Source organism: Balaenoptera musculus, chromosome 14 (genome assembly GCF_009873245.2).
Source record: "Balaenoptera musculus isolate JJ_BM4_2016_0621 chromosome 14, mBalMus1.pri.v3, whole genome shotgun sequence".
NCBI classification, from domain to species: domain Eukaryota; kingdom Metazoa; phylum Chordata; class Mammalia; order Artiodactyla; family Balaenopteridae; genus Balaenoptera; species Balaenoptera musculus.
In genome coordinates this window covers 24,127,153-24,198,946 of record NC_045798.1, presented here as the reverse complement: position 1 = coordinate 24,198,946, position 71,794 = coordinate 24,127,153, and the positions used below count along the sequence as shown (strand labels likewise).

Here is a 71,794-nt window from a genome sequence, read left to right as displayed (position 1 = left end):
GAGTTTCAGAATGTGTTTTCCTAGTATGAGGTCATGCACAGGAGGCCAGACATCTGTGGAAGGGACAGAACATGGCTTACTGAATGAAGAGAGGTCATGAATTAGGGTGGGAAAAACAGACTAGTAGAGTGAGGCACCGAAGCCCAGGGCAGCACCAGGGACAGCTCCAAGGCCTTTCAATTGGGCAACTCTGACCTGTTCAGGTCACATGACTGGCAAGAGGCAGGGCTAGGATTCTAACCCAGGATTCCAGAGCCCACGGTGATCCTCCAACTTCAGCACATTAGAATCCCTTAGGAACTTATTTAACCTGTTGATTCTTGGGGGTGACAATGACTCTTTCGGCCAAATTTGAGTCAGGCTCCTCTGAGTCCTCTTTCTGATTAGATGTGGACCATGGACTCTGTCTTTGACCTGCTTACTCCAGTTTTAGCAAGAATCTTGCTGAATCAGTTTAGCCAAAATCCCCCATCCTTGGTCTGATCACCCTTGATATCTGATCAAATTCCTAATCCCCGACCCTTGATATCTTATCACTCTGGCCTGAATTCAGCAAGAATCCTATTAGATCAGTCTAGCAAAGAATTACCCTGCCTCTTAGTAATTTTCCATCCACAGATGCCCCCTCTCCCCCAGTTCTGCTCCTTAGCTGTAAATTCCCACTTTGGCTTGTTGTATTCATTTGGAGTTGAGCCCAAAATCTCTCACCTATTGCAAAATCCCCATTGTAGTAGTGACATACCCACTACCTCCTTGAATAAAGTCTTCCTCAACATTTTTAACACGTCTGAATAAATTTTTCTTTAACAAGGGCCCAAGAATCTGCATTTGTAATCCGCTTCCCAGCTGATTCTGATGCAGGTGTTTTGCAGACCATACCTTGAAAAACTCCACCTGAGTCTTGTCGGGGCATGTTTAGACCAATCTTGTTTTATTTATCCAGTGTCCCATAGCCACTGAGTGTCATGATGCTCAAAGGAGAAAAAGGAGAATCAATGTGGGGCTGGGGTAGCAGCAGGGACATCACTTACCTCCACATGATTTTTTTTTTTGTTTACTAAAGATTTAGTTATATTTTCAAGGATGTGAGTTCATCTGCTTTAAAGGCACAGTCTTTCATCTGCCTATTGAGCCTCAAATCTCTGCCTGAGCCCAGAATCTAGATTTTTATTTCTAGTCAAATGTTCTGTCTAGGGCCAATCATCTCCTGAGAGCCTACGCTGTGCCAGGTACCATGCTGGACACTGGGAATGCAGAAATGAATCAACCTAGATTTTTACCCTCCAGGAGCTCAATGATAAAACCACAGTCAGCCCCCATTTTGCATCTATTGCGCTGGGGCCCCTAGAAAGCATTTATCATCTTGTTCAACTGTCTCCTCTTTTTCCCCTTCTCTTACCGCAGACTTCTGCTTGTATAAACTTTGCTGAGAATTTGAGCAGAAATAGTAAATAGTGAAGCTCCAGAGGGTTGCACTAATTTCCCAGACATTTAATCAATATGGAGCTGCCCTGTTCATTACAGCTGTCAAAAATATGCAAAGTTGTCCATCTGGTCCTCTCAGGTACGAAGCTCTGAGCTGCAGTCACCAGTTGCTTGGCTGATTACCACGCCCCATTTCCCCTCATTCCGAGGCCTCTCCATTAACCACGAGCTACCAGCTCAAGTATAAAGGCAAACAATAAATATTTGAAATGGCATTGCCTGGGCTGGGGTCCTGAACAGTGGTTGAGTTGGGTCACTGCAGATGAGGAATACAGGTGGGGTTTTGTGGAAGAGGACATCTTCTCTCCCCATGTTCTCCCCCCACTCCCCCCGCACCATGACTCTCCCCAGTCCTCAACCTCCTTCCTTCTGAGGCCCCTCCCTGCCCTTCAAATATTTAGACCTATTAAAAACCATTGGGGGGAAAAATGATCTATACAAAAGCTTTGCATAAAAAAGTGATCAATGCAAATTCCTCTGAGGAAATTGCTTCAACAGATGGAAACGGCCCATTTGCAACAAATGCCGCTGGCTGTGCAGATGGTAATTATGGGATGTATGTAAACATGCAAGCTCTGGCAAGCAGAGCAAACTGCACTGCTGAACTCAGCCGGCATCAAGGCTGCCTGCCCTGGCACTTACCCCTGCCCTGACTGGCCTGCAGGCCAGGGGTTCCAGAGGAGTCCAGGGGTGCCTAAGGATTTGGGTTTGGAATTCCAAGACGTAGCTTCTATTTAACTACTAGTCTTTCTGAAATGGGAGCAAACCACATATCCTCTAATCTCTTGGTGGACCAAGGCTGTGGCATGGCTTCCTGGAAGAAAGAAATCAACATATATTGAGCACTCACTGCATGCCAGGTACTATGCTCTTAGCCTTGAGTGCATTCTCTTGTTTAATCACCAAAAAGACCTTGGTGGGTTGACATTATCATTATCATCTCCATTGCCACTATTTTGCAACTGGGGAAACTGAGACTTGACGTGGTGAGGGAATTTTCCCAAGATTGTAAGGCTAGAAAATAAGGAACCAAGATGTATCAGTTAGCTGTTGCTGAGTAACAAACAATGCCAAAGCTCAGTGGCTTCAAATAATAAGCACTTATTATTGTTTACAACCCTACAGTCATATGGGTGCCTCTGGTCTTGGCTGGATTCAGCTAATCATGACTGGGCTCATTCATGCTTCTAGATGGTCTAAGATAGTCTTCCTTAAGTCTGTTATTTGGCTAACTGTTGAGCTGTGTTGATGGGGATTAAGAACCACGTGTTTTTCATCCTCCAGCAGACTCATGGTATACGGCAAATTCCAAAATAAAGAACAGAAATGCATAAGGCCTCTTGAGGCCCAGGCTTGGAAAAGACACACAATCTCCTCCACCAGATGGCTAATCCAAACTAAAGAGGTAGAGAAATAGACTCCACTTCCCAACTGAAGGAACTGCAAAGACACATTACAAATGGCAAACACACAGAGAGGAATGGAGAATAAGGCCAGTTTTGTAAGCAATATATCACTATTGTAAGCAATATAAGCATACGACTTGAACTTAGAGTTCTCTGGTTTCAAGTCCATAATTTCCAAGGTCATCAATGGGTGCCCATCATTCCAGAGATAACTTGGCCTTTTATGGTTCATCTCTCCTTGACTATCTTCTGTCTGCAGGTAAATTAGGGCTCATCTCTTCTCTCTTCCAGTGATTCTTACTCCCACTCTCAGCCTCTTTCCCTTGGACATCTGAGTGGGACAGTGCTTTAAGCACTAAATTCAGAGTCAGTGTATTTGAGTTCTGGTCCCATCTCCATCAATGATGCTCTTTTGGGCTTCATGGAAACCCTCACCCTCCCCAGATCTGTGTTATGCCTGCAATAAACAAGATGGAGAAGGTTTGATCTGAGATTCCTTCCACTCAAATTCTTTATGATTTTATGAATGGCAAGAGGTTCTCCAGCCTCAGTGGTCCAGCTCATACCATCATTCTCCTAGCCCCTGTAGGAATTTGATCTTGCAGCTTATGGACTAGGATCCCTCCAGCATTAAATTTTTCTGCGTCTGCTCTGTCTCAACAATCTTGTGAAGAAGATAGTATTACCATTACACCCACTTTACTGGGGAGGAGGCTGAGGCTTAAAGAACTGAAGGGACTTGTTTAAAAATCTCAGGGTCTCTGAGTGTGACCTGGAGACAGATCCCACATCTCTTGACATCCAACCCACTGAAGGAGGCCAGAGGTCCAAGATGGGATCCTAAGCTGGAGCTGGAACCTCTCCAGGTCCAGGTATCTTGTTCCCCGATTCTGTTGAATCATCCGGTTTCCTCATCCTTCAGATGTCGCAGAGAATCCAGATTCCTCTCCCTGATGTCCTCAGCTCCCCCTGCATTGATCTCCAGCTTTATGAGGGTGACAGGCCATACCTTTTAATTGCATTATTACATCTTTATGGTCTGCTGATTGAGCAGGTCGCCTCTGCTGGGCAGCCAGGCCCTGGAATTTATATGCGGAACTGAAACGTTTATTGGAATCATATTGATAAAGGCATATTGTGAAAAGACCTGTGACTCTTAAGAAGAGACTGGGGTCCTCAGGAGGCAGGGGGAGAAGGCAGGTCAACATACTCCCGAGGAGAGAGTCGGTCACTCATGAGATATGAGGGCAGCAATTCCCTCCATCCCCTGCTCAACTCCTAAATATTTCCTCTTTTGTCAGCCTGTTAAGTTCTGGTAGGAAAGAGCAAGTGCCTGGAAAAGCTGTAGGGAGAGGGGCTGGGAGATTTCTGAAGAGGGGCAGTATTCCAGGTTCGTGGATAAGTTGTCATTGAGGGTAGGGACTGCTCCTGCTGAGATAGGGAGGGCCCTTCAGGTAGAGGCTCTGTGTGAACAAAGATAGATGGCAGAGACTCTTCATGGAGTCGAAGATCTGTAAGGAAACTGCCTGGCCTGCTTGCCAACTCCACTTGCGTGTTGAATATGCACCTCAAACTTGCTATCCCCAACCTGAACTGATCCCCCCAATTTAATTTGCAGACGTGCCCATTGCAGGAGTCAACAGATCCACCCTCCCAGGGGCTCAGGACACCTTGGGGGGGTCATCTTTGATTCTTCCCTTGATTCCACTTCCTCCCCACTTTTAATCCACTGTAAACACAGTGGGCTGTACTTTGCAAATATTTTGAGAGACTCTGTGCTCCTCTTGCACCTCCCCGGTTTCTACCCCGCATGGAACCCCCATCAGCTCTCCTTAGATCATTTCAGCAGCCTTGGAATAAAGTTTGGGTCCAACTGTCTCCTTCAGATCTTCCCTGATAACCCTGTTTTGAATCATCATCCTCACCTCACAGCACTGTCTGCTGCTGGATCCTGCTTCGTTTTTCTTCATAACACTTCTCCCCATCTACTGTGCTATAGAATGTATTGTTGTTATCTTTCTCTCCCACTAGAATGTAAATTCCTGGAGGGCAGGGACTTTTGACTGTTTTATTCACTACTGTATCTCCAGCACAGGGAACAGTGTCTGGCATATAGTAGGTGCTCAGTAAGTATTTGTTTAATGAGTTCATGAATGAATTTGGTTTGAGCCAGGTCCTGGGGGACCTTTGATGCTGCACGGGGGGCTGGAGCTTGTACCATGAGCTCTGATTTCCACCCTGAACCACATAGTGTGTTAGTGGAGCTCTCATATGCATCCAAGGTAATCAGTGTGCCTTCCTGGAGCTCTGGATTAGTAATATCATGTGCCAGGGAGTCAACCCTAAATGAGGAATTTGGAAGAGGATCACTCAGGGGTTAATTTGAATGTATTTCCGTGACTCAACATCAACACATTCTAGGAAAAAGGAATCTGCTTTGCATAGTAAATGGTATTCGGTGCGTAGCTTCTTTCTTCAGGTATGACCTGGGTCGTCTGTCTTTTTGATTCTGAAAGGACTTTGGTGCCAGGAGGGAGGGGTCTGTGGTGCAGTGTTAATTGGTTGCAACTAATTGGACCTAGTTTATGAACTCCTCCAGGCCATAAGCCACCCATACTTTGGTTCAGTGTTGTAATGACCACCGTCCTTTTCTAAAGTGCTCTACCTTTGACGAAAAGCAATGGCATATGGCCAAGTTCACCTCCAGGGATCTCTCTTCAAGGGGGGCAGAGGAGATGAGAATTTTAAGGTTGGGGTTCTCAGTTGGAACGGCCAGATGACAAACGTTAAGCTAGGCAGCTCTGGGTTGAAATCCTGGTTCAGCCACCCACTAGCTGTGTGACCTTGGGTGAGTCCTTAACCGCAGTCTCCTCATCCGTATAATAGGGATAATAGAGCTTCATTCTATATGACCAGAGGAAGGGGGATGGAGTGGCTTTTATTTAACAGTGACTGACTAAGCACATACCAGATATATGTGCAGATCCCCAAAAGTGTCTGTTAGAAGTGTATCTAGATGCATGAGTGATTGTTGAATGAATAAATGAAGGTATGCTGTTCAGAGGTTACAGGGATGGACAATATCCCCAATCAAGAAAGATGGCAGTCAACAGATGAATGGATAAAGAAGATGTGGCACATATATACAATGGAATATTACTCAGCCATAAAAAGAAATGAAATGGAGGTATTTGCAATGAGGTGGATGGAGTTAGAGTCTGTCATACAGAGTGAAGTAAGTCAGAAAGAGAAAAACAAATACAGTATGCTAACACATATATACGGAATCTAAGGAAAAAAAAAAAAAAAAAGGCCATGAAGAACCTAGTGGCAAGACGGAAATAAAGACACAGACCTACTAGAGAATGGACTTGAGGATATGGGGAGGGGGTGGGGTGAGATGTGACAGGGTAAGAGAGTGTCATGGACATATATACACTACCAAATGTAAAATAGATAGCTAGTGGGAAGCAGCCGCATAGCACAGGGAGATCAGCTCGGTGCTTTGTGACCACCTAGAGGGGTGGGATGGGGAGGGTGGGAGGGAGGGAGATGCAAGAGGGAAGAGATATGGGAACATATTGTATGTGTATAACTGATTCACTTTGTTATAAAGCAGAAGCTAACACACCATTGTAAGGCAATTATACTTCAATAAAGATGTTTAAAAAAAAAAAAAAAGATGGCAGGACTCGGGTTGCTTGACCCTTTGGGCATTTAGAGTGTGGAGGCTGTTCATGAAGAATCCCAAACTTGAAGAATCCTAACATATCAGGACTTGAGGGAGTCTCTGAGAGACTTCTCATTTTGAAGGGGAGTAGAATCAAGGCCCAGAGAGGGAAAGTGGTGGGGCCAAGAACACACAGCAAGTGAAGGGCAGGCTTGAGGTTGGAACCAAGGCGCCCTTTTTCCTACAACGTTCCCACCCCAGCCTCTCCACAGGTGCTTTTCTGAAAATGCACAGGAGAGAACGGGGCAGAGTCTAGACCTGTGGTTCAAACATCAAGTTCAGAAGGAGAAGAAAATAAACAACACTCTCGGGCCCCCTCCTGACCTCAGCCACAGGCCTGCGAAATCCCCAAAGCAGAGGATGGACAAGGACAAACTTCATGAAGGGTCAAGAGATGCAAGAAAAGGCAGGCAGGGTAATTAATAACCATCAGCAATAGATAGTGTTGGGGTGAGCACTGAGATACCTATTGATCAGAGAAGTAAACACAAATCACTGCAAGTGTTCCTTCAGCCCTGGGTCAATATGCTTCCATATACAAAGAAGCTAGCAGCTGTTGCCGATACTGGGGAGGTCTTAATCTGGGTGGCCACGAGAGCTTGCACTGCTTGAGGATGTATCTGCATTGTGAGCTACTCTGCTGTAGGTGCTCTTTCCATTCATTTGTTCATTCATTCATTCATTCATTCAACATATTCTAAATGCTTACTACATGTCAAGCTTCTTGGAGGCACTAGGATAGAGCAGTGGGCATGAAGGCAATCCTTGCCCTGACGGGGCTCACAGAATAGACAAATAAATAAATAAGATAATTTCAGACAGTGTTGAGTGCTGTGAAGAAAGTCACATAAGGGAGGTGGATGGAGAGTGGGTGGAGGGGGATGGTGTCTCGCTGATATTGGACAATTGGGGAACGCCTCTCCGAGAAGGTGACCTCTGGCTAAGATCCTAATGAGTAGAATGAGTCAGCCCCATGAACACAGGGGGAAGGGTGCTCTAGGTATAGGGAACAGCATGTGCAAAGGCCCTGGGATGGGAAAGAGCTTGGGATGTTGGAGAAACAGAAAGGAGTAAGGGGTTGGATTTGTTCTAAGTGATGAAGCCATTGGAGGATGATTGGCCAGCCCCTTTCAGTGTGGGCCCCTTAGCAATGAGGCATTCATTGACCTGGAGTTAGGGACAGGCTCCTGGCTGGAGTCTGGCAGACCCAGCCCTGCCGGAGTGTGGAAGCCTCGGCCAGCTCCTCCCATCATGGAACTTCTATTTCCTTATTCACAACATGCAGGACATGGGCTCATGACCTTCCAGCTCTGACATTCTGACCTTCTTTCAAGGACATGGGATGCAAATATACAACCTCCACACATATCAGTCACTCAGGTAAGGCCCCCTTTGCTTGCCATGAGATGCAAGTTATTGTGGTCAAGGAAGTGGGAGATGAAATGGCAGGAAAAGCAAATGTACCAAAGAGAAGAGTTGAGCTTATAAAACCTGTCATCTGAGTTGGCTCCTTTGAGCTGGGCCTGGGTCTTTGTGTCACCAACCCCTCAATTTCAGGTTGCACCACAGATCCGCCATGTTTTGTGCAAGCTGGTAGCTGTCTTCCCTGTGTCCTTGCAGTGAAGTTGCAGCCTCTGAGGGCAGGTCCTGGTGGCAGAAATAAGCAGTGCCTATGCAAAGCAACAGTATGCAGGAAGAGGAGAAAACAGTTGCACTGTAGAAAATATAAGAGCTCAACTAATTAAGAACCAGCGGTGCTACAGTTGCTCATTTGGCAGGACCTCCTAGCACCCAGAGATCCCATGCCTAGGTATACACCCAACAAAAATGAAAAATGAAAATATATGTGCGCCAGAAGGTGTGTGTGAGCATGTTCACAGCAGCATTCTTTGTAACAGCCTAAAGCCGAGAACTACCCAAATCTCCATCAACATTTAAACTGAAAGATTGTGCCATACTCCCAGAAAGGTATACCACATAACAAGATGGGCAAATCGAGCCCATGGTCATATCTGACCATTTCCTATTTTGTAAATAAAGTTTTATTGGAACACAGCCATATCCATTCATTACATATAGTCTATGGCAGCTTTTGCACTAACTAGCAAAGCTGAGCAGTTACGAAAGAAATACTATAGCCTGCAGATCCTCAAGTATTTACTCTCTGGCCCTTTCCAGAACAAATTTGCCAACCCTTGCTATATAAAAATGAAAGTAAACAGTCTACAACTTCCCTGGGCAATGTGGATGATTTTCACAAATAAAATTTTGAATGAAAGAAGCCAACACAAATGAGTACCAGTTGCACAATTGCATTTATATTAAGTGTAAAGACAAGCAGAACTATTCTACATTGCTGGAAGACAGGTTACCCGTAGAGGATAGTCACTAAACAGGGCACGTGGCAGCTTATGGGCGCTGGAAATGTTCTGCTTATTCTCCATCTGGGTGGCAATGGGTGTTCATTTCGTGACAATCCATTAAAATGTACACAGATGATGTGCACACTTCTGTGTATGTATGTTGTTCATCGATAAAATTTTTAAAATAAATAAAAAAAGAAACGGTGGGTGTAGATCACCATGCCAAGCATTTTCTCAATGTATTTCCTGGGCAGAAAGCTCAAATAACAGATTGTCAAGTTAGAAAACAGATAACTTTAACCTTTCCACGCAAGCACACATTTATGCATTCACTCTACAAATGTTTATTGATCTCGCACCATGCGCCAGGTGCTGGGAATTCAGCAGTGAGGGAGATAGACACAGCCCCCACCTTCCCAGCATTTACATTCACACTCACACGTGCCTGGGGAATCTTGCACGCATGTGCACCAAGACGCTCCATCCTCAACGTGGACCTGCCCATGTGTGCACTTCCGACCTGCATCTGCAGGTCATGTCATTCTCAGGCGAACACTTTTCTGAATTTTGCTCTCCCTTCCCTCACTACCGTAACTTCAACCTCCGTACTCCCTCGGATACAGACGGATGGAGCTCTGTTTACCCAGCATCACTTAGGAGTCCTGTGTCCTCCGGGGATCATGGGCCTGTGCTGGCCAGGACTCCACAGCTTAGTTCCCAAGGTGGGATGGGTCAGACCAGCTGGTTTCCCCCCAGGTCATGCCTGGCATCTGAGACACCTAGGGCTCAGACAAGTGGAGACCCAGGGCTGAGTGGGTGGGTGACCTTGAACCCAAGGATGCCCTCTGATGTCCGCTGGATTTTCTGCTGGGCTCCTTGCCCTCAGTGTGGTTACCTGCCACCCATGGATCATGGTCACCAGAGCCTTGTGGTCTAGTGGTCAAGGCTGACCTGTTCAGTGAACCCCATGTTCCCTTGAATGTCTCCCTTTGAAGACCTCCTACTCCAGCCCCTCTCAGCAGCTCAGCCCAGAAAGCCAGCTGCTATGACTGATAAGCACCAGCTGTCCAGCATTCCTGTGCCATGGTGGGTACCAGCATGCAATGGGGTGGCTAAACAAACACACCTGAGTTCAAATCCCGCCTGGACCAGCAATATTCTGTGACTTTGGGCAGGTTATTTAACCTTAGCTCATCTAATTCCCCCAATGACAATAAGGAAGAGGTACTGCTATCATCCTCACTTGATCCAGAAACTGAGGCTTAGAAATGGTAAGGACTTGCTTGAGGACACAGCCACATCTGCACCCTGGATTCTAATTTTAAAGACCATCTGTTGCTCTGAAGGACTAACCCCAGTTATGTGCCAAAATGGTTTCCTTTGGAAAAGTCACGATTTGTGCTTTTGAAGTCCTGGGTTTGGCTAATCAGGAGCAATCTCCTTTTCTTGGAGAAATAATTCACTGTTGGATGCAATCATGGAAAAAGTGAATTCCCTCCAAATTCTTGCAATGAGACAGTCAGTGCTGAGGACAAAATGTTGAGGTCTTTTGAGGAGATGGTACCTCTTAGTAAGTGGAGATGCTTAATTTTTTTTTCTCAGTGGAAAGACCTGCTGTTTCAGATTTCTTACAACTGGGTCTCTGTTCAAATACTGGCGTGGAGTGAACTTTTCATGCCACAGGTCATCTCTGATGTCATGGCATTTCTGATGAACTCCACCAATTTTGAGCATCAAGGCTGCCAGAAGTGAAACTGGTATTTGCAAATGTATTTCCACTTCCTCAGAAATAACAGATGTTTGCTGGAAAAAATTAAAGTTGCCTAGTCTGTTATTAAATATCAGAAGTAAAGCACTGGCTGTCCTCAATCAACTTTCTACCTTTCCCATGATATTTTGTTCTGTTGGTAAACTTGTCAAGTGTGCCTAGCGCTTTTGTTGGCATCACCTGGCAAGTATGCTCATGGAATTTACCTGTAGGAGTGGACAGGTGGGTATCTGTCTGTGTGTTTCATGAATTAACTTGGTTGAAAAAACTGTCAGGAAGGGCTGGGTTTGAAGTCTGCCCAGGAGTTCACTCTATGCTCATGACTTGTTCTTTGAGTATTGAGAACATAAAGAAGCCTTTTACATCAATGCTAGAGTAAGACGAAGATGGTGCCCCAAGTTAGCAGCAGCTATTTTCATCCATGGACTACTGAGGTTGGGAGTGGTGGGTCATGGAGTGACTTGGAGGTCAAGCTCAGAGCTCTGGAAGGTCCAGAAACTACGGAGAGTGGCCTGTGGATCCTGGAACATCAAAGGATCCCTGGTCTGAGACCCAGAGCCTAGGTATACAAGATTATACCCTCTCAGAGGCCAGCAGTAGGGAAGACCCCACCTTCTCCAGCAGCCTAAGTTTGGAGAAGGATAAATGTGAAGCAGGACCACCATGGCATGAGAGAATCCCTGTTTCCACGTGCCCTTTTCCAACTGGGATTTTGTTGAAGATCATTTTCTTAACTAAGCATTTCTGGGGAGTTGTCAGAAGGAGGTGGGCAAACCCTTGCTGACCTGTCTTGTAGGTGTTTGGAAGTGTGTTACAGAAAAGGGCAGGGATGTGTTGGCAAAGGCAACTTGACAAAACCCTCCAACAAACAAATTTACCTGTGGGAAAAGGGACAAGATTACTCCAACCATCAACACTGGAAAACCAAAGCTGCTCACCCACACCAGGCCTCAGCCTGGCTATAGACATAACCCGAAGAAAGCAATTCGCTAATGTTCCAGGCCCTCGGATCCAACATCAGCCTGGGATCTAGGCCTTGGGTAATGAGCAGCCCAGGCGGCGAATGAGGTTTGCAGTTGAAATCCATCTGAGGCCTGTCTCCCTGCCAATGTCTACAGCTTAATAATTGCTTCCTTGCTCCCCCTGCATTTGGGTTCAAGAGAAGTGCCAGCCCCTCCAGCAGCATTATGCAAATAGGGCCCAGTGCGTTCTGGCAGCGGCATATAGAATATGTAAATTTATGGTGGTGGCGGAGCCTGCTTAAGACAGAAGATTTCTCAATGATGAAATTAGATTTTCTGGAAAGAATCTTCTGAGGACCTGTCTCCTGTTCCCCTGACTCGCGCTGTGCCATAGCCACCAAACCGGTGCTCTGGGAAATAATTAACTGAATTACAAGCTCAAACCTATTTAAAAAAAAAATAAAGAGGGAGAGAAGAAATAGACCAGGTTGCAGGAGGCCACAACAAATCCATACTTTACCGAGCATGTCAACGGGAATGGAGGCTGGGAGGGTGGGAGGCGGGTGGGCGGGGAGCATGGGGCTCTGGTTGGCAGGAGGAATTGACACAAGGTGGAGAGAGCTTCCACCTCCCCTTGGCCTTCACGTGCGCAAGGGTGGGAGAATGGACAGAGCTGTGGGCCCTGGTTTCTGCTCCAACGTAGCACTGCCACTTTTATCTGCTTTATGTACCTGCCTTCTCCCGATTTTGTTTACAAGAAAGCATTTATGTCATTTTTTAAAAATTGAAAAATCATTCATGTAGACCAGATCAAACTTGAACATGCATCAGACTTACCAGGAGGACTTGTTAAACACAGATTGCTGAGTGCTCCTCCCAGAGTTTCAGAGTTGGTCCAGGGAGGGCTCAGAAATGCACATTTCCAATAAGCTCCCAAGTGACAGTGATGCTGCTAGCCAGGAGACACACCCTGAGAATCACTGCCTTAAGCTAAAGTCTTCATTAGAATGATGGGGGAGACGGAGGCCCAAAGAGTTAGGTGATTTGCCAAAAGTCACCCAGTGGAGTCAAGACCAGGGTACAGAGCTGACTTTTTCCCTCATCGTCATCATCATCATCACCATCATCACCGTCACTGTCATTATCTTTGTTGTCACTCTCCTTTGCTGAAAGCTTTCTAGGTTCCAGGCACTTATACTCCTCACTTCATTTAGCCCTTGGCCATAATTCTATACAGGAGCTGCACAGTTATCCCCAATGAGGATACTGTTATGGATGGAATGTTTGTGTTCCCCCTTCAAATTCCAGTGTTGAAGCCCTAACCCCCATGTGATGGTATTTGGAGGTGGGGCCTCTAGGAGGTAAATAGTTTTAGGTGAGGTCATGAGGGTGGGTGCCCCATAATGAGATTAGCGTCCTAATAATAAGAAGGCAGATCTCTCTTTCTCTCTCTCTCTCTCTCACACACACATACACACACACATACACACACACACTCTCTCTCTCTCCCTCCTGTGTCACACACAATGAGGAGGCAGCCATCTACAAGCCAGGACAAGAGTCCTCACCAGAGACAGAATCTGCCGGCACCTTGATCTTGAATTCCCAAGCCTCCAAAACTGTGAGAAGTAAATCTATCCTTTAAGCCACCCAGCCTTTTGTATTTTATTATAACAGCCCAAACAGACTAAGACAGACAGTGAGGCTCAACTTCAAGTGACTTCATCTCCTGATCCTCAGGTTTCTTATCTGTAAAATGGGGAGTTCTGACCCTTCAGAGTGTTCGGAGGATTCAGTGAGATTTTACACACAATGTGCTGAGCACAGAGCCTAGCACATAGCAGGGGCTCAGTAGTTGGGTCATAGTAATTATTATTGTTCTTGTAATTATCATTATTAATCGAATGGTAGAGATTGGGACACAGAGTGGTGTTGTGGAGTGAACTTGGGGTTAGGAATATGAGGGTCTTGAGTCCAGTCCCAAGCCCTAAACTCATCTGCTGTGAGACTTATGTGTAGGTCACCACCCTCTCTAAGACCCAGTTTTTGCAAACGGAGTAGATGGAACTTGGTGGTCCCAGGACATGCCCAGCTGTACAATCTCTGATTCCATCATTTCAAGGGTGGGGCCATCTCTTATCCCCATGTTGCCCCAGCATGGGTGTCCTCCTTCCTCTCCTGCACTGCTGCTCAGCCTCCTCCTGGCCTCCTTGCCTCTGGTCTCACCCCAGCCCCTCCACCTTTCTAAAAATCTCAGATGGCAACCGGGTACTCAAACCCTTCTGTGGCGATTTCCCTTCTTTGGATCAAGTCCAAGCATCTCAGCTTGGCATCCAAACTCCTTCATGCTCTGGTCCCTCTCAGCCCCTAATCTCTTGCCTCTCCCTCTTACACTCTATTTTCCAGTAAAATACAGACGTTTGTGTTAGCCCTCAGGCACCATGCTCTTTCCTGCCTCCCTACCTTGTTCTTGCTGCACCTTCTGCCTGGCGCTCCGTCCTTGCCCTTCCTCTCTTTGTCTGCAAACTTCTTGAACTTCAGTGCTCAGCTCAGATATGTTGTGCCCTGAGAAACCTTCTCTCACCTACCTGCTTCCTGTCTCCAACCCGAGGCTCCTAGAGTTCCTTCCACTGAGCTGCCTGTAGGTATCTCGTCCTAGTACTTAACACTTCCTAGTGTAAAGGTCTACTGCCTTTCTCACCTATTCTGCTGGACAGTGGCTAGTTTAAAAGGAAGAGACAAGCTTCTCAGTCAGGGGTTTTTGGAAATTTTCTGTTTTGTTGTTTGCTTTATCTGCTGTCTGTAAGCATCTTGAGTGCAGGGCCTTATGTATTTTGTTTGCCACTGTAATTGCAGCACTTATTTTCATGCCTGGCACATGGTAGGTGTTTAATCCTTAAATTAATAAATCCGAAATCTCTGCCCATTTTCACAGATTTCTTATTAACCTTATTCTATCCCTGCTACCTACCTACTCAGTAAATAATTACTGAGTGAATGAGTAGGTGAATAAAATGCATGACTTCATATAAAACTGTATCAGTCAGCTGTTGCTGCATAACAAACAGCCACTAAATCTCAGTTGCATGCAACAATAGGCATTTATTTCTCATCTAGCTTTATCTTGTGAGTCAGCTGGGGCAGCTCTGAGCTGCAGGTGGGGTCTGGCTCAGCTCCACATGTGTGTCATCCTCTGTGGGCCAGCAATCCAACCAGAACATGGCGAGGGCAGAGGTGCAAAAGAAAAAGTGGAAACACACATAGTTTCTTAAGGTCTCATCCCAGAACAAGCACTGTGGCCCTTCCATTCCAATATCATTGGCCAAAGCGAGGAACGTGGTCAAGCTCAGTCAATGGACAAGGACATACCCTCTAGGAGGAGAAGCTTCAAAGTCCCAGGGCAGAAGGCATGGATACATCTAGGGGTGAAGGATCAGGACCCATAAATCTGTCTACTTCAGTGACCACCCTCAGCACCTAGCCCACAGCTCATGGCACATAGCTACCACTCACTATGATCGTGGAGACAAAGTGACCACGGTGGCCCCCCCATCTTTAAGACACTAGAACATTTTTTCACTTTTTGCATTTCATACCCTCCTTCATCTCCCGCCCTGCAGTTTTCAGCGATTTTTCTGGAGCCCTCACTAAACAATCTCTAGGTCTCTGCCCACAGGCACTGCCATTCTGGGGCATGTCACAAGCACACCACCGCCCCCCCCCCCAGCCTGTCCTCCTCCCTGTTCTTCTCCCAGCCCACAGTGTACATTGTGAGGGTCCCCCTGATGTTTAAGGCATGAGCTTCTCGTCCTCCCTGCAGCCGCCACAGACAGACTCTCTCAGCCTGGGAACGGCCATGAAGTCAGGTGACTGTACAGGAAGCAGCGCCCTCCCCACCGCCCGCCTCCTCACCTTCCAGTTGTTGTGAGGCTACCCTTCTTCGACTCACTTCCAGTTTTGTAAGCTCTTTTATTAATGTGCTGGAGGCAGAGAAAAATGCATTCGTAATTTCCCCTTAATGGCTGGTGGAACTTCTTTTTGCTTTCTTTCTGAGCATTTGTGGCGCGTGCGTGCGTGCACACACACACACACGCACACTCACACTCCAGGTCAGGATGAATTGAGTGACAAGGCAGTGGATGTCAAAGCACAAACACAGTCTTGGAATATCTCAGCAGGAAAGGCGTCTGAGTCTGATGGCTGCCACATTGCATTCCCAGAACCCTGTTCTTCCTTAAAATAGCATCAGAGGGTGCTGCAGGGTGAGAAAAATTGTGTGTGTTTGGCCGGGTAGCGGGGGAATGTTTGGCCATTCCCTGGACCTTGCTTCAATCAGAGCATCTCTGTTTTGCCTGATTTGTATACTGTGGTTATACATAGGCTTCTTTGGAATTAAGGGAGCCACTGCTGTACAAAATATGTAATAACCATTGTTTCCTCTACCCCTGGGTTCACAGAAAGGGAAACCAAATCTCAGGGAGCCTGTTACTTATCCAGAGTCACAGGATGAGTCAGGGGCATCAGGGGCACTAGACCCTCAGTGTCCTGATTCCAAACTTGATGCTTTTGGCTTGCAAACAGGTTACGCCTCACACTGCAGAGTATTTTCACTAAAATGGTTTGATACGTCTTTTTTTCCCCAAATCTCCTAAACACACCGACCATGGATGCTTGTGCTAAAGGGAAAAAGCCATGGTGGGGAGGTCTCCTTTTGCTTGCTGCAAAAGAACTAAGATTTACTGAGCACCTAGCATGTGCCAGGCACTGGACTGCAAGTACTTGAGATATGCGTTGTCTAATCGAAACCCCAGCACTAGGTGGGAATGATTGTCTCCTATGTCACAGATGAGGATGCTGAGGTTTGGATGGGGAAAAGACTTCCCATCACGCAGGACATGGTGGAAATGGGATTCACACGGAGGTTCTCCGTATGTTAAAGAGGTGACAAAATTTCAGAGTGCTTAGCCCTTCGTAGGTCTTAAGAGTCAAAATCATTCAAACGATAAGATATGATGACAGTGACCACAACTGCTTCCAGATACTGAGTGATTACCTTGAGCCTGGCTCCTCCTGGGTGCTTTACAAGCAGGGCTGCCAGGTCCAGCTGTGCAGGGTGGGTCTTGCAGAAGACCTCCCAGCCAAAGGGACAAGGGACAGCTGACTCAGTCCTTAAGCTGCTCCGCAGACGCTGGTGTAAAGTTGCATCCTGGAGGAGGGGATGCTGATCTCTAATATCTCTGCCAGGAAGAGCTGCCTTTTCCTAATTTCCACAACGGTGCTCTGTGCAAGCTGCTACCCTGTCTGCACACATTATCGCATCCTCCCACAGCCTCCAGGGTAGCTTTATGACTATACCCATTTTAAAGATGAAGAAACAGAGGCACAGGGAAGTTAGATTTCTTGCCCAGAATTCTGCAGCTCTTTCCGTGGCAGAACCAACATTTGAATCCGAGGTTGTAAAACTCCATGACTAGAGGAGATAGGAATTTGCAGCTATACCCACCCGTACTCCCTGTCCCCCCAAAGATTGTTGAGTTTCACAAGGTTCTAAGGATAGAACCTGGGGATGCAAGGTTTGGGGGCTCCTGGAAGGAGGTATTCTCTGCCCTCTGTAAAAGGAATCAAGAGAGATTCTGAGACAGCAAATGGCACACAAAGATCAACCCCGTTGGGCTTTTTCAACAAGTCTGTCTTTGGATCACTTGTCTGTGGTCTTCTCTGCCACCCCTCTCCCAAAAGAGATCCCATGGAGGGAGTAAAAGACCCCCAGATCGTGTAGGTCTGACCTCCCCCCACCCTGTACCTTCTCTCCTGGAATACCCAAGAGCTGGAAGAAGCCTCCCTGGAGATAAATATCTGCACAGAGCCAATTGTCACACGATGTCCCAGAGCCAATTACTCATTCTGAGAGACCCAGAGGTGGCTTAAGGAGTTGACAAATAAAGAGGAAATAATTTGCAATTTGCTGTTTACACATAATCAGAGTGTACCGAGGGGAAAAAAAATAGTGTTACAGCTTACGGCTTCCCACGTTTTATTTTGATCTTCTAAATCAATACATAAGTGGAGAGGCAGCTGGAGACAAACGTTTTGGAAAAAGAAAATGTTTGTGTGTGTTTGGCTAAAGGAAGGAAGGACTTTCTATAAAACCAAAGATATGGCAAAGAAGGTTGAATGAGGCCGTGTCCCCCCGACAAAAGGAGAGGCAGTGAATGACAGGTATAGGATTCTTACTCTCTGCCACACACTGAGGCAGGCACTTGACAAGTTATGGCTGTGGAGCCTCTCATCCAACCTGGGAGGTAGGTTCTATTTTCAGCCCCATTTCACAGGTGGGGAAATTGAAGCCCCAAGAGATGAAGGTTCTGGGCCAAAGACATTTGATCTGCATAAGCTGAACCCAGGACCAGCCACTCAAGCCCGGCTGATGCTGGAGTCCATCCTTCAGCTTCCAGATTAGTTTCCCTGAGTTTTGATGCTGGTCTTTTGTTTGGGGACCATTAAGGGGCTTAAAACAGGGGTTCCTCTCTCGAGGGGAGAGTCTTGGGGAGGGTGTGCTGTCTCTGGTTCCTCTCCAGTTGTCTCTGATCACTTTCTTGGCAAGGATCACATCCCCACTGCAAGGGGGATGGGTCACTGGGGACCAAGGATCCTTGGGCAGGAGACCTCAGGGAGGGGCATGGTGACAGGGGATGCTGCTCATAGTCTAAGAGGAAAGCCCTGCTCAGGGGTGCTCCCAGCTCCAGTTTTCTTTTCTCAATATTTCTTACAGTTCTTCCTTTTTCTTTCCTGGTCTCCTTGAGACATTGGATATTTTTGCCACTATCTACCCTCCTTCTCCCCCAAGTCCACTGACATCAAGAAGCCGAGATCCCTTCTTAGAACTTGTTCTTCCTCTCCTATTTGTACAAATCATCCCCTCTCAGTGGCCTAGGATCCTGGGCCACAAGGGACCTCCAAGATAGATCTAATCCAGCCCCAGATTCAAGGTAGATGAAGTGATCTCAGCCCCATTTTATAGACAAGTCCATTGATGCCAAGTGCCCGCTTCTGGCCCAGAGTAGAAGAGAGGGCTCAGATCCACACTCCAGCCCCTCAGGATGCCCAGTGGCTCGGTTTCTTGGGGTGGGGGGGGGGCGCCTGTCCCTCTCTTTGTTCCCCACCCTCCCTTGTGTCTCCGAGCTGTGTGCAATTTACATCTCCACGTGCCCACATTTGCATGAAACACACAGACACACACACACAGGACTGCTCCTGGCTTGAACAACAAGGGATGCCAAATGCCGTTCACATCTTTCTGGGGAGGAGTGCATCCATCCCGATTCTGTCTTTGCCAAAGTGACATACGTACCAGACGTACATATATTCCGCGTGAATTTCCTTAATCTCCTTCACAGCTGTCCCTTTCCACAGCCTCTGCTAGAGCATTCCCAAATTACTTGTCTCCTGGCTGGGATAGCAGCCTGTTCCCTGATTCCTCTATCCCTTTAACAACAACAACAACAACAACAACAATAATAATAATGGCCACCATTCATGTAGCCTCTACTGTGTGTTAGGCATTGAGCTAAATGATATTGCATCTTGTAGGAGCTCTGCAATGGAAGCATTATTAGCCCCATTTTACAGGTGGGGAAAATGAGGCTCCGAGCTTAGGTGCATCACACAGGGCTGGGGTCTGAGTTTATGAACCGTGGCTGACTCTGAGACTTGGGCTGGTCACCCCTGTCAGGCTGCCCTCTGCTCTCCCCATGTAGCCCAGCCTGCCACAGTGATGACCATAACACAGGAGAGGGCCCTGGAGGGTAGCAGTTAAGAAAGTGTACCATTTCAACCTCTGACTGTGCTCTTTTCTGCCTGTGGAAATTCAGGTGAGTCACTTCAGCTCTCTCAGCCTCAGTGTCCTCCCCTGTAAAATTCGGATCACGGTAGTACTGAGCCATACGGTGTTATTATGGAAATGGATACCATGATTGCAAGTGAAGCACTCAACAGAGTTCTCAGCACCCAATAGATGTTGGGTTTTAATAGATTAAAAGCTTGTGGTATAAAGAGATGGTTTTGGTATCTGACATTCAAGGCTCTCTTGGGCTGAGCTCTGCCTTTCTTTCCACCATGACGGCCCTCCGCCACCATCTTGCATCCCACTCTTTGGCTAGAAGGAGGTCCCCACTGGTCTCCACAAACTCTCCATCATTTCTTACCTCTGTTGATTTGTCCAGATGTCTGTCTGCCCATCTGCTTTTCACCTTCTCTGCAGACCCAGAATTGGTTTGTCCTCAATGCCCAGCTCAGAGACTGACCCTACCTGGCATCTTCTCTTTCTTGCCCATTGGAGGCTACCTCTTCCTCCTCTGGACACAACCTTGGGTCCTAGTGTGTGTCATTCCTGAGGTCCTACTGTGCATCGGGATGAAGATACAGCTACACCTGTAGGACATGATACTACTTTCTTTTCTTGTACTTTAAAGGCCACTCAATGGAAGGAACCCTGGGTTCCAGAATGATTGCATGGAACAATGGCCCATGTCGTGCCAACCCACATTAGACTGTGCCTTGAGCAAGAAATAAACCTTTATTATACTGAGCCACTGAGAATTGGAGGTTCTTGGTTACAGCAGCTTAACTGTCCTAATATATCTATCTAACTAAACTCTATCTTTCTTTCTGATCCCATATTGTTCCAGAAAGAGCTTATTCATTTAAAAGTATATTTTAAAAATAGAGTGAAAGAAAAATGCATGTAGGAACATAAGACAGTGCCAGATATAACACTCAGAAATGTGTGCTATGAAAACCAACACCCCTACCATGTGTGGATCAAAAATATAGCTCTGAGCTTCCTAGAAGCCGGGGTAAAAAGGGAGAGTTGTTTAGTTACACACTATCAGAGCCTTTGAGATAAATAAAAACACCATCGCTGAGGATAAGTACAGTAAGAGTTGCAGAATGTTTTTTTTCCTCTACATCTTCGTTGAAAAGATCATTGAGTGTCTGCAGCACAACTCAATATTGTCCAGTACTTTTTCTGCATAGCAACCCTTTCCCATGTTTTACCTTGTTGAAACACATGAAAATATGTATAAACACAAAAACACAAACATATAAATAATGTAGAGGAGTTCTCTTGATACATCTCATAGGCAGGTACTCAGGCTTCTCTGTAGGCTTGGGATACCCTGGAGGAAAGAGACTCTACCCTCTTCATTTCTGTTTTCATGTCTTATTATAGAGTATGGAACATGGTGGATACACACAGTGAGTATTATTACTATTGATACTAAACTTGTGTATGAGTGTGTGTGCTGTGTGTCAGGCTAGCACTCCGTGAATTATGAGCTCTATTCTGGAATTTGTGTGTGTGTGTGTGTGTGTGTGTGTGTGTGTGTGTGTGTGATGGTGTGCTGTGTGTGTGGCGTATGCATGTTGAGTATGTGTGTTATGTACTGAGTGTGTGTTGCATGTATGGATGTTTTGTGTGCATTGTGTGTGTGTCATGTGGATGGTGGTGTTGGATCCTGTGAGCATGGTATATGAGGTATGTGTATTGTGTGGGTGATACGGGTGCTCTCTGTACATTGTGTGTTGTTGTAGGGGATGTGTAGATGGCCCAAGTGTTGTGTGTGCATTGTGTGTATATGGTGTGTGTTGTGAATGTGTATTCACGTGTGTCCTCTGACAGCCTCTGACATCCTGCATCCCAAGTGTCTTGCATAATCCCTGCAGATTTGGTGCACATTCCCTGTGTGTGACTCTGTACCGCCGTGTGTCCCTTTTGTGAGCTCAGGGCATGCTCCTTGGTGCTGCCTGTGGGCATATCGGCTTGCAGCCCCACCCCGTGCAGGCTCCGTGCCCGCATCTTTGTGTGTGCCCTGTGAGTCATTGTGGATACGTCTAGAAGGCGGTGACTATTGTCTTCAAACAGAGAACAGCCATTAACACATTCATTAATTAGGATCATGTTGACACTTCTATTGCCGACTAAAAACATCTGTTTGTTTAATCAGAGTCTCCTTAATGCCTTACACTTATTCTCTCAGTGAGAGAGGATGGGCTTGCTTTCCCCACGTGTGTACACTGGGGTTTTACGAGGTGGAGGCACAAACTCTGTCAATACTGTCACAGGATGACAGCTCTCAGGAAGGCCCGCGGCGTCTTAACAAACGCACATCCCTTTCAATGGTGAATGAGTAGTCGTTCGTGGGTCAATTTGCCAGTGGCCAGTCCCCGTGTATCGGCGTAGCCTGAGTGACACATTATAGATCAGATGTAAGAACTGCACCACAGCACTGGGTCTCAATGCTACGGGCGTGGTATGCTGCTGGGAGTACCAGCCGCTCCACTGTCCTTTCCTTCCCACCTAGGTGTATACCCCAAACCCAGCAACATGCCGCCGGTAACCTCGTCGGAGTTAAATCCTCTCTCCCATGATCTTAGTTTTCTTACATGTAAAACGGGATGATAAAAGGACAAAACTAAAGATCCAAAGAAAACACATCTAAGGGAAATAACCCAGAATGGTGCCTGGAACCAAGCAGATGCCTGAAAACGTCACTTCTATCCCCTCACCCTCCCACCCCACATGAATTCACAAGGGTCGGTGGAGGATGACCGAGGAAAAGACTCCAGGTTAGGGACTGACTGGTCACGGTCCTCACCAGTCACACCACTGGGCATCCAACGCAAGTCCACTGCATCCCTCCTCTGTGCCAGGCGGGGCTGGGTGCTGGGACGAAGAGGCTGATGAGGATTTCTTTCAAGAATGTGGAAATGAAGGGCATTCCCAGCAGAGGGGATGGGTGAGCAAAGGTTCCCTGGGCCGGGAGCGTGGAGGAGAGGTGTGGGGCGAAGCTGACGGGGAGGACGCGATGGACCGTGGAGGGGTTTTTGCTTTGGGGTGTTTCGTTTCGTTGTTGTTCTGCGTCTTGTTTCATTTACTAATATAGTCGGATATCTTTTCATAGTGAACATAAACAGTTCTACTTCATTCTTTTGAGCAATTAGTAGCTTCTTATATATGTATGTCCCTTATTTTAAAATCAGGACAACAGTGATAGACCCGTAAGTCGTTTCTAGTTTGAGGATATCAGTGTGATTTTCCCAGGGTACTTCCCAGCAGTGGGTCAAAGGATATGTGCATATGTGCTCTTAAAAATGTTATTTTTTTTTAACATTTTAAAATAGTGGCAAAATATGTATAACATAAAATTGCAATTTATACCAAATCAAGCAGTGAAACCTTGGATTCCCTCTTTAAGCATACTTGCCACCTAGCACTGCTGCTTTTTCCTGTAAAATGGGCCCCAAGCTTTTCTCCAAAGGATGGTAAGAAGATTCAATGGGGAGATACTTAGAGAGGCTTGCTCAGTACATGGTCAGCCTCCAAAACCGGGGCTTTATTATTGGGAACTGGCACAGCCCAGTGCTTAGGGGCCCAGGTCCTGGACTTAGGCTTGCCAGCTGTGTGACCTTAGGACAGTTGCTTCATCTCTCTGAACCTTGGTTTCCTCATAGAATTGTGAAAATTACATAAGGTAATACAAATAAAGTGGATGGTGCCATTTGGATGTTCAACGAATGATATTTTATCTTCATTTTAGCATCATGATTACCTCCTGCTAATTCTGTACTTAATTGTTACCTCAATTAAGCTTTATACATTTTCGTTTTGCAGGTTTGGTCCGGGTGATGCTGCCACACATCTTTTCTCCACACCAGAGCATGCTAGCAGATCCGGTTTGCTCCTGCAAATGGTGATGATGTAAGTGGTGGGTCTTTGCAATGACATCTTCGAACTAGATACTATCTTATTTAATCCTCACAACAACCCTTTGGTGGTGGCACCATACCCATTTTACAGATGAGGAAACTGAGTTTCCAAAGGCTTAGGCAATTTGCCCAAGATCACACAGCTAGTAGATAGTGCAGTCAGGAGCTGGACTTTGAATCCAACTCCATCTGTGCATTTTCCTTTACATTAAACAACTCATTTATTGGATGGGTGGACCTAGAAAGACTAATGGATTTGTCAGGACTCTTTAATATACAGAGAGGAAAACTCCACTGCCAAAGTAATTTAGGCAAAAGAGGAATTTATGAGGTCTCATAACTAAAAGCCTAACCTGGATTCATGGGTGGCTGAATTCAGAGGTCCACCAATTTTGCCAGGACTTGGTTGGTTACCTTCTCTCTCTTTTCCCACATTTCCATCTCTCAGCTTTGTTTTCCAGTGTGCCAGCTGGAAGTCATTTTTTAAATCCATGATGACAAGATAGTCCACAGTAGCTTCAGGTTTCTGTCATCCAACCCCAGCTAAGAGAGGAACAGCTCCAGTGAAAGTCCCAGAATTTACCTTGATTGACTTAGGTCAAGTGTGCATCCATCAGCCAACTGTTCCAGCCTTGAGAATGAATGGGATGCTCTCATTGGCCAGAACGGTCCACATGACCACCTCGAGATTGTGGAGGTCATGTTCATCCCATGCTGGACCAAAGGACCCTGAGGTGAAGATTTTCCTAGAGGAAGATCTGTAAGCTTAACTTAAGAATGGAGATGGAACTGGTGGGTAGAGAATAGGAACAGACGTCCAATCCGGTGAGCTTTGGGTAATGCAGAAAGACATCGGTGGGGTCTTAAAAGACACTTCAGCAAGTCTAAACATGGCAGCATTTACCCCCAGCCAGCCTCCAGGCAGGCGGACGGACCACGTGAATTTACTGAAGTCCCTTCCCAGCCAGCCTTTTGGGACAGCTCCAAACAGGACTTATTGTTCTGGCAAATCCACCAGAGCCTTAGGAACCGAAAAGCTAAGGAAAATGCAGGACCATCTGCCAGGGTCCTTGCCTACCCCACCCTCTCCTCCCTCTTCGTCATCTTCTTCGTCGTCTGCTTTTAATTATGAAATGTCTATTGCTAGATTATCGACCTCCTGCTTGTAAGAGCAGCTGGGGTGATATATGGTGCGTGAGTCCCTTCATCCCACAGCACGATTGAATATTGCCTTCGACGAAGCACTTATTAGTCATGCGTTCCGGAAGGGGTGAAATAGCTTGTGGCTCTGAGGAAGGGCTTAGGGGGAGAATGTCTGTGCTGGGGGTACGGTGAGGAGGTTCCCTTTGGTCTCCCTAAGGAGGAGGATGGACACTTAGCTCAGCCCAGAGGGACACGCTGTCCCTATAGAAACCTTCCGCCCCTGGATCAGCCACCACTCTCAGACTTTCACTCAAAAACATACTATCCCCTCTTCTTGACAACGTGCCTGAAACTCTACCATTAATTAGGTCGTCCCTTGGGCTTAAGAAGTTACCCGTAAGGGATAACATGGATATGAATTCTAAAACTACTATTACTATTACACCAGTCACCCTTTCTTGAGCAATTACCCTTTTTTTTTTTTTTACACTTAAAGAAATAATTTCAGAGAAGCCAAGTATAAATAGACTAAATATGCTCAGATTGGAATTCACTTGGGCAAACTGACCTCTGATTCTCCCAGGCTGAACTATATGTTCCCTCTAAGGTAACGTTTTAGGGGGTTGGGGGCAAGCGGAGCAGCCAAAACTTGCTTCAAGGATAAGGATGGAGTAGATAGATTTTAATTTGCCTAATTGATTGCGTCAGCTCCCTGTGTCTCAATTTTCTCATCAGAAAAGTGGAAAGGCTCATAGGATTATCATAAGGATTTAGAGATTATTCATGTAAAACCCTTAGCAAGGGAACTGGCCCTTAGCAAATGTCCAATAAATGTTAGCAGCTTTTGATATTAGCTATTAGTATTAGATATTAGTATTCATATTAGCTACTCAGGGGTCTGTTTCTCTCTGTATTGCATACAGCAGGCATTCTGTAAATGCTTATGGGATTAATACATTTGTCCTTACCTTTATGGCAAAAATTTGAACTAGACCATTAAGGATCATTTAATTTATTCCTTGCTTTCACCCCTATGTCAGTTAGAGCCGCCTGGAAATAATGAGGATGGTGATGATGGTGGTGGTGGTGGTGATGATGGTGATGATGATGATTGCCACTATTCCTGAGGCAGGGCCCTAGATTTAGGTTCTGTGAGGGGGGATTAGGTGAGTTAGAATTGCTGAAGCCCTGGTGGGGTGGAGTTGGGAAAGAGAAGGGCGAAAATACCACTTTTTAAAGAACCGCTAAATCTAAGCCAAAACTATGAAATGATCTATGTCCTTATGTCCACTCTTTCCCATCCTACTGCACACAGGGACCAATGACCATGCAAATGAGATGATAGGCTTGCCCCAGCCCCAAACCCATGACACCAAAAATAAAACCAAAACTCTGTTTTGCAGACTCCAAGGACGTTCAGAGTCTGGCCGTTACTATCCCCAACCTTATCTCCTGATATTTATTCCTTATTTCTGTTATTCCAGTTTCATGAGCCTTATTTCTGTTATTTGACCATATCAGATTCTTTCCAGGGTCAGGGCCTTTGCACTTGTTGTGCCCTCCGCTTGAAATCCTCTTTTCCTGGCCCTTGGCATGGCCGATTCCTTCTCATCTTTTAGGTCTTAGTTTAAATGTCAGTTCTTTGGAGACACTTTTCCTTGATCTTTCAACCTAAAGCAGCCGTGTTCCACCCCAGAGTCATCCTTTACCCCAGCATCTTGGCCATTATCTTAATGATAAAGAATTAAAATCAGTGTCTAAATTCTTTGCTTGTTTTTTGTCTCCCTCACTGGAAAGAGGGGAGAAGCGGTCAGGCCACCTTCATTATTGCTCTGTTCTGAGAATCTTGCACACGGTAGATGCTCAGCATGAGGCTTTTTGATTGAAGGAATGTGTCCCCATTGGGAGGGGCTGCTGTGAAACCATTGCCCCCACTGGATTATGGGAAGCCACTTTCCCCAGTGGTGGGATCTCTCTACAGTGGGAGATTGAAAAGGAAAGGACATCTCTGGTTCTGAATCCCCATCTAGGGTCATAGAGAGAAGCTAGACTTCTTCAAAGGGCTGGGCAAGGATAGGGAAGGAGAATTTTGTCTAGAGGTCAGTGTTTGCTCTTGGGGAGGCAGCCAGAAGGAGAGGGACTGGCTGAGGAAGAGATTCAAGTCAAGGGTCCTAGGGAGCAGATGGGAAGGTGGAGATTGGAGCCAGGAGAGAGGGAGAGAAAGAGACAGAAGGAGGAGAGAGAGAGATGGAGAGAGAGAGGCGAAAAGAAGAGAAAGTAGAGAGAAATGCAGAAGAAGGAAAGAGAGAGATGGAGAGAAAGATAAAACAAGGAAGAGATGGGAAGAAAGTGAGAGGGAGGAGAGAGAGAGAGAGAGAAACAGAGAGGGAGGGAGGAAGAGATACACTTATGAAAAGAGAGAGGTGGGGGAGTGAGGGAGAGAGAAAATGATATGTAGAGAGAAAGGAAGAAAGAAAACAAGAGAAAATGTCTTTTATGGGACAAGCAATCTGTGAGAAGGTAAGAGTGGGATCCCAGGAACACACGCACCAGCCTTAGGCCAGAGTCCAGGGAACGTCCCATTTCAGCACTCTGGACAGAGACCCCCGAGTCTTTACTTGTGACCTTGGGCAGATCATTTCCCTGTTTGGGCCTCCGTTTCTTAGTGGTCATATGGCGCTACTCACACCTGCCACTCAGAGACATTGCTCCAGGGATGGTACAGAGCAACTACTAGTTTGAGCCACCTGGAGAGTCTTAAAGAATATTGATGCCTGAGCCCAATCCCCAAGTATTTTTAATTGTTTTGAGACAGGGCCTGGGCATTGACATTTTTAAGATGCCCTCCCCCCTGCCCAAGTAATTCTAATGGGCAGATAGTAGAAGTTAGAAACTCTAACCAGGGGATAGGAACTTCTGAAGAAGTAGCTCTAGCCGGCACTGCTATTTCTCAGCCCCAATGTATATGTTACACTGATTGAGAAATTGTGCCCAGAGAGGGAGGTAGTCTGCCCCAGCCATACAGCCAGTGGGGCAGGCACATCAGATGGTGAGAAAAATCTGGAAGGGACCCTGTGCTGGTACAAAGGCTTAGCAATGCCACCTCCACCTCTCTGCCCAAGGGCTTCCCTGTCACCAGGCTGGCTGACACCCCCGGCCCTATGGGAAATCTGTAGACTCAAGTCACTTCCTGCATAGATGACCCCCCAGCCACTGAAGAACCCAAACATGTTAAATGCCCCTTCCTCACTTGTTCTCTGACCCATGTCACATCTGACTGCCCCTCAGCAAACCCACCTGCCGTCCTCGGTCCCAGCTGAGGGACAGGCAGGAAGAATTAAAGCTGGCCCTCCTGGTATGCTGACCAAATGCTTCATGCTTGGGCTCGAATGTGACTGCTCTGGATTGTGAAACCAATAAGAACATCAGGGGAAGAATCATCTCCGACCTTTGCAGGGTCTCCTCAGTGGCCAAGTTCTTCTGCATGGGAGGAGGGTTGGGCAGGGGTTAAGTTTGCTGACTCTCTGACTGCTCAGGTCCAAATGCTGGTTGCTTCTCTGGGGATATTATAGTGACCCAGGACAAGCAAATAAATCTTTCCAACCCTGAGTTTCATCACCTGGAAAGCAGGGTAATAAGAACTTCCTCCTCAGCTTCTTACAGACTTTTTTTGAAATATGTCTTGAGTATGCTGCAAGTGTTTAATAAATGAGAGCTGCAAAGAAAAAGAAGAAGGAGAATAAGGAAGAGGCAGTGAGGAGGAAAGGGAGGAGGAAAAGGTGGTGATGATGATGATGGTGCTTCATCCTCCTGATTACGCTGATGACTTGTTATGACCCATTACAGATGGAGTAACTAAGATTTAGAGAGGGAAGGAGACTTCCCTGGGTTTACTCAGCAAGCTAACAGCAAAGCATAGACAAAACTCACTCTCCTTACTCCATCCACCACAGTCTGAGAAATCTCCACACTAGGAGGCTCTCAAGAAAGCCTGCTTCCCTTGGAGTTGTCTGCAGCCATGAGGATGGGTTTGCTCTGGCCCACCCACTACTGCCAGCATCGGTGAGGATGTGAGGGGTGCCACGCACAGAGAAGAGAATCCCGGCTCTGTACCAGCTGGTTCTGCCTCTTTCAGCAACTCACTCCCCATCTGCAAGCCTCAGTTTCTCCTCTGTTCAATTGGAAGGGGGCTAGGTGGTCACTGAGGCTCCCGAGGGACTGATGTTCTGGGGCATTTGTGATCCCGCCTGTGATCTACACTTCGCAGGTGGTCGCAGGAGCTCGGGGAGCCTCTGGGGGCATTTAGCTGCTTCCGCATTCTACCTATGGGGGATTCTAGTGGTGTCTGGGGAGTTTTCTGGTGGAAAAGCTTACTGCAATAGATCAGACTCAAGGGGTAGGTTCTCTGGAGAACGAGGAGCCTGGCAGGAAGAAAAGAAGAGGAAATCTCCAGGGCTGCGTGGGTCCCAGAGGCTGCAGAGGGGAAAGCCGGGGAAGCATGTGTATCTCAGGAGCCTGCTGGACAACCCACAGGGTGTTGGAGCGTTTGCCTGGCTTGTCTTTGAGAATCTCCCTGTCCATTGGAGCCTGACAGTGAAGTCCACAAGAAGAGGCACCAACAGTGACAGCAGAATGGGGAATCAGGCACTCATGATGTTAGAGGCAGAGGACCAGGTAAGCAGACACGGACAGCCAAGAAAGCCCTGGACTGGCCGTCGATGTCCTGTGTTCATATCCTGGCTCTAATGCTGTCTGCCTTTGACCTTGGGAAGACCCCTGCTCCCTCCTGGGGCAATGCCGGCTTCTTCAGCCACCCCTGTTCCAGTACTCCTGGTCTCTCCTGGGCTCTTTTATTGGGAAGGGCACAGGATGGGTAGGAACTGAGTTTTTTTTCTTTTTTTTAGTGACAGGATGGGTAAAGACTCATGAGGAAAACAGATTTTCCCGCTGTCCTCACTTCCCTGCCCTCTGGTGGGCACTGGTGCCTCCTTGTCAGAGAGAAAATGAAGCAATACACTTATTCACAAAAAAGCCCAAGAATGGAGGGAGGGAGGTAAAGCTGCATCGTTTTCCTCTTTGTTTTGGACACTTAAGTTGTAGAATCTGTCTGTTGCAGGATGATTAGAAGCAGGAGGCCTGGGGTTGGACTCCATGGGTTTGCAACCCTGGCTCTACCACACCCCAGCTGTGTGACCTTGGGAAAGTGAATTGGCTTCTCTGAGCCTCAACTTCCTCGTCTGTAAACTGGGGATGATCATTTCCCCTCTGTGGGTGTCAGGTTCCCCCTCTGTATTGGGAATCAGCAAGTGCACTGAAAATCACTGTTTATTTACAAATTGTCTCTCTTGTTTGACAAAAAATCTCAATAGTTAATGTGTATAATATGGTAGGCACTGTCCTAGGCACTTCACATTTATTAACTCATGTGGCTGTTCTACAACCCTATGGGTTATGTGTTGTTATTATGGCAGCCGCCTGACAAATGGGGAAAGAAAGGCTCTGAGAGGCCAGTCTCTTGGTCAAGGCCACCTATCTTTAAAGCGGCAGAGCTGGAATTGAACCCAGGTTTTGTTGACTTCAAGCTCGTGTACTTATCCATGACTCCCTAGGTCTCCTGACACCCAGGCCATGGCCTGGAAAGTCAGGCTGCTGTGGGTACCCAGCTGTCCCCCATCCCCACCTGGGTTCATCAGCCCAGCTCAGGGTCTGTTCCCCTTCACACACACTGCCCTCCTCTCCTCTCCCCACTGCTGAGCGATCTTGCTGAGCCATCTGCGGGGCACTGGCCAAGGTCCCAACTGATTATTGACAAATTAAAAATATAAGCTATTGACCAGACACTGGGATGGAGTCCCAGAGCTGAGGGCCTGAATCTCAATGAGGCAGCTGAGCATGGAGATCGATTCTGCAGGTGGCAGAAGAGGCAGACAAATTGCCCCCTGCCTAATGTAGAGTCTGATGCTCTGGTTAATAACTACCCAGTGGGAAGTGGGGCAGGCCCCTGCCTGAATTAGCTCCCTCCCCACTCAGCAAGGGCCCCACTGGTGTAGGAGTCACTAGCACCACTTTACAGGTTGGTCCATTCAGAGATACACAGGTGTTACCCAAGGTCAAAAGCTAATAAGTGGAGGGGGCTGGGATTTGAACCCAGATTCTCCTAACTATAAAGCCTGGAGCTCAGAGACTCAGGCAAACCATGCTTTTAATCCTGGCTCTATCCCTTTTGGCTGTATGACTTTGGGAAAATCATTATACCTCTCTGAACCTTAGCTTCCTCTTATATAAAAGGTGGATAATAAAATCTACCTTGCAGGACTGTCGTAGGGATGGAATGAGAAGGCAAGAGATAGTGCTTTCTGCCCTGGACGTCTGAATGCCCCTCTTGATCCTCTTTATCCTTCTCCATCTGCAGTTTGACTCAGGTAGCGGACCCACGTGGGCTGTATCAGCAGGCTCCCTTGCTCTCTTGTGCCCTGTATGGTTTGGCCAGTGGGAGGCAATGTCAGGAAGTTGGAGGGCAGGAGGAGAGTGAGGCTGAGATATTTCTTCCTTCTGCTGCCTCCCTGCCTGGCTCTGGGTTGACAGTGGCTGTGTTGCCCTACCCAACACCTCCCTTCCTGCTGCGTGGCTCTCTCCCACAGTGGCAGCCACAGCTCTCTCCGGGACCCAGTGTCAGTCGCTCTCGTGACGCCTTGAGGCCTAGGGGTGGATGGGCTCTCGGCTGCTGCTGCCCGCAGGTGCTGCTGCATCACCATCCCCTGTTGCTTTCCCTCTCCCCCTCCCTCGCTTTTGAAAGTACCCCATTCTTAAACTCTCCTAGGTTACCCCACCAAATGTACCATCGGTTTCCTGCCAAGACTCTGAAGACCCACTTAAAGTGTGGTGCACATGTGAAGGGCTATCCTTAAAGGCATTGCCACCACCGTTACCCCTGACAGAGTCTCTCTCTTCCATTCATCCATCACCACTCACAGGCCCCTGTTAACACCCATCCCTCTGAACAAATATAGCCGTTTGTATAGTGGCTGTCTCTCCCAAACTGTGACCTCCTGAGGGCAGAGCCTGGAGTTATGTGGAGCTGTCCCTGGCTGCACACTCCCTATGGCAGGGCCAGGGTCTCAGGGAGTGTTTTACAAATAAAGGAGCCTTAGACGACTTTCCTAAAGTCACAGTGTGAGAATCTGACATGGGACTAGCACTCGGGTCTCCCAGCTCACAGAGCCAGGATCTGAAAATGTCTGTTCAGTGAATGAATGAGTGAACAAAAGGATAGATGAATATCACCCCCAGAACAAACAGATGAAAAGTGCTCCTTCCTTACTCCTGGTTGCCGTGGTTCTCACCCAGAGGTGATTTTTGTCCCCCCTCCCCCCCAGGAGACATTTGGCCATGTCTGGAGACCTTTTTGCTTATTACAACTTGGGAGGTTTGCTACTAGCGTCTGGTGGGTAGAGGCCAGGGATGCTGCTACACATCCTATAATGCACAGGACGGTCCCCACCACAAAGAATTATCTGCCCCAGGGTTGAGAAACCCTGCCTTACCTTACGCATCTTTTGAGGCTCCTACCTGCCCAAATGGCCCCAAATAGAGGGCGGCTTTTCTAATTTTACTGGATTGGCTTAAAATTTTTCCTTATTACAAAAATAATATGTGCTTATAATAGAACATTTATAACATACAAAAATATAAGGAAGAACATTAAACACTCTCCCCAATTCCCAAACCCACTGTCAATTGTATGGTGAATATCCTTCCACTAATATTTCTGCATTTACTCAGGTCCATACAGCCACGTGCTCACATCTGTTAACTTCATTCGAAAATTCAGCATCATTTCGAAAATGCAGTTTTTGTTTACGAGATTTTTACCATGTTCTATCTTAATCATTAGTCTTTAACAGCTTTCTAAAGAGCAGTACAGAATCCCATTGTAGGTTCAATCCATGATGTAGTGGAAATATTTGGGATGGTTTCAATCTTTGTACCCATGATCTTCCCTGAGGATGGGTTCTTGGAAGTGGTATTAGTGGGTCAGAAACAGAAGTTTTAAGTCTCTTGTTACGTAACTAGATGCCTTCCAGAAAGGTGATTTCCGGGGACTTCCCTGGCAGTCCCGTGGTTAAGACTTTGTGGTTCCACTTCAGGGGGCACGGGTTTGATCCCTGATCTGAGGTGTGACCAAAAAAAAAAAAGGTGATTTCCCTCTCCAGTGTTGGTCAAGGGACCTAGCTCACCTTCCTCTCGCCAATACAGAATCAACTCATTAAAATCTGTGCCAAACCAAGAATTTGCTTCTTGTGAGATTGTCTATATACATTTTTTCATGGGTCCATCCGTCGTTTACATTTCTTCTGGGAACTGTTCATTTCCTTTGACTTTTTTTCTCTTAGGGTTTTAGTGTTTTCTGTTTGATATGCAAGAGCCTGGTAAAAAAATATAGGGGGCACTAACCATTTGTTTGTCATAAGCGTTGCAAATATTTTTCATCTGTTTGTCAGCTGGATTTTTTTTTTAACATCTTTATTGGAGTATAATTGCTTTACAATGTTGTGTTAGTTTCTGCTGTATAACAAAGCGAATCAGCTATACATATACTTATATCCGCATATCCCCTCCCTCCTGCGTCTCCCTCCCACCCTCCCTATCCCACACCTCAGGGTGGTCACACAGCACCGAGCTGATCTCCCTGTGCTATGCGGCTGCTTCCCACTAGCTATCTATTTTACATTTTGTGGTGTATATATGTCCATGCCACTCTCTCACTTCGTCCCAGCTTACCCTTCCCCCTCCCCGTGTCCTCAAGTCCATTCTCTACGCCTGGGTCTTTATTTCTGTCCTGCCCCTAGGTTCTTCAGAACCATTTTTTTTTTTTTTTTTTTTAGATTCCATATATATGTGTTAGCATATGGTATTTGTTTTTCTCTTTCTGTCAGCTGGATTTTAATTTCATTTATTAAGTCTTTAGTTACGCCTTCTTTTTTCTATTTCATTTCAGGTACACAAATCTATCCAATTTTCCCTTCCTTTGTGATTCATTTCTTTGTTTTTTTCTGCTTACGAAATGCCTTCCCCTCTGTGGTATCATTAACTCTCCATTTTTGTCTTCAAATTTTTATTAATTTTTACATTTGGCTCTGCATTTACAAAATTCATCTGGAATTTATTTTGTTGTATAAAGTGAGAATCTAGATTGATATTCCTTCCCCTCCCCCACCCCCCAAAATAAAGGCCATTCTCCTTGGGGGCGGATGTCAAAGTACAGGAAGGGTCTTCTCCGGGAGCTCTGTTGAGACCCCTCTCCAGTCTTCTTAGAGGCCAGGGAGGGCTCAGCATCATGGGGGCTCCAGGGGATGAGGAGCACGCTGGCCTCCCTCCTCCAGAAGATCGTGAGGCCCACGTCATAGCAGATTAGGCCATCAAAAGATCGGGTATTCAGCACTCCTCAGTAGGTATGCCTGCTGTAGCCTTTCCTATGTCCATTTATCTTTTAATGCTTTGCCCTTGAAATTAACTCAAACTGGATGCAAGACGCTGCTTTGGTGAGACGCCTTCTGAGTTTTCTGTAAAAACTGCACTGACTGCATTCTCATTATAGTGTCCTGTATCCCCAGGGTGAAGGGCTGTATCCATCTCCAGGCAGCCCGGTGGATGGAAGGAGATCCGGTTGGGCTTGGGAGTCAGGCAGACTCCCCTCGCCCCCAGATACCTGTGTGTGACCTCAGGCAAGGCTCCCCCTGAACGTTGCTGAGTGCTGTGTATTTTAGAAGTTAAACTACTGTCCCATCTCCCTGAAGGAGTTGTGAGCCTTCCATGACATAACAAACGTGCATTGCTTTCCACTGTGGCTGGAACACACCGGGCGCCTGCTCAAGAGATGGTAGCTACAAAAATCACACCACTATTTTCCCTTTTCAAAGCAGGAAAATTCCTATCTTGCTCAAGGACCTGATTTGCATCTGTTTATGAGATAGAATTACAGAACGCCCTGCGTGTGACTTTCTGGGTTGGTTTCCAGGTGCGTGTCACCCAGGGAAGCGGTCAGTGAAGAAGCTAAGACAATGTCTTACCAGGAGCTCAGGATCTACAGGCTCTGGAGACGTACTCCCTGGGTTCAAATCCGCCCACCAGCACTCCCTGGCTGAGGTACCTTGTCCAGCCCAGTCTCTCTAAGCCTCAGTTTTATCATCTGCAAATTAGAAGCAATAGCATTACTCTCCCTGTGTAGCTGCCTCCTGTATTATTTTGGAACAAATCTAGACACCCTGCCATTTCATCTTTGGATAGTGCTGCATCTACCTCTGAGAGATAAGGACTCTTTAAAAAATATTTTAAATTAAATTTTAAGCCACTATGTTATTCTCACCTTGGGTGGTTTCTAATACACACTCAAGTCTGAGATGCTGCCCTAGATTGTTTTTTGGCTCCGTGAAGGGAGGGCCAGTGCTGTCCTAACGAGTGTAAGCATTTCCCAAAATCCTGCTGAATGTCAGCCGTTTGGGTTAGAACTTGGAGTAAACAAGGAAACAAACAGGAGACAGGAAGAGTTAAACACTTCAGTGAAGGAAGGAGCCAGACTTCATTGGCAAAAGGAATTTTTTTTTCCTTTTTGCTTCTGCAGCCCCAAGCTTGGAGCTTGGCACTCTGGGGAAGGCACCAATCAGATTGTTGCCTGCATGTTGGAAAATATTTATGTCACCTACCAAGCTGGGAGCATACTCAGCGGGTTTCCCAGGGCCGCCTGATAGACAAGGTCGCATCCCAGCAGCTGTGAGGAAGGAGGCATGCCGGCCTGGCAGCTGTGCTCGGCGCTGGAGGCTGGCAGCAAGCCTGGCATCGCACGTTAGAGGGAGACACACTTCTGTGACCACCAGCTCGAGGGCAGTGGGGAGTCGGGGGACCCCTGCTGCCTGGGACAGCCGCAGGTCAGCTGCAGGGGGTGTGGAAGCTGGGAAAGGATGAGGAAAGGGCACGGACAAGGGGTTGGGGGCGGAGTAGGAATCTAGCATTTACGAGGTGCTGGCATTGCGAAAAGTGCTTTAGAAGTGTTATCTCCATGAATCTTTGTCACATCCCCTGAGAGGGATAAGGTCATGACCATTTTACAGGTGAGGAAACTGAGGCTTTGAGAGAGTTGGTGAAACAGGGAGCTGGGACTCCATCTCTAGTTTGTCTTTCTCAGATCCTGCAGAACAAACATTTATCATTAAGCTATAACTCCTATATACATTGAAAAACCCACAAAAAAACAAAACAAAAAACGCACCACCAACTACCATTATCTATCTATCTATCCATCCATCCATCCATCCATCCACTGATCCATCCCTAGTTTGCTGGATATTGCTATTTATCAACTTGCATTCAACAGTGAAGTCCTATCCTATAGAGTTGTAAAGACCTCCAATTTTGATTACAAGGGACAGCAAGCCCTTGAGGTTGTACATCCACAACGTGGGGCTCCAATGATCAACCTTACATTTCTCCCACTGCCCCGAGGATGCAAATTGCACCAGACTGCCCTGGCTAGTTGTTAAGAGTACGAGCCCTAGAGTCAAACTGCCTGGGTTCAAATCCCAGCTCAGCCACTTATTTTGTGGCCTTGGGCAAGTTACTTTTCCTCTGTGCCTCAGTTCCTCACCTGTAAAATGGAGATATGAATAGGACTTCTAGAAGTTGTGAAGATTGAGTGAATATTTGTAAAATGCTTAGCACAGTGGCTGGCCCACTGGGAGCTGTATTATGTGTACTTGCTGTCCCAGTTACTCTGACTGTGTTAAAAAAAATCACCCCAAAACTCAGTGACGTGAAGCACTGAGCATTTATTATGCTCATGGTGTCTGTGGGTCAGGAGTTCAGATAGGCCACAGCGGGGATGGCTTGTCCCTGCTCCATGATGTCTAGGACTTTAGCCAGAAGGCTTGAAGGCTGGGAGTTGGAATCATCTGAACTCTCACTTATTTGCTTAATCGACGGCTGATGAGGGTTGTAAGCTGAGAAATTAGCTGGGACCATAGGCCAGCACATCCACCACAGCCTCTCCGTGGAGCCTGGACTTCCTCACAACATGGTGGCTGGTTCCAGGCCTGGGCATCCCAAGAAAAAGAGGTCCAGGTAGAAACTGTGTCCCCCTAGCTCCCGAAGTCACATGCCATTACTATTAACGAGCTTTAGTTGTCAGAGCAGTCACAAATCCTCCCAGGGTCAAGGGGAAGGGGAATAGACGCTACTTCTTGGTGGGGTGTGGCAAAGCTTTTGAAGAGCAGAGAGGATTGGAAATATTGCTGTGGCCCTTTTGGAGAAATAGGAACTGCTACAGCCATTGGCCATCCTCACGCTGCAGGCGTGGGGATCTTGAGGAAGGAGGTCTCAGGGAGCTCTTGTGGCCAGCATTATACCACCCTTGGTGCACCCACAACTGTGCCTCCTGAGGTCCGGTAACATCCCCAAGATACTCAGGTCAGGTCCCCACCTTCCCCCCATCCAGCCCCCAACCTCATTTTGGTCTTGAGGTGCTCCTCCTGCATCCCTGTTGTCCCCAAATGTGTGCTCCATTCCCCTTACTCTTCAGAGTATCTGGTACCACATTCTGGGGGACTCAGACACCTCATAAAACATAGGAAGGGCCTCTGGCTTATTTAAACACCTTCTCCCTGAGGCAGGGCAGCACCACGGGCCTGGCTCCCGGCTTGGATGGAAGAAGAAAAAGAGGGAGAATGAACCCAGTTACATCCATGCTCTGAGCCAGGCCTGGGACCAACTCAGAGAGGCACAAGCAGTCCCGCCCGCCCGCTGTCTCCTCTCTCCTTGCCGACAGAGGGCCTGGAGGAACAGGGAGAGGGCTGAGCAGAGCTGGAGGCTTGAGAAGAGCAGCAAAGAATTGAGAAGTCAGGTTCTAGTTTCAACCAGCATCTACGTGGGTGATGTGGGCAGACAGGATGCCTTGGGGATGCGAGCAAAAAAAAAAAACCACACAAATAACTTAAAAATGTTTATAGACCCCATGTGACCTTGCTCAAGGCTGTTAGCCCAGACAGAGTTTTACAATCACGCGCATGGTTGTTTGGCTCGGTCTCCTCCTTCGTCATGTGTTTCCAGGGAGCTGGTGTCCTGTGCGGGGAAGGGCTCTGCCTGGTTTTGTTAACCATTCATTTCAGTGCTTAGTATGTGACAGAAGTGACAGAGCATGTATTAGCTAATGAAATAATTGATTCAGTAAATCAACCTTCCTGAGTATCGATTACAGACCAGGCATGGTTCTAGAACACAGGGTACAGTGGCTAGTGGAACTGGCACAGCCCTTATCTTCATAGAACTTCATTCTAGTGGAAGACAATAGTCACTGAACAAGATAAATTAATTTATGATATAATGTCAGAGGGCAAGGAACACTCTGTGGAAATTAAAAGGGGGATAAAGGATAAAGAGTGACAGAGTTGCTAACTTATATCGAGAGTGATCAGAGAAGGCCTTTTGGAAGTGGTGAAGTTTGAGCAGAGGCCTAGTGAAGGAGCCTAGTGAAGCCATGGGGGTGTCCGGGAAAGAGAGTTTCTGACAGAGGAGAGAGCAGATGCAAAGGGCCTGCAGCAGCAATGTCAGAGTGATTGGAGTGGGGTGAGAGGGGAGAGTGGAGGGAAACAGGTTGAGGGGCAGTACTGTGGTACCCTGCAGACCACAGTAAGGATGTTGGGTTTCATAATAAGTATGTATAAAGCCAAATGAATGAAGAAATAAATGAAACAATGGAGAGATGGATGGGTTTATGGATGGATGGGTAGATGAATGGAGGGATGGATGAATGGAAGGATGGATGGAAGGATGGATGTATGGGTGGTTGGATGAGTGAATGGATAGATGTATGGATGGGTGACGGGATGGATGAATGGATTGAAAGATAGGTGGATGGATGGATGCAGATGGATGGATAGGTAGGTAAACAAATGAATGGATGGGTGGATGAATGGTTGGGTGGATGGGTGGATACATGGATTAGTGAGTGGACATATGGATAGATGAATGGATGGATGGATGGATGGATGGGTGGGTGGATAAATGTATGGATAGATGAAGGGATGGATGAATGGATTGCAAGATAGGTGGATGGATGGATGCATGGATGCATGAATGGATGGATGGGTAGGTAAACAGATGGCTGGGGGGGCGGTGGAATGAATGGTTGGGTGGATGGGTGAATGCACAGGTGAATAGGTAGATGGATGAATGGATGGATGGATGTACAGATGGACAGTTGGTCCCTAGGCACACGTGTACTAAACGAAACCTCTGCATTGCCTTTCCGTCTCTAACTCACATTAGAGCCTTGCCCCAGTATGGGAAACACCCCAGGAAGAATGAGGCATGGCACAGTTGATGCCCAGATGCTCTCAGGGGCACAGGCTGAACCTTAAATAACTCCTTTTCTTTCATAGGAAGAGCGGTTCTGGAGGCACAGGCACTGGGAGACGTTTGGGGCAGGCAGCCGTCACTAACAGATTCATTAAGCTCGCTCCAGAGCAACGATAAAAAATCAATTTAGTTCACCAGGCAGCTTGAACAGGCGCCAGGAGCAGGGTAGCCCTCCCATCCGTGAGCTCGGGGCGTGTAGAGAGGTGCTGTGGAATTGGTGGAGCTGGAGCCTGGCAGCGCCCCGTTGTCAGGGATCCCCCCACCGCAGGGCTGCAGGGGCTCTGACAGGATGCCCGTGGAGGGGGAGGGACAGGACCAGAGTGGACTCCTTTGAGCATCCCAGGCAGTGCTGCAGACACACCTGACTTGCTGGCATGCTGGCCACGATCTTGCTCCCCCACTGCCCTGATTCATTCAGTGATACCTTAACAGCCCCTGAGAGCGGACTAAGTGCAGTGGACTGAGCAAGGGGGCCTGGGAGGTCGAGGCAAGGTCTGTCCCTTATAGAGCTCCCAGTCTGGCTGGGGAGCAGATCTGGGCCCAGTATAGGAGGGTGGGTGTGAGCAGAGAGGTGGGGAGGGGTGAGAGGAGAGAAGAGGGGGAGAAGATGGCATGAGGTGTTCAGCAGAAGGAGGGAATTTGCATCCATCTGTGTCACAGCAGGAAACAAGTAGCAACTCAACCTGGGGTGACCAAGGGGACATGTAATGAAGGGAGGAAGGATCAGAGTGTGGCCAGAGTTAAGGGGGCCCAAAAGGATGGTGCAGCACCTCTGGGCTGGCAACAGAGGGGAGCCATTAGCACCCTGAGGCCTGGAGGAGAGAGAAGAGGGTGTTACTGGGACCTGGAGAGAGGTGTGGCTGCAGGAGATAGCTGCCCACCAGGGCCTGGACTGCAGGGGTGGAGTCAGGACAACAAACTCCCCAGTCTCCCTTGACTTCCGCACCCTGAGCCCCTTCGGGATCCGCATCCAGAAGCCAGGGCTGAGTGAGCCAGGCGATGCAGTCTGCAGAAGCTACATTCTCAGAGTACAGGGCTGGGTGATTCAGATGAGGGAGAAGCTGGAGGGGCAGACGGAGAATATACAGGGCAGCCCTGTAGGAACTGGTCTGATAGAGCTCAGTGACTCAGTGGGGAGAGAAATCGCTCATCGGAGCCTCATCAGGGAACGTTGTGGCTCCCGACAGAGTCCTGGCTCCTTCTGGGATGAATGGGCTTGTGGCGCTTTCCTGGGAGAGGCTGGATGAAGTGAATGGATGCAGGTAGGTGGGAGTTGGGGAGAGATGGATAGAGAGGCAGAGATGCATGGAGGGACAGGGAACAAAGTGATGGGGTGGAGAGGGAGAGAGAGAGAGTGAGTGAGAGAGAGAGAGAGAGAGAGAGAAAGCACGGATAGGAAAGAGGGACAGACAGACAGAGCCAGAGAGAGACAGACACAGAGAGACATTTAAAGAGACAGACAGAGAAAAGGGCATGGGGATTGAGGAGGGAGGATGGAGAGGAAGAAGAGCAAAGGAAACACATGAGAAGATGTAACCAAAGGAACAGGGGAGAAAGAGAGAGAGGCAGGAGAAAAAAGAGGGAGAACAAGGAAACAGAAAAAAATGAGAGAAAATGATGGAGGAGAGGGGAGGGGTAAGAGGAAGACTCGGAGGGCTTTGGAGGACCACCTAGGCTAGGGTCATGCTGGGAGCCCCTGTCGGGCAGGGCACCAATGCAGAGAAAGTCAGGGTGCGAGAGCTGGAAGTCTGGGGAAACTGAGGCACAGGGATGGAAAGTGACTTTGTCGAGGACATCCAGCAGCCTGGGGACTTCACTGCTGCACCAAGCTCTCATTTAATCCACCTCCTTGCTTTCTTGGTCACATCAAAGGCAACCTTGAAATGAGAACGGGAGAGAAATAGAATTTCTTGAAGACCTACCATGTGTCAGGCATTTAATTTATATTGACTGGTGGGTTCCTCACAATAAGGGTAGTGAGTCTTCATACTATGACTATTTCCATTTACAGATAGGGAAACTGAGGCTCAGAGAGGTGGCTCCACCAGGACGTGGCCGTGTCTGGGCTGAGACCCAAGTCCTCCTGGCGTTAACTCTTGCCCACACCCCTCTGGGTTTGCTGCCCATTGCTCTGGACCCTGAAATGAAGAGGACCATGTGTGGATGGCGTGGAGAGGAGAGAGCTCTCTTCATCATTCCTCTGGGTCTCCCTCTGCCAAGGAACGCAGCCAAAATTCCTTGGAATCTGTTGCTTTAAGCTACGCACAGGGGGGAACAGAATCAGACGGGGATGTTTGTAATGGTTTCCAAATGTCTGGCTGCAGCTGCCTCCTCGGCAGCGAGAGACAAGGAGGCCTGGGGTGGGGGGAGACCTGCTCCCTGCCTCTGTCTCCCACATGCATTTCAGGGGGGCTGACACTTCTAGAGCCCTGGGTAGAGGGATGTGCTGCTCTGGTAAACAAGCTAAGGGATGAAGGAAGGAATGAATGGATGGATGAAGGAAGGAATGAGTGGATGGTGCAGGGTACAACTTTCCTTATCTGTAAAGTGGGGATAGTTACACCACGATCGATGACTCCTTCCATTCCATGAAGTCCTTACACGCATTTACCATCTTGATGAAATCTCACAAGGATCCCATTGGCACGCCCATTTGACAGACCATAAAACTGAGGCTCTGAGGTGAAGGCGCTGGCCTGAGCCGTATAGTGATGAAGGAGGGAGCTCTTGAATCTGGTCTGTTTCCAGAACTCCTGCTCCTGTTTACACGGGCACTCAGTAGACGTTCAGATGATCTCAGTTTAAATGCTACGTTGATGAGAGCCTCCTAGGGGCAGGGGCCAGTGGTCAGTGCCAGTGAGTCCTCTGTGAGTCACACAGACCTGATCTCTGTGGGGACAGCCATCCCTGATGAGTCACCCCCCCTTACCAAGACTCAGTTTCCTCTTCTTAGAGTGGGGCATCATGGCCTCAGACTTGCTGGGTTGTTGTGGGAGGCTGACTGGATATGAGTGGGAAACATTTCCCACCACTGGCAGGCACAAGGTAGGTGGTTTTTTAAAATAGCATCAATAGTGTAATGTAAATAATGGCTAATTATTTTTGACTGTCTACTGCTCTTTTTATGATTTTTTTTCCTCACTTAATCCTCCCTCCAACCCTATCAGGTCAGTTCGATCCCTATTTTATATAAAGAATGAGGCTCAGAGAGGTTAAGTGGCCTGCATGAGGTCACACAGCTAGGACACGGCTGAATTGAGAGCCTGGTTTATCAACCCCTAGGCTTTTTAGTTAACACACATATGTGAGAACATGCCAATCCATAGCTGCCACATAGGAACTTATGAAAAACGCTAGCCTCCCCTTTTCTCCCCTATGAGGAATTTACTGTGTTCTTCTGCTTTCAGAGATGGGGATCTGAGGTCCGGGACCGAAACAACATGCCTCAGCCATTTGACAGCGTTTCCTCCTGCACCGGGTTCCAGATCCTAGAGAAAAGGGCTCAGAAATGCCTGACAAGCCCTCCCACCAGGCTCAAGGCCCCTCCTCCAATAAGACTTCTTCCCACAGAATCACATCTCTGTTAAGGTGGGTTAATCGTGATTTGCTTTTAATTCACACATACCTGGTTTGTAGTTGTCTGATTAGAAATATGAAAGAGCTTTGTTGCAGAAAAGATAGAAAATGATTCCAATTGCCCACAACTCCCCTATTTGGAGAAGACCGCAGTTTGGCATTTTATCTGTTCCTTCTTGGTACGATTGCCGTCATTGTGAGCATACAGAATACTCATCTCTGCATATATTGATTTTTTTCCTTAAAGCCAAGTCTATTGTTTTCTATTGATGAGAGTAGTAAGTACAAAAGGATGAGGAGATCAAGTCCTATTTAAGGAAAGGTACCTCTGTTAATATTTTGGCATGGACTTATCCAGGGTGTATCACTCACACACATACCTCCAGACCCATCCACGCATATATATTTTCGACATAATTCAGGTCCGACTTTGGATCAGGGTCTCAAGCTCAAAAGCCCTGGTAGCTCACAGGAGAGAGTGCAGGGGTCGGATGGGGGCCGAGCAAGCCGGACTCCACGTGTCCCACCCACGGGGACAGCTGCTGTCACTCTACCCGGCTGCTGCCTCGTAGGAATGCAAGCCCAGCATTACTGCATGTCCTAATTTTGTAAGAGATTCCAGAAATCTAGACTTTTATATGAAAAATCCCATTTGAAAAATATTGCAGCAAATTCCATTTAAATAAAGCATATGCAGAACAAAAAAGACACCCTGTGGGGCTGCCCTGAGTTTGCAACCTCTGTCCTTCGTGTCATGCAGACGTCCACTCATCACTTTTAATTTAGCAGACACATGTGGTCCGCGTTCTCTTGTGGAGCAATCCCTCATGCATCTGCGATGCGGGTTTTAAATCGGAAGGGCACTTTTTCTCCCAGTTTTCTTCCTTGTGTTAGCTTCTTCCCAACCCCCTCCCTCCAGCTCCTCCCCATCTTCTTTCCCTCCCTCCCGCCCCCAACCATTCAATTTTATTAATGGTTGATTTTCTTTTTTAACTGTCCGGAGGCTGCTACAAGCTCCACGGTTGCCAGTGGCTGATCGATATCTTGGTGGGGGGAGGGTGTTATTTCATCAGCTAAGTGCCAGGTAATCTACTTGGTAAAACCCATAGCCTCTTTTTGAGCTGGCAGAGATGAGGCAAAGGAGGCTGGCCAAAGACCCAAATATGCCGCCCGGATGGAATCGGGGGGAGATGTGTGGAGACCCCTGTGGAGGTTTGATCTGGGTGTCTCTGGTCCCCCACGTTGTCCCCATCCCATCTCCTCCCCCTCTGTCTGCAATCAATCACAGCGACGTCTGCAAAGCTTATAACCGTAGTTAGAATTCCTCCATCTGTAGTAGGGGAAACCTTACCTCATTGAACTGTCACAAGGATGCTACCTTGGGAGCAAGATGCTCAGTTTGAAGGCGGTAACTGAGGCAAGGAGAGGCTTTGTGGCATCACCAAGCCCCCAGCAGAGCCAGATTCGAACCCAGGGCTGGCTGACTCCTGGTCCCGTGTTCTTCCTGCACAGGAGCTGGCTCAGGGGCGGCCAGGGGAAGGGGTTGCGTGGAGCAGTGTGGACCCCTGGCCCAGCCACAGAGGAAGTCCCCGTGGCCTTGTGAACAATTTTACCACATTCCTCTGGTTCCTCTTTATGGAGACTGGTAGTCCCAGACGTTGTTCAATTACGGATTTATGGCCACCGCCAGGGCCGGCCAGGACTCTCCTCTCCACGGCTGGAAGGCATTAGAGCTGCGAGAGGATGCAAACGGCTTTCCTGGCGACAGAGGCCCTGTGAGAACTTGAGCTCCAGCCCAGGGACAGGATTTTCCTGTTATTGGAGGGTCAGTTTCAGCACAGAAGGCAGGGGGGCGAAGGTGTGAGCAACCTGATACCCACAACACATGATTTCCATTGATTTTCTTAGCAGGACACCTGGGGACAAGGTTCCAGATTGTAGGGACCCCACTGGGATGGGGGCTTGTGGAAGAGCTGGGGGTCCGAGAGCTCCCAGAAGGAGAAGGGAATCCAGGTGGTAAAGAACGTGGGCTTTGGAGCTGGACAGAGGGGTTCGAGTCCCAGCTGCTCCACTTCCTCTCCTGAGAACCGTGGATTCTCCACCGCATCCCTCTAGGCCTCTGTGTTCTCACCCGTGAAGTGGGGATGACAGTGGGACCTGCTTCATAGAGCTGTTGCAATGATTAAACGAGATGATGTGATTCACGTTTGACACAGGGCTCCGCGTGAATCATCCTCATCAAATTAGATGTTCTCACCAGTGATAAAGGGAGGAAATGTGGACTCCTCAGTGGCTGCTGTGGGCTGGGCATGGGGCCGAGCCTTTGGCCTATACTGTCCCACGCAATCCTCACAACAGCCCATTTGAAAGATGAGGACGTGGAGGCTCAGAGAAGCGTGAGGTGGCCCGTTCCACCAAGAGCCTGGATTGAAGCCAGATGCATCTGGCCCTTCCAGTTACACCATGTGACCCAACCCCCGCCCCCCCAGACATTGGTGAGCGTGGCAGGTGGAGAGCGACCGTATCCAGAGCTGAAGACAAGAGAGGCAGTGTGAGTAAACCCGGATGAGCAGTCCGATCCTGGGGTGGATGCTGTGTGTCTCCACCTGGGCGCCCCGACAGGGAGGCAGGGAGCCCTGGTCTTGGGGGGCTCCCCAGAGTCTGAAAGGAATCATGAATCTCCATCGGGTTGTCTCCTAAGGGCAGAGATAGCGGGAGTCAGAGTCCTGACTACCTGGGAGTGTGCTAGGCCCGCTGGGGAGGAATCCCAGCCCTGACCGCTCAGTACATCCGGGACAAGGCAGGCTGCTTCTCTGAGACGTGAATCAGGGGGTGTGCCAGCCAGAGATGTTATAGAGATTAAATAGGCGAACGCGAAAAAGGCTGTTGAAGGTTGGCTCCTCTGGACACAGACCCCGAGGCTCTGGGGCTTTGAGTGCAGGGGGTTTACTGGGATACAGTAAGGGAGGCCCTTAGGATCAATACTTTGGGGGTAGGGAAACAAGCAGAATGAGGCAGAGAGAAGTTGGAGTGCGATTCAGTTTCCCCCAGGGTCTCAGCTGATCCCGTGGGAGCTCCAGAGCTGAGCTGGCTCTTACAGTCATGCTGCCTAGAGGCAAGGAGGCCAGGCCCGTATACCCCCATCACTGACCAGACACTGGAAGGAGGTTTGACCTTGGACAAGGCAGCTCTCTCCAGCAAAGGGCAGTTGCTAGGTCCAGGGGCTCAGCTGGGAGCCGTCAGCCCTCGCAGCAGCTGGGGCGATGTCTAGGTGGCCACCATAGCAAAGAGACAGCAAAGAGCCACTTGACACCTGGGTGGGTACAAGCACATCGCTTGCCTTTTCCTCTGCCAGGGAGCCTACCATTAAGGCACCAAGGGCAGGCAGGGGTGAAAGGAGGCTGCCTTCCATGTGAGCAGGAAGCCGGGCTGGGGGAGAAGGTGTGATGGACGCCAAGAGGGAATTCTGCTCTGCCCGTGATGTTTCACGGGGCTGGGGTCTTAGGTGAGCCTGTTGTGTGCTGGTGGTGGCGGCAGGGAGGGTGTATGTGCCCTGAATTACACAGCTGGCAGCGTCTGGTCAAGTGAGGCATGAGGCGCTGCCCCCAGGATGGAGGAGAAATGGTCGTGCCATCCGAGCGGCCCCCGCCTCCCCTGTCACCCTGCAGGGCTGTGCCTTACAGCCGGCGCTCAACCCTGGAAAAAATTGACTGCCTGTTTCTGCCTGAGTGCTCGAGAGTTACAGGCTGCAAAGACGGGGGAGGAGGGGGGCCGAGGGCGGGTGGCTGCCTCCTCATCAGGATGGATTTTTCTGCTTCTCTGCTTGTAGGAAGAGCAGGAACAGGATACGGGAGGCTGCTCAAGGAGTAATCACTGTGCAGGCGAGGGCATGTCAGGGGCTGGCTCTGTGATGGAGGCAGGAGGGAGGGAGGGCGGTGAGGGCAGAGAGGGCGCTGGGAAGGTGGGGAAAGTGGAACCTGGGGTTCCCCCAGCTGTCTGCATGTGCGCCCTCCCACCATCCTTCCTTCCGCCTACCCCTCTTTCCTTCCTCCTTCCCATCCTTCCATCCACCTTTCCTTCTTTTCATCTTTCCATCTTTCCTCCCTCCCTCCCTCCCGTCTTCTCTCCTTCCCATCCATTTATCTGACTATACATCCTTTAACTTATATACTTTCCAAGCCCACCCTTTCTCCATTCTTTCCCGGTACCCATTTGCTCTCATTTCTGGGGATCTGCCAAATGCCCAGCCTGGTATTGGACCCCGGTGATGACCACGTCAAAGACTTTCGAAGTCAGCAGAAAGAGGCTCTTACACTGGATGGGTCAGAGCTCTTTCGGGGGGAATACCCAAGGTGTATCGGCAACGCCAGAGACACTTGAAGGGGTCAGAGAGGGCTTCCTGGAGGAGGAAGGATTTGAAGTCAGCCTCGAAGAAAGAACAGGATGAGGAAAGGCACAGAGGAGCAGAAAGTGTCTGTGGCTTGGCAAGTATCTGTGTAGCCCGAGGCTGGGGTGCAGGGCGGTAAGAGGCAGGGGGTGGGAAATGGTTTAGCTGAGCCTGGAGAAGTGGGTTTGGTCTGGGTCATGAAAGGCCTTGAAAAATTTGGACATTACTCTGCATTAAGTGGGAGTCATTCTTGTTTAAGCAACGGAATCTCTTTCTACGTGAAATCTTATGCGGAATTTCAAACCACAAAAAAAAATGATAAAGGTAGAGCTGATCTGGCTAAAGCAGGGGAGGTTCCAGAACATTGCCCACTTAAACCTCACTCTTACTCCGCACCATGGAGCTGCCAGAAAGGCAGAGAACCTTGGGGTGCCATGGAACACAGTTTAAAAACCACAGGAAGGTTATGGGGCCCCTCGTCTGAACTTCAATGAGACCCACAAACTGCAGGTCCCACCTCTTGTGTGACCAAGAATCAGAGTTTGGCAGGGGGACAGTGAAGGCTGCATTTTCTCCAAGTGGGAATCAAGTCCCAGCTCCTTAGGGAGACACACAAGGTCCTCCAGAATGTTCTAACCTCCCAGGTTCATCACCGCCACTGTCAGCCCCCAATTTCCAGCCATACTCAACTACATGTGGTTTCCAGAATGGGCGCGATCCAGCTTGCCTCTGCCTGGAGCTGCTCCCCACCAGGATCTTTGCCTCGCCTGCTCCCCACCCTCCAGTCTTGTCTGGGTCCCTGCTGACCTCCTGTGACCCGCTCTGAGAGCTGAGGTCGGGCGCCACCCTATACGTAGTCAGTGTTCAATACATGCTTGTTGAATGTACCGGAGGTACAAACCAAGACCCCCAACAAACCGAGAAAGACATGAATAACAATGGGGACCCACAAGTTCACAATAAACATCCGTCTTCATTTTCCAGTCTGAGCAAGTGCACGTGGAGTGAACTGGGAGGGGGCGAGGAAGAAGGGGGCTCCATCCCTGCACACAGTAGGTGCTCAGAAAGTGCTGACTGAGGGAGACAGAGAGCTCACCCACATCTCCAAGAGGTGCTAAAGAAGGATTTGGGGTCTGAGACAGTGGTCACTGGTGGTCTGAGAATGTCCCTCAAACCTCAGGGCACATGGCCCCCCTGCCCGCTTTGCCTCGCACATCGAGGAGGCTGGAGTAGGACATTCTCTGGATGTGTGCCCTCAATCCAACTGTTTACATCATTAATTTACACGGCCCAATTTGCATTTGCACTCCAACTCAATACTTTTTATGATGCAATTACTACTCAGAGATGAATTTTTTATGAGTTTCCTTTTAATGTCTCTGGGGCCCTTTATTCTTGAGGAAATCTCCTTGTGGAAAATGGCTAATTCTCTTAAAGGGGGAATTTAAAGCCCTCTAGTCCTCCCAGGTATCACCTAAATGGCACTCTTCCAGGCAGCCTTCCCCGGCCTCGATGCCTGGAGAGGAAGGGCCCCCTGAGGGATGGGCAGCAATGAAGGTTGGCGGTTAAGCGAACAAACTCTGGGGTCAGCATGACCTGGATTCAGATTCTCACTGCAACACTTAGTAACTCTGCAGCCTTGAGCAAATAAACAAACTTCTCTGAGCCCCAGGACTGTCATCTCATGAACAGGGATCCATAGCCACGAAGTTACCTCTCTTGGGCTTGCCTGGGGGACAGAATGGGATCTTGCATGCTAAGTGCCTGACACGGAGCTAGCACTCACGAAATATCTGCTGTTATTATTATCATACACCAGTACAAGGAGCAGCTGGCATCCATCCACTCAGATCAATTAACCTGCTTGTCCTCCGTAATTCATTGGGTGGGGAGGGGCAGAAAAGTGCAAGGGATCGCCCACCCCCTAGAGAGACACAAAGATCATCCTTGGAGTTTAGTGACCGTGAGCTTTGATATACAGGCAGATTTTCTTTCTTTTTCTTGCTTGTCCCAGTGTTGGCCACTTCTATCTGTTGCAACAGGGAAGGTGGACCAAGAGGAGGCAAGGAGGGGGCCCTTGTAGAGGTTAAGACAGCCTGCATTCAGACATGCCTCTGCTGCTTCCTAGAGTTTCCTAGACCTTGGCTGAGAGGTGTCTTCTTTCCTTTACAGATGTAGCACTTGAGGTCCAGAGAGGGGAGGGATGGCCCTGAGGACCCACTGCTCCTCTCAGTGCCGGAAAATCTGTGCCCATCTCTGCACAAGGGCAACGCCTATTCATCCTCAGTGTGCCAGCCCAGGTGCCCCATCTTCAGGGAAGCTTTCTCTGAATGCCCCCATGGCAGCCAGGATTTCTCTTCCAGAATACTTACCAAACCACCACACTTGTAAAGGCTTTTTCTTTTTCTTTTCTCCTGGTGCCCCTTTCTTCCTCCTTTTCATCCTCCTCCCCTTCCCCCTTCCCCCTCCTCTTCTTCTTCTTCTTCCTCTCTCTCTCTCATCTCTCATGCATCTATCTGTCTATTCATCCATCTACCTTAAATTTCCCTGCCATTTTATTGAAAAAAAGTTACACATTCAAAAAAGCAAACGTTTACACAGCACAAAAGCTCTCTCACCTCCTTGTACCCTAGCACCCAAGCTTTATCCCTGAGGCATCCAGTGTTCCTGGTTTCTTGTGGATTCTCTCAGAGACCTTTTTTGCAAGTACAAGTCTGTGAAAGCCCCGCCAAGGACTCCGTTCTTTACAAATGGACACACTGTAGTCACTATTGGAGCCCTGGCTTCTTTCACTTAGAGGTTGCTCTGTGTCACCATACAGATATCTGCTTCATTTAAAGGGCCACATGGTGCCCCATTCTAGGATGAGAATGAGCCAAACTAAATCTATTCATGGACCCTTCGGTTGTTCCCTAATTTTCGTCTGTCACTACCTTTTTGATGTCTGTCTCCCCGAATTGACTGTAGACTTTGTGGGGACAGAGAAGTTTTTGTGTGTTTTGTCTATTTCTGTATCTTCGGAGAACAGCATGGGGAGTCTGAAACATAGAAGGGAACAAACTCTGGGGTCAGCATAACTGTCAATAAACAGTCCTTGAATGGGTAGATGGAGGAAGGAAGGCAGGAATGAAGGCAGGCAGGCAGGCAGGAAGGAAGGGAGGAAGGGAGGATAGAGGGATGTATAGATGGACGGGTAGACGGATAGAACCTGGACTAGGTCTCTGGTTCTCCTGCTCTCCTGTGGCCTCAGGGATCCAGCCCCTTGACCATCTCCCCCAGAGAGGACCCAGTGGGGAGTCCCTGTCTTCAGGCAGCTCCAATCTTGAAGATGAGCACACGCTGTCCTGCTGTGCCTCTCGTGAACGCGGGAGCAATAGCAGGCTTCCAACCAAAACTCTCCCTTGGACGCTCACAAACAGCAGTGACTTCCCAAGCCTGCCAGCGCTGGGTGGAGTTGCACCACGTTATGGAAACTTCTATTTCTGCTTTATAAAAACAAAGTAGGAAAGGAAAGCTGGCTCTGCTGGAGACCCATACTGGCCCCGTGAGTCATCTTTATCCAAGCAAGACGAGAAAACCCTCCCAAGACTGGGCCTCTCTCTGAGCCATCAGCCAATGAGATCACGCCCCCCACCCCCAGCACCCCACAGCCCTGTCCTCGAGGAGGTTGCAAACTCAGATGCCCCCAGGGGCCAGGCCAGAAACATACAATAAAAAGTGAGACCAGCACACAGCCAAAGGGAAAACACTTTTCTACACCAGGAATCTGGATTTTTATGTGAAAGCTCCCAATTTTTAAATTCTGGAAACCAATTCAGATATTTAAAAAAATGCTATGTAGGCTACGCCAACCTGCAGAGGGCTGGCCTGAGCCGGAGAGCCACTGGCGTGAGCCTCTACTGGGTGCTCCTGCAGGAGAGTTGGCAACGCTCTGGGTACCATTGGGGTTTCTACGTTCCCTGTGGTCAGGGGCCCTCTCTGTGCATCTCTGTATCCCAGAGACCCTGCAGATGGGAAACAGAAGCAATTGTTGAGTGCTTTCTCTGCTTTTAATGACTGCATCGATCTCATAGATATGGATCAACCCCTCAGGGGTGTGCCACTCGAAGTGATAGGCATTTCCTTTGCACCTCTTTTCTCCCTGCTCTCTCTTCAGTTGGGACCCGGTGGTTATAAGCTCAGGCTCTAGTTTCAGATCGCCTGGGTTCAAATCCTGGCTCTGCCACTTACTAGTTGGGTGACCTCGGACAAGTGATTCAATTTTCTTTTGCCAAGTCTCAGTGTGCTCACTTGTGAAATGGGGGTCATTATAGTCTATGTCTCACTGTAAAAATTAAATGAACTGATATATGGGAAGCGTTTAGAACAGTGCCTGTCTCCTTGTTAAGCCCTTGATCCACGTAGCTATTAATAGTCACCCATTTGCCACAAGCTTGTTAAACATTCCTTTGTTGTTAAGCTTTGAGCGTGGCACTAAGGGTTCAGCTCTAAGCAAAGCAGGACCCACCTGGAGGAAGCCCGTCCCGTTAAATTCTCAAGGAAGCCCCATTTTATGAACGAGACAACTGAGGCTCAGGGAGGTGAAGCGACTTGCCTGAGGTCACACAGCTGGTCAGCGGCTGTGATGGGATTCTAATCAGGTATGCCTGTCCTTCCCTCCAGAGCAGATGCTTCTCCTGGGGGGAGGGGATGGGGAAGCCCCTTTCCCTGGTGGCTTCTCTTAACAAGCAAGGAGTTGGCCTCCACATCGTGGGAGACCCTTGAGATAGCTCTGACCATTTGCAAGTGGGCCTGAGAAGAGAAGGACTGGCATGTGCTCATGGTCCCAAGCTCAGGTGCTCAGGTACTGCTGGCCCTTGTTCGTGGGCACCAGGCAAACATTAGCGGAAGCCTCTGACTTGTTTCCTCCTTTGGACCTGGGCACAGTACATCACTACTGTGCCCATTTATCCATTGTACCTGAGAACGACCACACGTCCATGGAGTCCACGACCAAGGGTCGTGGACCTTTCATCCCGGTGTGCCAGCCCTTGGAAGGGAGCGGCATCGCCCCCTTGCCATGAGTTGTGACATCTGGGCAACTCAGTGGACAACATTTACGGAGCATTTACTATGTGCCAGATGCTGTTCTAAGAGCTTTAAATTAACGGACTCATTTAATCTGCACTATGACCCCCAGTGCAGTAGATACTATGGTACTCCCATTTTACAGATGAGAACCCTGAGGCCCAAAGAGCAGAAGTAACTTGCTCAAGGTCACAATGGGAGTCATTGTTAGACACCAAAATACGAGGTCTCATGGGTCTCAGGAGGAAAGAGTGCTCTTCCTGCCTGGAGGCACCCTACCTGATGTGCAGGGGCACTCAGCTCCGTCCACTCACCCAACCAGCCACTTACGTACCACCCTGGTCAAGCAGCACACCTGTGTGGAGACCCACTTCGAAGCTGCAGATCAGTATGGCAGTGCTCACCTCTCACAGGGATGAGGGCCAGAACACCTGCCTGCGTATAAACGTGAGGGGTGGGCAGAAGGTGTTGACCACTACACCCACTACCCCTGGTCTCCGTCAGGCTTGGCTCTGAGCCCGGGTCAACCTCGAGGCACGGCCAGCCACTCACCTTTGCCAAGGGCGTAGGCTGCTGTTACGTCAGAAGAACTAGACCACATTAATTAATTCAGGAAAGATAAGAACGTCTGGTCTTTGCCCATCTGCTACTATGTGACCTGGGGCATGTTCCTTCCCCTCTCTGGTCCTCAGCATCTCCAGGGGCTTAAACTCCGTGACCTCTAGGAATCTTTTAGGCTCAAGCAATTGATGGAAAATTGCAAAGACCCCGGAGCATCTCCCTCAACTAGTCCTTCTTTGCTCCCTTGTCTGGAAAAGCCAGTGGCAAAAACGCCACTCTCTCCTGTCCATCCCTGGATCGAAGAAACCTCAGGACTAGTTTTCTGTTTCCACAATTAACGCTGTTGTTGTTATTGTTATATTAGCTGCATTAACTGGACTGGAAGGGCAGAATGTGCTAAGTATTTTCTCTGCACTATCTCTTGAATCCTCGAAATAACCTGGGTACCGTGATGCCTTTCACTTAACAGACGGAGAAAGTAAAGCTCAGAGGGGTTAAGTCGCTCAAGGTCATTCTCCGTGCCAGGTCGGGGAGAAGCTACAGTTTGAACCCGGGAACTCCCAGTTCAGCATCTCGGCTCTCGGCCATGAGACGTCCTGCCCTGCGGGTCAGAAAGCGGATCCTCCTCCTTTTGCCCGAAAGCTCCCCTCACCTTGGCCACCCCACATGGAAATATTCTGCATCCAGACAGCCAAGAAAAGAGAAGTAAGAAGGAGGGAAGAAAAGAAAAATGAAGAACGCTTTGTTCCTTGAACCATTCTCCATAAACACCGTCCCCGCCAGGTACGTGACTTAACTGTGGAGGTGACCCCCGACCCCCATGGCCGCCTCTGGTCCCCTGGCAGCCAGGGGGTCACGTGATGCACAGACAGCCCTGGTTGCTATTCAAGCATGTCCGTGTGAAGCGGTTCCATTGAGCATTGCTCCCGTGAGGGGGGCAGGCAGGGCCTGGAGTCAGCCTCGGACACGGCCCCTCACCCTGCACTGGAGGAGCCCCTGTCAGTGCCCGCTGCCCTTGCAAGGATGCTGGACGCTGGGCCTGCTTCTGTGCCCCTCGCCCAGGAAGCAGCCGCTTAGGCGAGATGAAACGGCTGACGCAGGGTGGCATCATCACGGGGCTTCTGCTCACTGGGGCTGAGCCTGACCTCCCAGCTTCACTCGTTCATTGATTCATTCATTCATTTGTCCCATCACTCATTCATTCATTCATTTCATACTCATTGAGAAAGTATGATGTGCCTGCCACTCTTCTCAGTAGCTGGAATACAACAGTGAGCAAAATAGGTGATATCCTCGTGGAATCTCCAGTCTAGCAGGGTAAATAGCCATTAAACAATTAAATACCTTATTAATTATTCAATTGCAATTGTGCTAAGTTTCAGAAAGAAGGAGTAAGCATACAATCACATAGAAAAGGGGCCCAGCCTTGTCAGACAGCCAATTACCAAAACATAGCGCGCTCTCTCTCCCCTTCTCTCTCCCTCTCTCTCTCTGTATCGCAAAGCAGATATTTGCAAGCACTTAGAATCCTACAGGCCTAAAAACATCAGGCATTGGAAGAAACATCAAAGATTATCCCAGTCTTCATGGCAAAAGGCCATGGAGTGATGTGGTCTAGGGCTCAGACCTTTGAGCTGGATTTCTGGGTTAGAAACCAGCTCTACTATCCACTGTAGATGCTGGTACAAGTTCCTGAAGCAACTTCCCTTGGAAGAATGAGGACTAACAGAGTCCTAGAGCTACGGGAGCAGATTAAATGTGATGCTACATGTGAACAGCTTGGCATGTGCCAGCCCAGAGCAGCAAGTGGTTCTCGTCCCCCTCTATGATGGTTTCTCTCCGTTGAGAGGAGGGGAACCACATGCCCCAAGGCCACTCACCAAGAGTCTGCACTTGAACCCAGGTCTCCCAACTGCCATTGCAGTGCTCTGTCCCAGCACAGATGAACTTTGGATGCCCCATGGAGAGCTACCCTTCTCCTGCCGTTCACCAGCCTGTCATAAATATACCAGAAAATAAGCCCAAGATCAAGTCCTGAGACCCACGTACCCTGGGTGGCTGCACGACTCTCTTCCAGGGCACCCTGGCTGGTGGGAGGGGGCAGAGGAGAAAGCATCCAACACAGCATTGCCGTGGCGGGAATGGTAACTTCTCCTAATTATTTCCCAGCTCCTGGATTCATTAACGAGCCTGATATTAATTCAGATGGTTGCATTTATCCCCATCTGTCCCAGATTCGTCCCTGAGACACTGGCGACGCTAACGTGGGGGCTTCAGCTACGAAGGCTCACCGGTTAAAGCTGTTGCTCGGAAGGAGGAGGGGCCCTGGCAATTTCTGTTTTAGAATGAGGAACCCAGACACACCACCCCCAAGCCTCCAAACCCCCAAACCAGGCAGCCCACGGCCCACGGGCAGATAAGCTTCCACCCTGGCCTCAGAATCAGAGAAATTCCTTTTAAATGACTCTGCAGACCTCCCCACCCACTGAGCTCCCCTCTTTGGTTAACAGATGGGCTCGGCTAACCATTCCCAGCTTTCCGATAAAGCGGTGTCAGGCAGTGAGGCCCCCTCAGAAAGGCATGCTTGGATAATAAATTCCAAGGCACCCCCGCCATCTGCAGGCTGCCAATCACGGGGGCGCGGGGCACACCAGGGCTCCCAGCCTGCTGCTGCAAAGGAGCTGGGGTGGGACCTCAGCGGGTGGGGCTGCAGCCCACCCCTGCCCGCACTTACCTGCCCCTGCTGCCCTGTCCTGCTCAGCCTGTGACCTGTCCCAGCTGAAGCGGGCCAGGACCATTACTGCCGAGCCCCCTCCGTCTATTCACACGAGACCCAGCATGCAGGCAGCACTTGGATTCAGTGCCATGATCATGAGCCTCAAAGGCAGAGTCGGAGCTGCTGCCACATTTTGGCTCGGCAACATTCCACTGCTTAATTTCAGGCGAGCCTTCCCCATCAGAGCCTTGGTCTCTCCATCTATAAAGTGGGAGTTAAAGACATTCCCTCTCTCATAGATTCCATTTAAGGGTGTAAACAAAATGCACGACACAATCTCTGGTCCACGGTTGTAAGTGGTATGGTGGTGTCATAATTTAGAAAGCCATTTAGCCTGAAAAATAAACTTTATGATTCTGCTTCATATGATTCTTGTGTTGCAGATGTGATAGTAGGTATGCAATGTCTTAACCTGGTACACAGTAGGCATTCATGAAGTGTTATCTGCCTCTGTTGAATCTCCAGTTTGTTCATTCATTCATTTATTAATATAAGAGGCATTCACTAAACACTATGCCAGCCTCTGTTAGGCTTGGAGAAACAAAAAACAAAACACATGGTTTCTACCTTCAAGTCACTCATGGTCTAGGGGGCTGACGGAGCAGTCCCTACAAAGGTGCAGGTTCTGAAGGTCTCAGAGGTTTGCCATCTGTCTGGAAAGAGGCCAGGCTTCCCAGATGAGCCCTCCCCATAATAATAGAGGATATTTGTACCATATTGCTTGAGCTCTTTCTGATTGCTGAGGTTTCCTGAGGCCAGGGATGCAAAATGAGCAGTATGTGTGCTGTTGAATCCCATACTGGGCCAAGACAGACATCACTAACTGAGCACCATTCTCTTTTGCATTGAGCCTGGGAAAGATTCCTTGCTCCTAGCAGTCACAGGCAATTGATTGAAACTGGCACTCAAGTTTTAAACAAACATCATCCCAGACTTAGATTAGGGATCAGCTATGTCCAGCTATGTGAGCTACATCTGGCCTTCCACTTCTTTTTGTTAATAAAGTTTTATTAGGACACAGCCATGCTCATTCACTTACATATTATCTGTGACTATTTTTGCACCACAAGGGCAGAGTTGAGCAGTTGTAGCAGAGACCAAATGGCTTGCAAAGCCCAAAGTATTTACTCTCTGGCCCTTTACAGGAAAATTCTTTGCTGCAGGGGTTTACTATAAGGAAGTAAGCAGGATTGTTAGTATTGAACTGCGATTGTTAGCACCTCACCAAGTCCTGTCCACTCTCATACTCACATCTGCTTGCTATAAACGCCCGTGATTCTCTGCTTCTGAGTGTTGTCCTGGCCCTTGGCAGCCTGCACAGCCTAACAGAGGGCAGGCTGGAGGTGCCAGTGAGTTAATGTCCCTGAATGGAGGTAGGGTTGAGGTGGGTACATGCCCCAGTCCCCTGAGCCCCAAGGCCACCACTGCATGTGGCAGAATTTCATGCTAAACCGTCAGAGAAGGGGTTTCTATCCCTTGCCCTGGCTTCCCAGTGGCCGTGTCTGCATAAGGTTCTATTAGCTAAACTCTTAGCCTTGTCTCCAAAAGTACGTTCCCACCCTGAAATGCCCTACTTCCCTGCCCAGGGCAGACATCATTAATCAATCACAGCCTGACTTTCTCTTTGCATCTTTTCCGGTAAAGCACGCCAGACAGATGCTATCGACAGATGGGAACTGGTACACCAGATTGAATGCATTATACGGGGGAATTGCCCATGATATAAAGCTGAGTGGAAGGAAGCACAATGGTAAGTACGACATAAAATAGTTCTTCAAAAGAGAAACTAAGCATGCCAGTGCAAATGCTTAATGTAGGAAAGTGATATCTCATAGATGTGTGTGCTTGTGGGGGGCAGGATTGCAATGTTCTTTTTCTCTTTTGTGTTGCCTCTACACTGAGTATCTACTCATTTGATGCATGTGTTCATTGAGCACCTATTGTGTGCCAGTCCTGTGTTAGGGGTGCAAGGACGATCAAGACTAATGTGTAATTGCTTAATTGAAAAGACAATTACAATGCAATGTGATAAGGTAGGGACAGGACCCACTGGGGCATGCTCAGATTAGATCTCAGTGCACCTGTGCTTCTTTTCCATGATGCGCATCGCCGTTAGGATGCTGTAGTTACTTGTGAGATTAAGCGCTGAATCTCCCTCCCAGAAATCTCCCTTTCTATCTCTCTCTCTTCCTCTTAGACTACAGACTCTGTGAGGGCAGATACTGCATCTTTTTGTTTCCTGCCACATCCCCAGTGCCTAGAATAGTGCCTGGCATAGGGCATGGGCTCAATCAATATTTCATTAGGAAGCAGATCCATTTACTAAAAAGTGGGAGTTGGGCATGGGGTCTAGACTGTGATAAGAGATAAAGGTGGAGGACTGACTTGTAAACTACACAAAAGAGTTTTCACTTTGTCCTGAAGGTAGTAAGGCACCTGCTGAAGGTTTTCAATGTAATCAGACAAAAGAAAAACAAACAAAACAGTTTAGTCTTTGCAGATCAACACAAGAATGAACTACCCATGCTAGTATCCAATTATTAGCTAATCTGTTCTGAACAGGGTTTAATTTTCAGTTCACACATAGGCTCTGGTCCCTGAGAGCTTTAGCTAAAAGCACAGGAACTGACAACACAGACTTGAAATATTGATGGACAGATTTGTACCCCTGGAGTGTCGATATGTAACATGTGATTTGTCCTTAAGCTGTCGGTTCACCTTGATTACTCTTCTTGAAGTGTTTCCTACCCACTGAGGCAGAGAAGGGTTTCCAAGGCAGGCAGCGGAGAGGGAAACAAAAGGTACCACTTTCTGCCTGTGATGCCCAGGTTCCTGGACCACTTGGAGCCTCAATTTCCTCCTCAGTAAAATGGGGTCAATGAGGATGATTCCCGCAGAGTGGTTGTGAGGAGGAAGTGGCTTGACACATTCTGAGAACTCATCATCAAAGGCTGCACTGGTGATGATGATGATGACGATGATGATGGGATACTGGAGCTGGTAGAGGTCCAGGTTTGCAGGGAAGGAGGGAAACTGAGGCCCAGAATGGGAAGTGGCTGGCTCAGGGTTACACAGGGAATCACTAGCAGAGCTGGAATCCCAGGGAAGTTCTCAAGAACCAATTCACATACTCTTTCCTCTGGGACTACGGTTCTCAAATTGTGAGCCGGGGCACCCTGGGGCACCACAGCAGCCTCCCAGGAAAGCTGCAAGATATTCTTAATTGTCAAGGTCATCCTAGCAATACTTGGCATCTCTCAAATGTCACATGAACTACTAGCTTGAGGTCATTCCCAGTTCCAGCATTAGAGCAAACCACATTCTTTTTGATGATGTCATATCTTTGTGACCCTGGGTTTTCGGTGGTTGCTGTGATAAAAAGCAAGGTCTGTGCCAAAATCAACGTAGAACAGGAAACGAGGGTGGCAGAGTCCAATCTGATTCCGAGGTTTCAGAAGCTGTGCAGAGCCCAACAGGCATATACATTTCGATAGTAAGTAACTGTTTATTTAAGACTGAAATAAAAATATTCTTCTTCTATCAACTTATGTGAATTATTTTTTCAAACTGCTACTAAGTAGTTAGGACATCCATGTTCATTAAGTTTGCACCTAAATACCTAATAAACAGAACGATGAGGGATTTCTTTTGGTGAGACAATGCTGGAACACTCAGGCTGCTGTGAACCCAGAAAGTTTAAGAACCTCTGCTCCATGAGAGGAGGCTCCAAGATTGTAGGGAAGGAGGCAGGCAGCTCTGAGCCTCCATCCAGGACTGAGGCATGAGGGAGGGAGGTTAATACCTTGCAAACAAGGCAAAGCAGGAACAGGAAACCTGATCTCTCAGCTGCTGCCAAGCCATTGTTTATTTAGAACCAGTGGTGTGAGTACATTGGAAACTGTGTCCTCCCAGTTCCCCAGCAAGACGGACTACTCACTCATTCCGTGAACACGTACCCAGTGTTTACTCTGTGTCAGACACTGTGCTGATGCAGTGATAAATAAGGTATAGTCTCCGTCTTCAAAGGTAGGAGAGGGAAGAGAGGAGGAAGGATGAGAGGCAGGAAGGAAGATGACACTATTTTTATTTTTACAAATAAAGCTCTGTGAAACAGTTTCAGAGAGGTTAGGTAAGTGACCCAGAGTCACACAGCATCAAGATGTTAGATCATGACTCACTGCCAAGACAATGACCTATACCCCTGTGTGTGGGCATTCATGGTCTAATATGAGAGCTCAAATGCTGGCATGCAAAATAATATTTGGAGACAGGATTTGACACCACTTAAGAAGGGTATGAACAGTATGGTACTGGCACAAGGACTGAAATATCAATCGATGGAATAGAATTGAGAGTCCAGAAATAAACATCGATGGTCAATTTTTTTTCTGCGAAAGGTGCCAAGAAAACTAAATGGGGGGAAATAGTCTTTTCAACAAAGGATGCTGGGGACAAATGGATATCTACATGCAGAAGACTAAAACAACTCAAAATGGATCACAGACCTAAATGTAAGACTGGAAATTATAAAACTCCTAGGAGAAAATATAGGAGTAAGTCTTCATGACCCTGGGTTAGGCAGTGGTTTCTGAGATACGATATGAAAAGCACAAGAGACAAAATTAAAAACAGACAAATTGGACTTCATCAAAATAAGAAATTTTATTCTGCAAATGATATTATCAAGAAAGATGGTGATGGATGTTAACCAGACATATTGTGGTGATCATTTCACAATGTATACAAATATTGAACCATTATGTTGTGCACCTGAAACTAATATAATGCTATATGTCAACGATACCTCAAAAAAAATGCAACAAAAAAATAAAGTGAAAGGATAATCCACAGAGGGAAGAAATTTGTTGCAAATCATATGTCTAATAAGGAATTTGTATCTAGAATATGTAAAAATGTTTAAAACTCAATGAGAAAAAGACAATCCAATTGAAAAATGAGCAAAAGATTTGAATAGGCATTTTCCCAAAGAACATATCCAAATGGCCAGTAAGAACGTGAAAAGATACTCAGCATTATTAGTCAGTAGGAAATTAGAAATCAAAACCATTAAGATGGCTGTAATCAAAGAGACAGACAATAAGAAGTACCAGTGAGGATGTGGAGAATTGGAACCCTCATACACTGCTGGTGGGAATATAAAACGGCACAACCCTTTGTAAAGCAGTCTGGCATTTCCTCAGAATGTCAACCATAACCTTACAACATGACCCAGCAATTCCACTTCTAGGAATCTACCTAACAGAAATGACAACATATATCCATCTCAAAACTTGGACGTGAATGTTCACAGCAGCACTATTCACAGTAGCCAAAAGATGGAAACAACTCACATGTCCCTCAACTGATGAACGGATAAACAAAATGGGGTCTATCCATAGAATGGAATATTGTTTAATGATAAAAAGGAATGGGTTACACTAATGAACGAGTGAAATGGCATCTCCTACTGAATGTCCTTAACAATCATATAAAGTTAACACATTACCACCATTTTGACAATGGGGAAATTGAGGCATAAAGAGGCTAAAAGACGTACCCAAGGGCCTGAAGGTGAGACTTCTATGAGTCAGCACTGACAAAGGTAAGTTGTCTAGGTGCTCGATTCTTAGAGGGTCCCAAACTCACTGGCCATTCATTCATTCTCATTCCCTCGTTTAATTTAATACTATTTATTGGGTTCTGTTGGAGCTGCTGCTGCGGTCTTGCTCATGTCTCCTTGGCTTGACCTTTCCAGGGCATTCCAGCCCAACTTCCAACTGCCAGCACGTGTGTCTTTTTGCTCAAGGGTTTCTTTGGGCACTGAGGCTTTCTCTGCCCATGAACATGGGGGACGTGAAATTAACGAGCTCTCCTCCCCCACCCCCACCTTCACCCCACAATGCGGGAGTTGATGTACAAATACCTTAGCTCTCTTCTTCACCCAGTGCCACACTGTCTCCCAGAGGTCTCTGGCGGGGTTGGGCTCCAGTGACCCATGGTGGTAACCCCACTGTGGTGTCCTCTCCATTCTGTCCGATTTCCCCACTCCTGTACAGATCCCACTCCTGGGATCACCCACGTGCACTGAAGTCCTTGTCTCAGGGCCTGTTTCTGGATGAGCTCAAACTCAGACGGGCACCTCCTCCGTGCCAGGCACTAGGTACCAACACAGATTGGTGAGCAAACTGGTGAGGTTTGGTCCTCTTAGGGCACCCAGGCTCAGGAGCCAGCCAACAGGCAATGATGACACACGATGGTATATAGAAGTGCTGGTTCCTGATGTCCCATTGCCTTGGAACTAGCATCTTCTTCCTTCTCCTCTTCTCAGCCCAGAACCTGACATCCCACTGAACACCAAGATTCCCCATGGCAGCCCTACCTGTGCCTTTTGGCAACTTGACCAGGAGTAAGGCAGTAGTTACCCTGTCTGACAGGTGCCGTTGCAGAAACCAGGGCACTACCCAGGACCCAACTGGGCAGGGTGTGGGTGGGAAGTAGAGACAAGAGTTTTCCTCCCTCCATCCTGCTCGTATCTTCTGTTCCCCACACCCCAGCTCCAGCCTAAAGCAATTAAGTCGTTTGCTGCTGGGACCTGGAGGTGGCAGTAACATATAATCACAAACATAAACAGTTTTATATGGTAATTATGAATTCTGCCTATTTTTTTTTTTTATCAGTGCAACCCAGACCGAAGATTATTTTCTGCTTGATATAATTCTTATTTTGATCCATCCTCCCCTCACCTCCACCCAACTTCAGAAGGATTAAGATGGGGCTACAGCTGATAATTTGGCATATGACAGAATCAAGGCCTCTGTTTGCAGGTCTTGTACTACATGGACTGGACCGTAGTGGATTTGCTGCAGACACTCCATCCTGCGTTGGGTTAAATATCCAAACGGTAACACCCACCATTCCATGGCTGGGCCCAGCCTACACAGCCGTCACGTCTTGTCTGGGTTTCAGCAATATTTTCTCCACTGGTCTCCTGGACTCCAGCATCTTTCCTTTGGCTGGGACCAAATTATTCTTTTCAAAACCATGAATCTTTCTGCCTAACTGCTCTTCTCCAGGTGTCCAATGTCTTGCTAAATGGCACCACTGACATCCCAAGGCATCAGCTAAAATCCCAGGAGTCTTTGTGTATTCCAAACTCGGTCTCATCCCTTCTACTTCCCAAATATCCCCTCCCACAAATATCCACAGTTCTCCATCTACTCCACTATAACCTGGTTCCAAGTCATCTTCTCTCACCTGGGTAGCTGAAGACGCTTCCCCACTGGCTGCCCAGCTTCCTTTTTGGTCTGCCCTCTTCGCTCCCTGCCTCCGCCCCCCACTCATAATCTGCTCTTCACGCAGCAGCCAGAGTGAACTTTGAAGACATAAATCAAGTCATGCAATGCCCTTTCATTGCACTTAGAAAAAAATATCCAAACTCCTTGCTAGGAGCCTGCATGCCTGGCCTCTCTGCCTCCGTCCCCACCTCTCACCCTGTACCAGTCTCACCTTCACACGCTGTGCTCCAGGCATGCGAGCCTCGCTTCTATTTCTCAGGCAAGATAAGCCCCTTTCAGCCTAGGGTCTTTGCCTTTGCTGCTCCCCACCTCCAGCACTGTTCCCACCTGTCTTGACAGAGGAAGCATCTACTTCTCATTTATGTCTTAGCCAGACTTAGTCAGACTTTCTTTGACCACCCTCGCCCAAGCAAAGTCTTCCCCTGCTCATCCCACCGCAGCATTCTGTGTTAGTTTCTTCCTAGTCCGTATCTAAAATGATTGTATGCGTATATGTATTTACTTGGTTGCTACCTGTGTCCTCCTGCTGAAATGTACACCCCACGAGGGCAGGGATTTTGCCTGATTTGCTCACTACTCTATCTCCAGGGTCTCATGGAGGACCTGGCACATAGTAGGTGTGCAATAAGCAACTGCCAAGTGAGCAAAAGAAGAGCATCCTTCGTGGTTCCCTGGAAAGCCTTTCAGGAGAGGCTGCCAGACCGCCTCTATCCTACAACTACAATTATATATTTATGGGGTAATCAGCAATTGAAAAGTTCCCCGTAGTAGTAACTGGAGCTTAACATACAAATAAACTGAACAGCATTAAGGACGTTTTGTGGCCACTGGGGTGGATCAAGTGAGCTAATCGCCCAACTCCCAGCAATTAAGTCAATTAACCAGTTAGACATATGCTGAGCCATTTCCCAGCTCGAGTTTCCTGGGGGCATCTGTGAAATTTGTGCAACTTATTTATGGTGTAAGCTTCTGGTGGTCGTTCCTGACTGGGATGACTGGGGAAGCGAGAGAGAGAGGTGGCTGGTTAAATAAGAAAAAAGTCAAGGCTGCATCGCACATGTGATAAGCTGTGTGTTTCCCTCCGAAGGCACTTTTCACTCCCTCCTTTCCTGTCTGTAGAAAGGATGGGGGATGCAGCTATTTCTTGCCTTGACTGACTCACCATGTTCAGTGCTGTTTTAACACCTGGTGAGTCACTGAGGGAAGGAGAAAGAGAGGAGAGAAGTGAATGCAGGGTAACCTGTTGGGACACAGACTCAGTCCTGGGTTCAAATCCTGACTCCCCCCTCAGTAGCTGAGCCTCTGTGTCCTCATCTGGGAAGTGGGGAAGTACAGAGCCTGTCTCACAGGGTTGTGGTGGGGATAAAAGAAGACGAACAGTGTAAAGTCTTTAAAGCAGAGCTGGACACAGGGAAAGTGCTACCTCAATGGTAGTAGTGGTCGCTATCATCACTGAAAGGCTAAAGGGCGGGAGATTGAAAGAGTGTGGATAAAGGATGATCTCCGACCCTGACAACACACCTGGCTGGAATCCCAGCTCTTCCTGGTGTTGCATTGCTTTATGCGATGAACTTTGCCTTTCTGAGCCTCAGTGTGCTCATCTGAGAAATGGGACCAATAATGCCAGGAGGGGTTTCAAGATCAAGCAGGTCTGACCCTTGAAAGGCACTGGCCAGGTCCTCCTCACCCCACCGGATTCTTCCTTGCATTTGCAGAAGAAGAAATGGAAAGGACTTGCCCCAGGTCGCGGAGCAAGTTCAGAGATGGAGCCCAGGTCTCTGATTCTGCTATCAGAGCTGCTTCCACGTTGCCTTGCTTAGGCACTTTACAGTCATGTAAAACAAAGCCGTCCTTTCAAGGAGAGAGATGCTCCCGGAGATAATTAGCATGTATCGATCTGCTGTTTTCCCTTTTCCCCCGAGCACTACACAAAGCCTTTCACCGATATTGTATAATTTAAACCTTACAAAGAAATTCTGTGAAGTGTATTTTATGGACAAAGAAGGGACTCAGAAAGGGCAGGTAACTCGCCCTAGATAACACAGCCAGGAAGTGAACACAGGCAGAACCAGGTTCTGCCTGAGTCCGATGCTCTTACCCACTGTGCCCTCCTGCCCATGGCGTGCGTGCTGCAGTTTTCTCCATGTGGAGCTCCAGTTTGCAAGGAAATGAAAGCATCCCAATTTCAAGATTAATCAATGGTTTTTGGAGAGGGGCCCTTACTCCCCTCCCCCCCGCCCCAGCCCCAGCTGTCAGCTTCCTCCTCTCCTTCTCTCACTCCCACCCCCAGGCTCCCAGAAGGCAGCGGGTCCTTGGCTGAGGGTGGAAAGCAGCCAGATGGATCGGGCTCCTGAGACGGAGACTGAACCTCCACATCAGAGACCGTCCCCACCCTCTACGTCCAGGGAGCCGTGCTGGACCTGCCAATATCCTGGGCCTTCGGGCTCAGCTCAGCCACATCCCTGCGTGGGATTTTGGAAAGCACTGGAAGCAGACATCGCCGCACCTAAGCCATATCTCTGATCTTCTGTAGCCAGGGCAGCAGGGTTGCCCGAGACTCTTTCTTCCTGGCAACAGTCCACACCAGCCAGTGCCAGAAAGAGGGAGGAACAAATCCCCAGCTGCGAGCATTTCTCAGGTTCCAGCAAGGGCTGAGGCACCGGTTGCTGGCTACTGGCTCACTTTGACAGTGTGGTAAGATGGAGGGGCATTTTTCCTACCTCCTCCTTCTACCTGGATAGAGCTTTACAGTTTGCAAAATTTATTATTATTGGGATGCAATACAATTTATTCAGTATGGTCATAACAACAATTACATTTATGCCTTTTTTCAACCCATGTGTCCACGTCTATATATCTACTGCTTTATCTACTTATCCTTATTCAGGTTCTCAGTCTCTGGCTTATAAATTAACAGGCAGGAAAACAAACAGTCATGTGCTAATAGAGAGGAGGACAAAAGGGCAGTGGTTATTAAACTTCAGTGTGTGCAAGAATTACCTGGGAACTTTATTAAAAATGTAGAGTGCTGGTGCCAGCACCAGAGCTTTCAACGCAGTAGGTTTAGGTCAAGGCTTGGGAATCTAGATGTTAAAAATGCTACTGAACTGTACACTTTGTCCTGGTTAATTTTATGGTATGTAAATTCCACCACAATTAAAAAAAAAAATCACCCCAGTGAGTCACATGCCACAGACTAGAACAGTAGGCAAGGCTTCCTGTGAAAGATGCTCTCTGAATCTCCATGGAGATTTCCAGGTGGGCAAGGCAGGGAAGGGCATTCCAGGCAGAGGGCACAGCACAGGGAAAGTTTGGAGCAAGAGACAATATGGGAATGTGGAAAACTATGAGGCTTGATGGGTGGGGGTGGGGAGGCGTAGGGGCCAGGACCCAGGCGGCCTCACCGGCCAGGCTGAGTTGTTGAGTGTTACCCTGATGGCCCTGCGTGTCCTTGAAGTGTGTTTGATAAGGTTGTGCTTAGAAACGATCACAGGCTGACCCACAGGGACTTGATCAGGTGGGCAGACACACAAGGCATAGTAACTAATTCTAGTGAAAGAAAAGGTCTCAAGTTAAATAATGCCGAAATCCATAGAGTCAAAGGAGACCACTTCCCTAAACCACCCTGTTTTAGGCCTACATATACATAATTAAATTAGCTACATACGTTAGACCATGATATATGTGCTCTCTAAAAATTACTTTTCTCTCTTAATTCAAAACAAACGTTCCTGCAATACTGCACCTGTTAAACTGTCTCTTTCTTTTTAATGGCTGCATTGTATTCTATTAGATGGATATATTCAGTTGAAATTGTAGATATACCACCATTTTTGACTTAGAAAAATAGCCATTTTGGTTTACTGAACCATTCCCTTCTTGATGGGTGATTAGGTTTTTTTTCCCAATATTCTTCCCTGCTATACTTAACAATGTTGCAATGGCCGTCAGTGAGGATAAGCCTCTAAGCATCTGTGCAAGTATTGCTCTAAGGTAGATTTCTAAAATGGAATTGCTGCGTCAAAGGGTGGACAATATTTAAAATTTTGGTGGGTGCTGCTAAGTGTTCTCTAAGAAAAAAAAGTCATCCATTTATACTCCCAGTGAGAGGAAACTAATACAGGGAGACTGTGTCAAAAACGTTATCTCTCAACACTCACACAAAGATACTGCATAATAAATGACCACAAAATCTCAAGGCATACAAACAAAAGTAAGTATTTACTCTTGGGCTCTATAAAGATTATACCCACGGTGTTCAAAAGTGTGTATTTTGTAACATCCTCACGAGCAGTGTATGTTATCATTAAAGAAAAATATGCTGATTGGACCATTTAAAACTGTTCTTGTAAATTGTATTTCTTTTACTGTGAGTGAAGTTTAGCTTGTGTTATGTGCTTATTTGGTCATTGCTATGCCTTCTTTGATTAATTTCACAGTTATATACTTGCTTCATTCTTTTTCCTATTTACTTTTGTTCTTTGTTTTCTTAATAATATCCAAGAATTCTTTATATAATGTGTCTATTAACCCTTTGCCCAGTGTATATGAAGCAAGTAATTTTTCCCAGTGTTTTTTATGTCTTTTAATTTTTGAAACTAAATATTTTCATTTATGTGGAGTTTAATCAATCTGTGTTTTCTCTTATTTTGTTTCTCATTATTTTGTTTTTATACTTAAAAACATTCTCCCTGCTTGAGGTCACAAATTGCTAACCAGCATTTTTATTTGGGGGTCATAGAGTTTTATGTTTTACTGTTAACTCCAGTCCATCAGGAATTGATTTTGCTGAATGGCTGTGAAGCAACAGTTTAACTCTAATTTTGTCCTTCTGTGGTCAAACAATTGTACCAGTGTTGTTTGTGGGATAATCTTTTCCCAACTGAGTTGAAAAGCTACCTGTAGTACATGCAGATTTATACATGTACACTGACCTGTTTTTTAAATTAATAAGCAGAAATGCCTCTAACCTTTCCCTAGATTGCATTTCCTGGTCTCAACTCTGCTTCTGAGAAAGGCCTTCCCCCTGTTTTCACTCATTCATTCATCCCTCTGGGCATACACTCTTTCATTCACTCGTTCACTTTTACTCTTTCACATGAGTTCTAAATGGGTGTGTGGGTCCTAGGATTAATGATACACAAGCAGCTCAGGTGTGTTTTCCATACCAGGCACTGGGCTCTGCAGGTCACCTGCTCCAGTTTACTGACTTCTCCCAATAACCCTGTGAAGTAGGCACTCTTTTTAGCCCCACATTACAGATGAGGAAACTGAGGCTCAGAGAGGCTAATTAACTTGCCCCAAGTCCCCTAGGTAGTAAGCTCCAGAGAAGACATTCAAACCCAGGTCAGCCTAATGCCGGTTTTAACTCTAACTTTGCTGCTTTCCTTGTATAACGATCGCTCACACTCATCATGCATCTACTCTGTGCTGGAAATTGTGCTAGGTAGTGGGAATCCCCACGTGGCCCGACTCTGTCCCTGCCCAGGGGAGATGGCAGTGTGGTGGCGGAGGCAGGTCACTGAACAGAGGATTATAATCCAGTATGACGAAAGCTAAAATACGCTGGTAAAGAACAAACCCTGGTGAGGGTTTTCCTGGCAAAGCAAAGGCTTCCAGCCTCTGGAAAGATGATTTTGCTGTCAGCCTGGGAGATTAAAAAGCACATATACAGGTAAGACCTGAAGGTCCAGAGCCAGGATTTTCTAGCCCTATCTCCCATCCATTTGCACTCTGGATGCAGCTACTGCGCCGGGAATGAAGGACTCTGGGCAGCCTGCATGGGAAAGAGTACAGGCAATGAGAAAAGAAGCAAAAAAAAAAAAAAAAAATCAACACCCTTCAAATCGGCCTTCTGGGCCCCATAGCTTCTGAAAACCTCACCATCTGTCCACATAAGCATGTTCCAAAGTTTTAAGTACCTCTTTTCATGAAGTCCGTTAAAGTTAACCTGGCTTCATAATATATGGGGGAAATCTGCTATAAATAGAGGTAAATAGAGATTGTAAAGATAAATAACAATACCAGCATGTGAGGACCGATAATGTACTCTATTTATGGCCCGACTCTAAAGAGGGATGTCCAGAGACGCTGCGTCTTCAATGACTTACTTTTGCCGAGGCAGCCTGTGTTCCCTGTTAGGGTGCTAAAGATTCAGTGACACAAAAAGCTTACAGATAATTAAATATTGATTTTTGTTTTCTAATCCTATATAAAAATTGTCCTGGGTCTCCCAATGGTGGTTTTATCTCACCAGGACATGGAAGGAGGGGAGGTGTCTGCTAACCCTCTTTGCACCCCTGCTGTGTAATATTGGGGCGTTTCTTCAGTGAGGGTGGGGGGTGTCCAGGGCACATGACCTCTGCAGCCACACAGGACCCTGTGCTCAGAAGGGCCCTACACTTGGCTTTATGCTCGTCTTGTACCCTCTTAAAATTCTTAATAATTTTTGCCCAAGGTGTCCTGCCTTTTCATTTTGTACCAGCCTCGCAATTGTGCAGTTTGTCCTTGGGGGCTGGTCCGACTAAGAGATTGGAGCATCCGGTTCTGGACCCTCAGCTACCCCGCTGCTGCCCAGCATTCTCCCTTCTTTCCTGCTCTGAATTTCGCCAGCCGTGCCAAAATCTTCAAATCTGGGAAGAGGGCCAGAGAGAAGTTGGTGATGAGAACAGTTTTCTCCCACCCTCTGCTCCCTTCTCTCTCTCTTTCTTTAAAAAATAGAAAAAAAAAACCCCACTTCATTGTCATTTTGCGTCTGGAGTGCGGCAAGGGACATCTGGCAATGTGGTGGAGTCGCTGGCTGGCTGGGGGTGGGTAGCATCCACAGGCAGGCCAGGCCTTGGGCTCTGACAGCAGACAGTGTCTGAGGCGATAAAGAGTCAGTTTCAGAGAGGTGGGTCCTGAGCCACATCTTGCCATGTGTTTGTTGTGTGACCTTGGGCAAGTACATACAACCCTTCCATGCCTCAGTTTTCTCATCTGCAAAATAGAGATATTAATTCCAGCCCCGCTGCCTGCCTCCCCTTTCCCAGCAAGACTGCTGGGGAAAATTTAAGTTTAAGAATAATAATAATAATAATAACACTAAGAATAATAGCTAATGCTTACCTATTGCTTATATGTATCAGGCTCTTTATATAAGTTCATAGAAGCTAACGTATGCTTGCCAAAGACTTTGCATATTCTCTTTCATTTAAACCTCACAGTAACCTCATGAGGGAGGTCCTATCATAAACATCCCCATTTTACAGATGGGGAAATTAAGCACAGAGAGGCTAAGCGACTCAGCCAAGGTTGCACGGCTAGTACATAGCAGAGCAGAATTTTGAACTCTGCATTCTGACTGCTGAGCCCTGGCTCCTAACCTCCACACAGGACCATGTGCAGAGGTTCTTTTGATGCCTCCCTCCTACAGGAAGTGAAAATTAGAGGTCTGCAGGCCAAAATTGGCCCACAGAGCATTTTTGATTGGTATTTCCACACAGTGTCAGCCTGCACTGCGTTTGAAATTGGAATCAGTTGCCAATATCGAAAAATAATTTCAAGATTTCTACATTAAAGTATAGATTTCCAGCATCTGGTAGATGCTCTGGTAAAGATGGGCTCCTGTACCTACATGGCAAAGATCCCCCATCTGCTACAGTCCCTACCACTCCCTATTGTCTTCCTGACACTGACATTCAGAGTCTATTTCCCCATTGTTTTACTGCATCTACCCATTGCCCTCACATACATCACCTGCCTAGACCCTGGGGAAGCTTAGCTTTTGATCCCTTTCCTGGGGTGGCAAGGATCTGCTTATGGAGACAGAAATCTTCCTCCCTGTGGCTTTCTAGGCAGGGTTCCCTCTCTGGATAGCACCATATGTGGAAGGAACAATTAATTTTATGGGAAGGGGGTGGAACAACGGAATCTAGAGTTGAGTTAGCCCCTGAAATGAACTTAAGAGTCTGAAGCTCCTTTAAGCTTTGGGTTTCCACGGTCCTCAGTTTAGAGAATTCCAAGAAGCTATGATTGAAGAATATCAAATTTGAAAACAAATTTATAATTACAAAATTCTGAGATTTTATGATCCAAGTAGTTTATAATTAGAAGACACCCCCAAATTCCAGTATTTCATGCCTCCAAAATTCAAACTATTGCAAAGATTCTCTGATCCTAAAATCACATGATCCAAGTTTACTCACTTTCTAGAAAATGGGATACAGTAGTCCCTTCTTATCTGTGGTTTTGCTTTCCCCAGTTTCAGTTACCCATGGTCAACCACAGTCTGAAAACATTAAATGGGAGGTTTCAGAAATAAACAATTCGTAAGTTTTAAACTGTGTGCCGTTTTGAGTAGTGTGACGAAATCTTTCTCCATCTTGCTCTGTCCCGCCTGGATGTGACTCATCTCTTTGTCCAGCGTATCTATGCTGTATACGCTACCTGCCCTGGCTGTTAGTATAGGAAAAACGTAGTATATGTACAGTTCGGTACTATCTGTGGTTTCAGACGTCCGCTGGCTGTCTCAGAGCATGTCCCCCACAGGTAATGGGAGACCATCCTGCTAAGAAGGAAGAGCACTAGAATGCTATGGCTCCCTAGTGCTAAGATCTCATGATTCTGTGATTCAGTAATGATCTGCTCTGCCAAATCAGAGAGAAGCTAATCATCAGTTAACTGAACAATAGTTGACAAATGAGGCAGTCTGGTTGTCGTCCTGTTACAAGGCGGGGTTGGGATTTTCCTTCCACCATTTAATCTTATGTGACTATTCCTTCGTTTTCCTAATGAGATCAGTGCCACCAGGAAGGAGATGTGGAAGTCGGTATCTCACTTTAAACAAAGCCAATATGTAAATATCCTGAGTTAAGAAATGAGATTTAGGGATTGTGTATTCTTTAGCCTTATACACATCAAAGCCTTATAAGCATCCTTTCATCAGGCTGTATTTAATGAAAGAGAACCTGTGTTGAATGTAATTCAAGTCTGATTAGATTAAAGGCAGTTTGACCTTAGGATGAAGAATGTGGAAGGAATGATTTTGGGCATGAGAGGACTTGGTCTCCTTCAGCTGGAAGGGGGATGCTTATTAGCATGACATTGGAAATGTCATGGT

At 47.6% G+C, this 71,794-nt stretch overlaps 1 protein-coding gene and 1 long non-coding RNA gene across 2 annotated transcripts; one reads left to right on the top strand and one right to left on the bottom strand.

The window, feature by feature from the left end:
* Positions 1–11,686: 11,686 nt before the first annotated feature.
* LOC118880060 lies at positions 11,687–11,938 on the bottom strand. The gene has a single exon (XM_036823426.1). The coding sequence runs from the start codon at positions 11,936–11,938 to the stop codon at positions 11,687–11,689; it is 252 nt and encodes an 83-aa protein (XP_036679321.1).
* A 28,227-nt stretch (positions 11,939–40,165) lies between these two features.
* LOC118906681 lies at positions 40,166–67,138 on the top strand. Its single transcript, XR_005022574.1, has 5 exons — positions 40,166–40,294; positions 42,440–42,620; positions 53,093–53,406; positions 57,044–57,149; positions 64,985–67,138. It is a non-coding gene; the product is annotated as an uncharacterized LOC118906681 (long non-coding RNA).
* The last annotated feature ends 4,656 nt before the right edge of the window (positions 67,139–71,794 follow it).

Bases quoted from the DNA above. Each gene is read 5' to 3' on its own strand.
- LOC118880060 (XM_036823426.1), bottom strand. From the start codon at position 11,938: ATGCTGCTGGAGGGGCTGGCACTTCTCTTGAACCCAAATGCAGGGGGA.